At 46.4% G+C, this 71,465-nt stretch overlaps 1 protein-coding gene across 7 annotated transcripts; it reads left to right on the top strand.

Moving 5' to 3' along the window:
* Positions 1-11,556: 11,556 nt before the first annotated feature.
* Positions 11,557-68,051, top strand: ACSL6 (acyl-CoA synthetase long chain family member 6; the record flags this gene model as incomplete). Of its 7 annotated transcripts, none has more annotated exons than XM_084252412.1 (21): positions 11,557-11,605; positions 28,810-28,925; positions 32,296-32,410; positions 33,048-33,112; positions 34,485-34,586; positions 35,093-35,192; positions 35,730-35,908; positions 37,362-37,394; positions 38,748-38,799; positions 46,972-47,045; positions 48,661-48,738; positions 50,013-50,147; positions 50,542-50,676; positions 52,607-52,702; positions 53,701-53,773; positions 55,706-55,794; positions 56,505-56,621; positions 58,965-59,108; positions 60,977-61,078; positions 61,944-62,015; positions 67,914-68,051. In XM_084252412.1, 21 exons carry the CDS (start codon positions 11,557-11,559, stop codon positions 68,049-68,051), a joined length of 2,064 nt encoding a protein of 687 aa, XP_084108538.1. The 7 variants fall into 7 exon arrangements, with proteins under 7 accessions (XP_084108538.1, XP_084108539.1, XP_084108537.1 ...); XM_084252413.1 differs by lacking the exon at positions 48,661-48,738 and adding an exon at positions 48,526-48,603 and having other exon boundaries at positions 59,019-59,108; XM_084252411.1 differs by lacking the exon at positions 48,661-48,738 and adding an exon at positions 48,526-48,603.
* Positions 68,052-71,465: the final 3,414 nt, after the last annotated feature.

The following is a 71,465-nucleotide window of genomic DNA, read 5'->3' as shown; positions in this document are numbered from 1 at the left end:
CCTGTGAAACTGTCCTTTCTTCATCATGGTATCTTCTTTATAAGAAATTTGTGTTTGATTATGTAGATGACCAAAGTATATTCCTCTCACATATTTGGTCTTCATCCATGGTTCCTGGCTCACAACTCCCAAAAGACTTGGAATTTCCTATGTATTGAGAACGTTAAATGTGTCTCTTGTTATATTAATGAAGGCAACTTTTAGAATACACCTGAAGAGGGGACCTGGTGTCAAGGCAACCAGTCTGAATAGAGGGCAAGACTGAATGTCTCAAGCCTTGAGGGGAGGGGGTCTAGAGTTTAATTTCAATTGCCATTGGTCAGTGACTAAGCCAATCATGCTTATGAAGCTCCATAAAAACCCAAAGGAGGGGGGGTGGTTCAGAGAGATTTTATGTTGGGAAGTGTGTGGAGATTTGGGGAGAATGGCATACCCAGAGAAGACCTGGAAGCTCCCTGCTCTTTCCCCATACCTTGCCCTATGCATCTTTTCCATCTGGCTGTTGTTCAGTTAATATCCTTTGTAGCAAACCAGAGATCTAGTAAGTAAATATAAATAGGTTTCCTGAGTTCTGTAGCTTTTATAGCAAAATCTGAGAGGGCCCTGGCAACCTCTAATTTGTAGCCTGATGGTCAGAAGCACAGGGTATAACTGCCTGGGCTTGTGACTGGCATATGAAGTGGAGGGTGGTCTTGGGAGAGTGAGTCCTTAACCTATGGTATCTGGTTGTCCTCTAAGTGGAAACTGTCAGAATTGAATTGAATTCTCAGATATCCTGCTAGTATCTAAGAATTGCTTATTGGTATAAGGAAGCCTCTCTATATTGGAATCAGTTCCAAGAACACTAAACACTTGGCCCAGAATGTCCATCATAGATGTTTTACCTTTTCTTTGTGTGGGAGCTTTCATTCTGCAGAGTAAAAATATTTTTTTGAAATTACTTTGAGTGGGATTGAAGTTGTACAGTACATTGGTAGTTCGAATTGGTATTTTGGGTGGATTCCCTGCTACTGTGTCATCACTGAGAGCTCACGGTTGGCCATTGTGTTTCTATAAATGCAGGGGATAGTCTTTTTCCTTTCACCTGGGGTTTGCCCCCACATAAACCACAGTGACGCTATAATAACTTTAGGCATCACAGCAAAGATTGTGGTTACTGGGGTTATGCTTGTAATCTTTTCCCACTAGAAAGTGTATTTGCTCTTGAATTCAAAAATTCCTCTTTCCCAGACATTAACTTTTCCTTTTTTCTTTTTTACTTAAGAAATCCTCTGTTCCTAATTTAAAGAGATTTTATTGAAAAACACTGTTGAATTGCTGAGATTCTTCTGTACATATTTTTGCCAATTTTCCTGTTAGTAGGTATAATGCAAGGAACACAAGGTTGGGAGTTAGAAGACTTTGGATTCAAATCTCAGGTCAGCTGTGAGAGCTGGAGCAAGTTAATTCAGTAAGCTAAGCCTTAATTTCTTCATCTGAAAAAAAATGTTTATAATAGTACAAGCAAAAGTAACCTACTCAAACAGGCTAAAGACTGATCAGGGGTTCACCAGGAAGTATCTCACATGCTCCAAATGTGGGCATGCAGCTGGACCCCCAGGCCTGCTGGAATCAGGATGCTGAAACACTGGAAATGAGGGCCACCAAAGTTCAGAGTCCATTATGGAATAGCTGAAAACCTTTACCTAGGATTTGTTTTGAGATGCAAACTAGTTGGACGTGCATGCTCTTCTAAGTTTGGTTTTTTTGACTGGTGTCCTCCACCCTTCATTGGCCCTGAAGAGAACTCAATAATGAATTCCTATTTCTCATCTCTTCTTCTCTATTCATGTTCTGTCTGCAGAAAAGGATGAGAATTCCAATTCCAAATGTCCAGGGAAGAGTTATGATGGGTCCAGCTGTCAGACCAGTTGTGTTCATCTGGACCATTCACCAGTGACCAGGGGACAAACAGTATGTGAACCTGGTAGCCCCTATGGTGAAGTCATGGGTGGAATGAAGGGCATAGTGAGAGTAACATTTTTTAAGGGAGCTGCTGCCAAGATCATCCAAGTGTCCTTATATCTTAGAGTTGACTGGGACAGAATAGGAGTTCATCTGGGATGATGTGCAACATATCTTCAGGTAGCAAATGCAAACTTCTGGTTGTTTGTTCCATATCCTCCTGGTACCCTAGAAATAGAGCCTGTTTTCTTTTTAGTGGAAAATCAATTTGCATATTGAATCCATCTGTTAAAATTTCATTGGGGATTTGCACCTATATTTGTATCTGATAGAGAGCTATTTTTAATTATTTAAAATTTAATGTTGCAGGTTATAGATTTCTCTCTGTATTTACCTCATAAATTGAATTGGTTGACAAATAATGTTTTTGTATTGTTTCAAATGATTCATATGCTCTAAGGATTATTTATGTTTTCAAATTAAAAAGCAAAATCCCCCTAGGGGATAATAGATGCTACAATGGAGTGGGAGTCAGACTGCCCAAGACTTGATTTGGTCTTTGTCTCAATTTTCTTTGTGACCTTCCTTGGGCCTCTATAAAATCAGGGAGGACAGAACAGTTGGCTCAGATGTCTCCTTTCTCCACCAGCTCTTGCGTCCTCTTCCAATTGGCCTTTCTCAATGATCAGCCACTGGTCTTTGGGATTCTCTTTTTTCCTTAAGATTTATTTATTTATGCATACAGAAACTGGGGTGTAATCCAGAGGTGCTGGGGGTGAGAGGATTCACCAGAGAGAGTGGGGAGCAGAACAGGCAGATCTATTGAAATACACTGCTGAGGGGAGCAGCAGGCAAGACAGGAGAGGTCTGTGCTCCCTGTGGGTTAGCTCCCTGGCCGGCTGGCCAGGATCGAACTGGTGCTGCAGTGGCTAGAGATAGCTTGATAGTGCTGTCTTTAACCGCTGTGCCACCAGGGAGGCTCCTTGGGATTGTTTCTTTCAGCAGGCCCCTCCCTGCATATCTGGTGTTCTCTGGTGGATTTCTAACTAGTGTTTAACTCCACTATCACCTTTGAAGTGTTTGGTATTGTGTTCTGGTTCCTCCTTAGGTGCCCTCCAAAACACTATTTTTTATTTCCAAGGGTCGGAGCATACCTTGGCAGTGTCTTAGGGATTGATTTCTTGGTTCCCTGTAATGAGCTCTGGGAATGGCAAGTATCTTATCTGTCTCTGAGGGCACAGCATCCTTTTCTGGAAATTTTCTTCTCTTTTGACTTGTCTGGCATCAGGCCCTACCTTTAGTTCCCCTTTCCATCACCTCTAAAAGGGTCTGCCTCTGTCTCTTCCATCATCCAGGCTGACATGAACCACACTGAAGGCCCTTGTGGCCACATCCAGTCCTGACCTCTCTTCCAAGCCCCAGCTTAGCATATGCTTCTAATGGCCAGCAGAGAAGGGAAAATGCCAAGAGGCCCCAGGGTCAAAGAGAGGGGTCCTGTAAGAGGGTCCCGCTATTCATACCCTGTGCCTCACTCCATGTGGGAGGGAACATAACTGATTTCTGTAGTGATCTTCCCATGGCCTACTTCCCCCTCTGTAGCAACCTACCCCTTTCTGAATCAAAAGAAGGCTCTGGGATGGCTTCTTCCTTTAAAAGATTTTTCCTACTTTTAAAAATATCTATTTATTATAGAAAACTCAGAAAGTACAGGTAAGTTCAAAGGAAAAACAAAAATCTTATACTCCTCCCTCTCCTTGATTACCACTATTAACCTTTTATTCCATGTATATATAAATGCTTTTAAACCTAATTAGAAGTATACTGAATGAATATACTGTTTTATAACTTGCATTTTTCAATTGACCACATGGCATGAACATCTCTCTGTGTCCTCTCTGTGTCATTGTGCAGTCTTCTGCGTCATCATGTTTATGGGCAGCAAAGCATACACCTCTAGATGCACAAAAATGAATCTTGTGTTTGGGCATTAAGGTAGGTTCCAACTTGGCACTACTCTAAGAAATATTATAATAACAATCTTTATGAATGAATGATTCCTGATATTCCCCTTTACATTAATTCCTAATAAACCTATCAGCAGGAGTCAAAGATTAAGACTTGTTTGAGGTTTGTGGCTCATCTTGACGAGCTGCCCTTCATAAATGTTTTGCAGGATGTCAGACCTCAGATGTCAGACCTGCAGGATGTCAGAGCTCTCAGAAAGTGCTCACACTTTCTCCTGATCACTACCCTGCTTTTATAGCTTGATGTGATCTGGCCTGGCTAGTAGATGAGATGGCCGCTAGAAAAGGGGGTCTGGATTCTGGGTAGGTGAGAATAGTGATGGAAGTAGGATTCCAAATGAGTGAGTTGGGTTTTGTGGGGTGCTGTTGCTCCCAGGGATCAGCAGCCCTGTTGCATGTCTGGGAGAGGGGACACAGTCTCTAGTGGAAGGAGACAAAAAAATTAGTGGTGACATTCAGGCAGTAGCATCACATTTCACATAGGTGGCAGAGAAGGGCAGCATTTCTTCTCTCCTGTATTGCCTCTTGTGTCCTTTGCTTATTTGCATTTTTACTCTTGATTTGCTAGACCTGTTTTCTATTGCCTGTGGTATGCAAATTTTTTTTCAAGTTAACTGTCCTTTAAACTTTTTTTAATGGTGGTTTTAAAAGTGCATACATTTTAAATTTGCATGTATGAGATCTTCAGATCTACCAGTGTTTTCCTTTGTGGTTTCTGTTGTCTTTGTTGTGCTTAAAAAGATTTTCTTTACCCCTAGATTGTTTAAACATTCATCCATATTTTTTTTAATTATTTTTTATAGAGGCATGTTTTATTTATTTATTTATTTGTTTGTTTGTTTGTTTTTGTTTATACATGCACTGGGTACAGTCAGAAGCGCGGGAGGGTGAGAGAATTCACCAGAGCCAGAGCGGGGAGCAGAGCAGGCAGAAGGACCGAAGTACACTGCTGAGGGGAGCAGCGGGCGGCAGGAGAGGTCTGCGCGCCATGTGGGACCCTCCTGTGGTGGCTGGGGAGCAGCCGGGGATCGAACCGGCACTGCAGAGGCTGCAGGCAGCTTCGCAACCCAGCGCTCAACCGCTGCACCACCGGGGAGGCCCCACATCCATATTTTTTATTTTTTAAGATTTATTTATTTATTTATACAAGAACTGGGTACAGTCAGAAGTGCGGGAGGGTGAGAGAATTCACCAGAGCCAGAATTGGGAGCAGAATAGGCAGACTGACAAAGACATTGCTGAGGGGAGCAGCGGGCGTGGCAGGAGAGGTCTGCACGCCATGTGGGACCTTCGCCAGTGGCCGGGGATCGAACCGGCGCTGCAGAGGCTGTGGGCAGCTTCACAGCCCAGCGCTCAACCACTGTGTCACCAGGGAGGCCCCATCCCTGGATCTTTTTAAAAGATTTATTTATTTATGCATGCAAGAACTGGGGTGTAAGCCAGAGGTGCAGGGTGGTGAGAGGATTCACCACAGAGAGTGGGGAGCAGAACAGGAGGATCTACTGACATACACTGCTGAGGGGAGGAGTGGGCAAGGTGGGAGAGGTCTGCTGCACCATGTGGGTCTGGCCAGCTGGGGATCGAACTCATGCTGGAGTGACTGGTGATAGCTTGATAGCACTGTTTTTAACCCCTGTGCCACCAGGGAGGCCCATCCATATTTTTTGTTGTCGTTGTTTGCTTCATTTTCAAAGTCTTAAAAATGTGTTTTATTTCCCATCAATTCTGACCTTGTTTGAGTAGGAGACATGCACAGATGCCTATTCAGGGCTGGGTGCTTGTGGCCTTATCCGCCTTAAACCCCAGCCCCATGGACTCAGGATGACATTCAAGACTTCATCTTTGTCTATGACTGGGAAAATCCCAGGAATCCTCTACTTATTTGATTGAGCTTTTTTATTTATTTATTTATTTATTTATTTAAGATTTTATTTATTTATTTATACAAGAACTGGGGTACAGGTCGGATTCACGGGAGGGTGAAAGGATTCAACACTGAGAGAGAGTGGGGAACAGAACAGGCAGAGTGACAAAATACACTGCTGAGGGGAGCAGCGGGCGCGACAGGAGAGGTCTGCTGCGCCACGTGGGACCCTCGCTGGCAGGCCGGGATCGAACCAGCACTGCAGAGGCTGTGGACAGCTTCACAACATGGTGCTCAACCACCTGCACCACCAGAGGAGGCCCTGATTGAACTTTTTAAAAGAAAATAATCTTGCTGCCTTTATTTATCTGGTAAGCTCTTCTTCGAATTTTCAGTGTAAAGAATCCTCCTCAAATAAGTGAGTTAATTAATGTCTTGACAGCCAGGCAAGGGCATTCCCATGCAACAAGTGCACTCCATGTGGGCAGGGACCAAATTTTGTTTGCCCTGTGCTGTGTTCCCAGTACCTTGAACAATGCCTTGAACATAGTGGGGATTCTAACTTACACTTATTAACCCTTTGCACTCTGAACCATTCTGGACATTGGCTACCAATGACCCCTGAGAGGGGACAGCGGAGTGCAAAGGGTTAACTAAATGAATGCTAGAATGACTATGTTCAACCTATGTCTTTTTATTGCATAGTAGTAGAGTCCTCCCCCACTCCAGATTAATAAAATTGTTCAATGTAAAAACATTTGAAAATATGGAAAAGTAGAAGCAAATAAAATATTGTTATATCCACCCTAGATGAATGATACAATGTTAACTTGTATCCTTTTTAAAAAATGTATCCTTTTTTCCCCAAAGATTTATTTATTCATGCATGCAAGAACAGGGGTACAGGCCAGATGTGCCAGAGGGTGAGAGGATTCACCAGAGACAAAGCAGGGAACAGAACAGTCAGACTGACTGAAATACACTGCTGAGGGGAGCAGTGGGCGAGACAGGAGAGGTCTGCCATGCCATGTGGGTCTCTCCCTGGCTGGCTAGGAATCAAATCCACGCTGCAGAGGCTGCAGACAGCTTCACAGTGCCGCGCTCAACCCTCTGCACCACCAGGGAGACCCAAATGTATCCTTTTTTTTTTTTTTTTTTTTGTGGGACCCTCGCAGGTGGCCGGGGATCTAACTGGCGCTGCAGAAGCTGCGGGTAGCCTCACAACCCAGCCCCAACCACTGTGCCACCAGGGGAAGCCCACCAAATGTATCCTTTTTTAAAAAATTAGAGTGGTAATAACTTGGGGAAAATACTCTTGTGGTCAGGTTTTTAAAAAGTCAGCATGTGGTACTAAATAAATTGTATCCATCATTCATTCATTTGACAAATATTTATTTCACTGTGCTATTGTATATGAGGAAAAGATAGGGTTGATCTAAGGATTAAACAAGTTAACATTGTATCAGTCTTCTAGGGCTGCTATAACAAAATACTTTTATTTGTTACTACTTTTCTACAATTTCAAATGTTTTTACATTGAACAATTTTATTTATGTGGAGTGGGGGAGGACTCTACTACTATGCAATAAAAAGACATGGGTTAAACATTGTATGTAGCTCTCCAACCATCTCATCATATATTCAAAGCCTTTACTCCTGATATGGTTTCAAATTCTTCGTTCTGCTCTTTACATTTGTGGTTGTCAGAATAAAGAGAAACAAAATTCTGGCTTGGTTTACCCAGTCCTACCAGCCAGAAAGAGATCCTATCTCCTAGTGTATGCAGTGATGGGGCAGAGGGGTGTATTGTGCTTTGTTCCCCGAGCCATATCCACAATCCTGTAGAGCACTGGAAAGAACTTTAGCTATGGGGCACTGAGTAGGTCAATCTGACTTCTCAGTTGTAAAAACAGACTCCATGCTGAGCATTTTAAGCAGGAGAGGGAGGAGCATGTTAAAGAATGTTAGGTAGGGTCTCCCTGGTGGTGCAAGAGGTTAAGACACAACCTATGAAGCTATCTGCAGCCATAGCAGCACAAGTTCTAGCCCTGGCCAGGGAGCTACCCACATGACGCAGCAGACCTCTCCTGACTTGCCCGCTGCTCCCCTCAGCAGTGTATTTCAGTCAGCCCGCCTGTTCTGCTCCCCACTCTGTCTCTGGTGAATCCTCTCCCAACTCCTCTGGCCTGTACCCCAGTTCTTGTATGTATAAATAAATAAATCTTCAAAAAAAGACAGAACGTTAGGTAGCTCACAGCATTGGCACAGGCTCACATCTCAGATCCCAGAAACAGTTACCCAAATTGCCCATTATCCATCAGTTCTGCTACCAGCCTTGTGTCAGCAAGAAGGAGGCCACATAAATGACTTTCTCCTCCTCATGGCTGGGTTTTGACTCAAAAGTTATATAGGATGCATCTTGTTGGCATAGCCAAAATCATTTATCCACCCCTCCCTGCAAGGAAGGGCTGGAAAAGTGAGTCTTCTGGATTCTGCCTTGGGGAAAAAAAGAATGTAGGAAACTATCAAAATATAGAAGGGGATCAAATGTGTTGGAAAGCTACAAATAGTAGAAGGCCCACCCCTCGCAGAAAAACAGGACCCTGGTGTCCTAAGTGCAGAAATCACCTGAGCCCATTCTAGGTGCCTCTTAGGGTAAATAGCAAGCCAGACAGAGAGTGGACACTGGACCTCACAGACTAGAGGGTGGCAAGTCATGATGATGAAAAGCTAATTAGTTAATGTGCAGAAGCCTCTGAACCAGCCCCTCCTTGTGCCAGTGAACATAGAGAGAGAGAGAGGCAGAGGCATGCCCAAGGCTATATAGCATGACAGAATCAAAGCCAAGGCTGGGAGTGGTATCCTTTGTCCCACTTTGATGCCTGGCAAGATTTGGGGCCCAACTAGAGTATTTCCTCTTCCAGGAAGTCTCCATGACTTAGGCTAACATCAAATATATGCCATAATATTCACCACACTGGACTACAGTTCCTGTTTGTCTTCCCAACCCCTGAGTACCCAGCAGGGATCCAAGTATATATTCATGCATGACTTTAACTGAATGAGTGAATGAATGAATAAATAAATGGGAAGTCTGCAGTCCAGAACTGCTGAGTGAACTGCAGCAGATGCTCTCCTCTCTAGACTTTAGTCTCCTGCTCTGTTAAATGGGATAGTGTTTTCTGCATTATCTGGGCCAAAGCTTTTACTGGGGTTGAAAACAGAATCAACAGCCTGCCTGCCTTCCAGAGATGTTGACCTGGGAGGAAACAGATGTGATAGAATTGACCACTACTGTGGCTGATATTGCTGACTAAGAGGGAAGTCCAAGGGCCCTCTAGCCTGGCATGTACATCTTTGACCCTTACATTCCCTCCTGCTGGGTTCCATGGCTGCCATACCCATGCAGTCTGCAGGTCTTAGACAAATACTGTCACAATTGATGGCCCATGATGGAGACCCACAGAAAGGGAAGGAAACCTCTATAGTCCAGGACAGGAAAGAACAAGTCCTCTTACCCAGTAGTGGGAACAGGCCTAGAGAGGAGATAGCTGGCCATGATCCCACAAACAGGTGTAGGGCCTTCCTTTCCGCATCCCTCAGGGAGGACCAAATCATCCTCAGAGGAAAATAGAAAAATACTCAGTGAAACTTTATCAATCACAGCTCCAGAACTGGTTTTTGAATTAAGCCATTTACAAGTAGCAGAGACATCTGTAGGAAGAGTAATAGGGTACGACATCCTGCAGGAGGCTAGTCTAAATGTGTCCCATGACATCACTCTGGAGAGGAGGCTGCCAGGAGCTGTGCCAGGGTCTGGAGTACTTCTGCAGCTGAGTGCTGCAGAGGAGGGCTTGCTGTGTGGCCCCTTGGCCCCTGATCTGTGAAGAAATGTTTTGTTGGATCCCAGGCCTACGGAAGAATTGTCTGTACATCTCCTGAGGTCAGTCTTGTCTGGGGAGATCTCACCTGGACCCTGGTTCCACGTGGGCCTCCTTCTGAACCCTGGCACATGTTTAGTTAATCCACTGCCAGTGGGAGTGGATGGAGCAAGGAAGAGAATCTGACAGTCATGTCAACTGCTGGGAATCTTGTCACACAAACAAGGTACCTCTTGAAGAGCCCTGCCAAGCCTGGAGCATAAGTGGTTCCATCAAAATCTTTGCTAGGCTGTGCCTGAGTTCCAGCAGGAACAGTGCTCTCAGAATCCAGTTCCTGTGACAGAGGAAGTGGCACAGGAAGTGGCTCAGAGGCACACATCTACACACTTGCACTTGGAAAGTACACACAGATAGGCCTGGGCAGATTTACGCCATATACTCATAATGCAGGCAGAGACCCCTCTACAATTCACACCCCAGCTGATGGGCTGTGAGTGCACAGGCACACAGGACAGGTGTCGCTAGAGGGTTTGAAGAGACCTCTGGCTCTTCCACCCTTTGCTCCCTAACCTCTGCTTTCTGATTTCTTAGACTTGTCTTGCTGGGTCAGTTAGTCCCTGGCCTGAGAGGGCAGCTTCTACACAGGGTTGGGCCTCCTAAGCACTGTCCTTGGTGCTGGGGACCTAGTGGGGCATGCAAATTGAGAATAAGAAAGTTGGGAGGAGGTGACCTTGAAATTAAGGTATATGTATCCACAGGGACCCACCAGAATATTTATGCTTACTCTTAGAAGAAGAATGTGCAACTGGCATTCCTTTCAATCTCAGACAATACAACAAGATACCCAACTCCTCAACTAGCACTGTGGACATCGGTGACTTGTGGCCATTCACTGTAGGTAGGAGGGACTTCTTGACATCCCATGGCCACATGTGGGTATGTAGGAAGACCGTGGCTGCTTGTATCCCCATGAGACACCTTTCATTCCATGTGGCTTCCTCTGACCCCATGTGACTCAATATGACAGTCTGTGACCACATGGAGTCTTTTGTGACCTTGTAGCCTCAGATCCTATATTCCCAGGAGGAGAGCTCTGAAGTCTGGTGTTTCTGGAGCATCTGGACACTATCTGGCCTAGCTGCCCCTTTGCTGGAGCTTAGCTAGCCCTTCAGCACCCTCTCTTCTCACAGGCTTGCGGACTTGGCACCCAGAGCCTCCCTGTCTGCAAACTCCGGTCCCAGGGAGAGTCAGCGTCAGCGGGCCCAGGCTTGGGGTACACAGGATTGTGTACCTTCTAGGACAGGTGACCACCGCGAACCCTCTGCAGCGGAGGCCTCAGGTACGCGTGAGGTAAGGGTCGCCCTTCAGTAGGCGGGTCGCAGGGGGGGGGGGAGGGCGGGAAGGTGGGGTAGGCGCGGTGTCACCCTCAGTCTCTAGGCTCGGGCGAGCCCTTTTCCCTCCCTCCCGCGCGCGTTTCCCCAGAACGCCTGGTCCTGACGTTGGGGGGCGGGGGCGGAGAGCAGGGTCCGCGCAGCGGCCGGTCCCTCCCCCGCCCCCGGGCCTCGGCGGCTGTGGCCCGGCTCTGAGAGCTGAGGTGCCCAAGACCCGGGCGGGCTGCGTGGCTGGCTGGGGGAGCTCCCCGAGCCCCGCGCGCGCCGCGCCCTCCCCCTCCCGCCGAGACTCCGCAGCGGCGCGGGGAGGGGGGGCTCTGCGGAGCCAGCGGGCGGGGGCTAAAAATACCCGGCGGCGCGGCGCGGCGACTGCTGGGGCTGCGGGGCTGCGGGGCTGCGGGGCTGCGTGCTGGGGAGGCCCTGGCGGGCCAGACCGGGCCCCGCTGACCGACATGCTGACATTCTTCCTCGTCTCCGGGGGTTCTCTCTGGCTGTTCTCGGGTAAGTCTCCGTCCGGTCTTCTTTCCTGAACCCCATCACCCCGACACGATCTGGGACCTGCCTGTGGTGGGGGTGAGCCCAGAAGCTCAGGCTGCTGAACTGTCCCGTCAAGGATCCTGGGTTCCACCCAGTTCAACCCCTTCCCCCCAATTCTGGTGGGCTGTGGGCCAGGTTTAGGAAGCAACTGGGTCTACAGAGAAGAGGGGCCTTGCTTTCTGTGGCACCACAACAACCTGCTCTTTGCCACCCCTCCAGTTTTCAAACCCCCTCCCCATGGCAGGACCATCAGATCCTTGGAGTAGGCCGAGTCTTCTCATCCCAAAACGCCAGATCCAGGGACAGACTAGTGAGTCCTTGTCCATTGCCAAGGTCCAGAAACCTAAGGTATTGGTCTTCCAAGTCCTTCAGCAGGTCACTGCTGTAGCCAGGACTGGCCTGGGGCATCCTGATCCTCATGGGAGGTGGCTCAAGGCCCCTCCCCATCCACCCTTCAGTCAGAGTACAAGATTTATGTAAAGCAGTGTTCACCTGGCTCCTCTACTCTGTCTAGGGCTGTGTCCCCAGTATTGCCCGCTCCACCCCTCCACCTCACAAAAAACAGCCCTGTGCCCTTGTATCTTCTCAGGAAGCTGTGAGGACCCCTTCTGAGTCCCTGCCCAGCTCTCCCATCCTAACCCACATCTGGAGTCTCACCACAGGCCTACTCAAACACCCTTTCTGCTGCCTGCACCAGTCACTCCCCTCTGTGAATCTGGGGTTCCTCCAGGATATACCACTAAAGAGTCTTCTCCACCCCCACCCCCATGTGGGTGTTCAGCCTGATAATATATGTGAAGTGCTTCAATCCTAATCTGGCCTTAAACCAGACCTAACCTGGAGCAAATGAACCTGTGCTCTGTGAATGCTAGTGTTCATTGTTACACATAAATTAGAGGAAGATAGCAACATTAGAAGAAGTGATAAAGCTCTTTCTGAGCCAAAGAAGAGGATGAAGTTGTCTTTTTTTGAAATCCTTTCCCGAAACTTGTTTGTGCTATTTAATATGCACAGCAAACCCTGGGAGGCTGGTCCTACTACCCCCTTTTTATTGGGGTTCAGAGGTTAACTGAATTGCCTAATGTCACATGGATAGTATCTTGCAAACTGGGGTTCTCTCTGAGCTTTTAACTGAATAGCATGGTGGTATCAATGAGGCCTGAACCTGGAGGGTTGATGGGCTGGATAATCACCTCACCACTCCCTCCCCTACCCCCAATTGCCTTGAGTCAGGTCATAGGGACACCTCCCTTGAGCTGGAGAGTGAGTGTGGCCTCTCTAATCCCCTCAATTCCCTAAGCTCCTTCTGCCTGCTGGTATCTGAGGACAGGCTGTGCAGAGCCACTCTGGGCCCATTGTGCTCATCCAACAGGCAAGACTGGGGTTAGAACTAGAGTCAGGGGTGAAAGCAGAAGTTAACAAGATGATGATGATATTAACAGCCCCCATTTACTGACTGGTTGATGACCTCAGAGCCTCTTCCCATTGCTAAGACCCTTCTCTCCTATCCTCAGGAGACCCCTACCCAACCATGGGTCCAAGGGAAACTCTCTGGAGCCTTGTGTTTCTTTGGCTACAAGGGCCTCAGAGCCACATCTGGCAAGATTTTTCAGCAGCCTGTGAGCAAAAGCCCCCCATAGTGTGGGGTCCTAGCCTGAAAATGGGGTTTGGCAGACACTACTCAAACTTCTGTCTTGCCTTCAGTCCTGCTTTGTTTGGTCTGCTTTCCCAAGGTAGTGTGGGGTCTCCCCAGTGGTCTGTCTGCTTCCCAAGGTGGTCTGAGGCCTCTGCAAATGGGAAAACTGACTCACTGAGAGACTGTATGGGGGCCTTGGCATGATCAAGAAGGGTGACTCTTGAGCAGGGTAGCTCGTGTTGGGGTGGAAACTGTTTCCATAGAGGCCAAGTGTCTCATTGCAAATAGGAAATTCCTCAAAGATGCCACATTTGGTGTAGAGTGAGAGATTGAGGCTGGCATGTGGTGCTCGTTGGATGGAAAGCCTTAAACATACCTGGACTTTGTGTACCTCACTTGGGACTTTGCCTGGACTCCAGCCTTTCTCTGAAGACAAAGGGGACTCCTGAACTAAGACAGAGAACACATTCTGCCAGGGCCTCTTGACAGCTGCCAGATCCCTTTGGCTCAGCCAGCAATAGGGGAGAACCCCTGGGTGATGTGACTTTTTAGTAAAGTTATGTGCTTTTTGCCACCCAGTCTAGCACTAAGGAGACAAAGGCTGTCCTTAAGGGGCTTCAGGGAGAGTATTGACCTGAAGGACAGGGAGTAGCCACCTGGAGGAACAACTCCATATTTGAGGGAGGCAGCCATGTGGTTTGAGCCATTGAAGATCAAGAGCTACATCTGTCTTGTTCCCTACTGAGGAGGCCAACAGAGTCCAAATCCCACTTCTGTTGACTAGTAAGCAAGGAAAAAATAAAACAGATCCCTCATAAGTCTGTTGCTACTCATGGCCCCAGAAAAACATGATCTCTGTGCTGTGAGCATGGAGGACTGTGGGAGCAGTGTGTACCATGTGCAAAATAGAAAGAGATACCCCTCTTAGTGGATGGATTTTAAGATTTCTCTAGGCTGATGTAGCCCTGGGTCCTTAAGAAGGGTCATCTATAACATCACAACAGACTCCCATGACTCTCCTAGCCTCCACTCCCCTCTCCCTGGCTCAGCCTGGCCACTGTTGCTGTATAGCCATGCTCAGTCTGCTTGGCTGTATGCCCAACTATTTGTGACATCTGATAGGCTTCAGCCACATATGGGGGTATTTGTAGAGGCAGAGAGTAAACTCCAGGTAAGGTCAGGCCAGCAAAGGTGTGCAGCAAGAACTGTAGTTCTAAGGGGCCTAGGGTGTGAGAGGAGGATGGAGTCTGCATGGGAGGGGATTCTGGAGGAGAGGGTTTTATTTGGAAGCCAAAGGAGGTTTCAACTGAGCAACAGTGGCCAGGGTGAGCCAGGGAGAGCCAGTGGAGGCTAGGAGAGTTGCAGGAGTCTGTTGTGATATTATGGATGAAAATAGCTGAGACTCTGGGGTGATTGAGGCCTGTCCGTGGTGGGGTGCAGCAAGGCTGCCAGTCTAGACTGGTGTGGCAGCCATATGGCTGTAGGTGTCCTGAGGAGATGCACCTTGCACAGCTTGGCTTGGCTCAGCCCCACCAGTATCCCCCACCCCCACCCCAGGCTCCAATAAGGTGGAGGACTAGTGTGAGGTCTGGGGCCATCCAGTGGGGCCAGAAAGACACCTATGACCCCAATAAATACTGGGATTTCAGGCACAATGATTGGGGATATGCCTCATTTTTAAAAAGACAGAATTTGAACATGGCATATCAAAATGTGTGGGACTGTTCTGACCTCAGCGACTTAATCCTCTCCAGCCTATGATAAGACACAGGGGCCTTCCTAGTGAGAGCACACCAACACCAGGGGGCAGCAGAACCCAGCCACTCTGCTCTGGCTGTTTTCCTTTCTCTTGTGATTATAAAGACTCCTAGGATGACCTTCAGAAGGCCACATTTGGCTCAACTACAGTCCCAGATGGGATCCAGGCTGTTCTAAACACACAGCAAGCAGGATAAGTGTGCATGAAGCTCTGACTTGTTTGCAAAAAGAGGGAAAAGTTACAGGCTTATCAGTGGGCATAGACAAGGGAGAAGTCCTTGGACAGGAGACAGTTTAAAGCAAGGACATGTGCAGAGTGCCAGAGCATTGCCTGGCACACAGGATAGAACTCATTAAATGTTAGCTGAAGTTATAACAACTTGAACCAGGTCTTCCTTAAAAGAGGTATAGGAATCTGACATGCAGAGAGGGAATAGGGAAGAAAGAGGCATTCCAGGCAGAGGGAGGGATCCGAGAGAGGGAAGATTGGCAATAGGAATGAACAAGATCTAAAGACAAACTGTGTGACCAGTGAGTCACCAGGGCTGGACTCTCCAAGTCCTAGAGTACCAGGCCAGACAGTGTGGATCTTCCTTATTCTGTGCAGTGACTGTGCTAAGGGCGTATGACCCAAACTGGGCATGTGAATGACCAAGGTGATACTCTTCCTGAATCCATGAGGCACATGCATCCTCTGGTGGCACAGATTCTACTCAGCTACTCTCTTTGGCCTTCTCTACTTGCCCTGTGAGCTTCTTGAGTGCAGGGCCAGGACATCTCTGCTTTATACTCCCAACCTAGGGTCAAAACACAGTTTGTGTCATTGTTTATTGCATATGAATGATATAAAGAATTCGCTGAGATTATTTTGATAATGATGTGTATTACAAGCTGTGTGAAGGTCTCTATACTCAGGTGGCCACACAGCAAGGACAGTCAGAGATGGGGAAAGAAAGGTAGTCAGAGCTAAGAGAGAGAGAGCAGCAAGATGGGATGTAAGCCAATCAGTGGACAGGAAGGTGGCCAGAGGCTGGGCAGTGAGGTCGAGAAGCCAATGAGAGGAAGGCAATTACCAATATGAAGAAGGGGAACTCACATGGGACCCATCCTGACCTGCAGTGACTCCTTTGTAAGGGGCAGTGCTTTTGACCCTCTATTATGCCCCTATTATGCCCCTTCACCGTGAATCCATTAGCAAACAGCAGACATTGGGTGCACTTCTACTAGGGCCCAGGCTTTATACTCAGGTGGGGATGATGTCAATGTGGTAGAGGCAGTGGGGGAGAGCTGGGCCCCTTCATTGAAGAACTCTTAGTGCTGAGAACCTTGAACAGAAGGGGGTGTTACAGAAGAGCTTACTGAAAGAATGAACAAGTGAACCCATAGCTGCAGGTTAGGTGGTTTGTAGAAGATAGTCTTCTTTGAGGGTGATGACATTCCTATTGTTACCTTAGAACACCAAGTCTCACAATGGCTGGGAGCTGGGAGCTCTGGCCAGTCAGAGCTGAGTGAAGGTCTCAGTAAAGGTTTTCAGCTCACTAAATGGTCTGGTGTGATGGCCTGATTCTCTACCTTGGCCTGGCCAGAACCCCTATGAACCACCCATTGGTGGGGAAAGGGAGCTTTGTGGGTCAGGTGTTACTTTGGGGCTGTCCTTCTGGATGCTCAGGTCCCCAATCATCACCCATCTGCTTTAGAAGTCCTGGTAAGTGTGGTCATTCCCAGATTTGACTTCTTTGTGTGACTCCTGATTCATGTGAGGTTTTGGATCTGTGAAAGGCAGAAGTGGGAAGAGGGAGAGTGGGCTCTGACAAGCTCTGAACCAAGCTGAGCTGTCTATCGTGAGGCCTAACCTATGATCTCAGAGTCTGAAGGATTTCACATCCAGGGGAGTCCTACTTGTTCTTTCCTGCTCACCTGCTCTTCCGGAAATATCCTTCCTCTCCCAACATCTGCTCCAGGCATTTAGCCAGTGGTATCTGCAGAGTTAGAGGTGACTGGCTTCCGATTTGCCATCTGCCCACTCAGGCCTGCATTCTGAGATAGCTATCTCCCGGGGTTTTAGAGCAGAAAGCCAGATCAGGATGGTGCCAGTGAGGGAACAATTAGCATCTCAGTTTTCAGACCCTGGGATAAGCAAATCTAGGCTGGCACTTGTTGGGGCCAGGAACAGGCCCAGTGATTGATGGCTACTGGAGAGCTGAGAGAGAGGACAGGCAGACCCAGGTTGAATGGGCAGCTCTGGGACAGAGCCTACTAACCAACAATGGGCACCTTGCCCTACTCTCAGCACACCCCAGCCTGGCCCACGAGCCTAGGAGGTGGATCCCAAGGGACCGGGCAGAGCTTAGCCCTGATACAGAGCCCTGCTTTTCCCTCCAATGTGTGGTTTGTTGTTGGGGCTAAGACTCCCCAATAATACTCCTCACCACTAAGCCCAGCCCCAACTTTGGCTGTAGATCTTTCTGGACACTGACAGCAGGTTCTGCCCAGTAGACAGAAGGGCTGCTAAGAGGACAGTGAGGTCAACCAGAGATTGGACAGCAAAGCCAGCTGGAGGCCACACAGCAAGAACAGTCAGAGATGGGGAAAGAAAGGTAGTCAGAGCTAAGATAGAGAGAGCAGCAAGATGGGATGTGAGCCAATCAGTGGACAGGAAGGTGGCCAGAGGCTGGGCAGTGAGGTCGAGAAGCCAATGAGAGGAAGGCAATTACCAATATGAAGAAGGGGAACTCACATGGGACCCATCCTGACCTGCAGTGACTCCTTTGTAAGGGACAGTGCTTTTGACCCTCTATTATGCCCCCTACAACAAGGCTGCATGAAGCCACCCAGACCCCAGGACTGTGCTTAATGGCTGGAGAACTTTAGTATTAACAGTGACAGTAAATTCAGAAGATTCAGAAGACAGGTTAAATGTAGTCTCTGGGGGACACCTTCAACTCATCCACCCTCAAGCCCCAGCCTGACTGCAGGCTCTTCCCCCCTGAAAATGGGCTGGGGACAGATTTGGGTGCATGTGTCCCTAATCATGTTGCTGCAGGTCAGACAGCAGAACTTGTGACAGTTCCCTTTCCATCTGGCCTGATGTAGTCTTTCCTCTCCTCCTCTGCTTCCTGTTTCTCTCCCACCAGGGCAACTCCAGGAACTCTCACAGGGAAATGCCTGGCCTCTTGGCTTCATGGACATACTGTGTGACACTAACAGTTAAGGGGACCTTCAGTGGACAGTCATCAGAGATGCTTGTTTTCTTTGCCTGCAGGAAAAGGAGAGGCTGGCCTGCAGGAGATCTATAGAACATGCACCAACCCTCATTGGTTCAGAATCATTCCTAAGTGGTTTTGTCCTAGATCTCCTCTCAGGCTAGAGAGGTGTGTTTCAGGTCCTGCTGCGTGGTTGTCCATTAATGTGAGTCTGAAAAGCTATGCTTTTGGCCTCTGAAAGTCTGAGTAAGATTGATGTCTGACGTTGTTGTGGTGCCTCTGTTGAAGATGGAATCCAAATCCTGAATGTGCCCCAACCTAGTGATGGGCATTCTGAGTCACCACAGACCCCACTTGTGGGCACTTGTGGCAACAGCACTGTGGGTGGCAGGCAAGGACACCAGCAGCCTCCATTCTTATGGCCTTTCAGGATGCTGCAACATCTTCTTTACATTCATGTTTTCTCTCTGATTTCTCTCTCCATATTTCCATCAAGAGCATGAGGTTTGGGCCTCCCCTGGTGAGTGCTGGGCTGTGAAGCTGCCCGCAGCCTCTGCAGCCCCAGTTCGATCCCCGCCCCCGCCCCCCCACCCCCCAGGGTCCCACATGGCGGCAGACCTCTCCTGCTGCCTGCTGCTCCCCTCAGCAGTGTACTTCAGTCCTTCTGCCTGTTCTGCTTCCCGCTCTGGCTCTGGTGAATTCTCTCACCCTCCCGTGCTTCTGACTGTACCCAGTGCATGTATAAATAAATAAATAAATCTTTAAAAAAAAAAGAGCATGAGGTTTACCAAAGTTCCTAATACCTCAGACCCAGCCATTTTGAAAAGATCACAAACAACAATCTTAAAATGGGCCTATCCCATTTCTCGATGTCTTCTCTGACCTGACTTAGTGCTTTCCTCAGGGGCACAGAGGCCTCAGACTTCTCTGAAAAGATGGCAGTTTAGTGAGAATCCCAGCCATGGGTGCACTCGGTGTGTCGGAGTGAGCAACATCCAGGCCAGCCAGGGCCTCGTTTTGCTTCAGTCTGAAAGAGATTTTTGTTTTTCAGTGAGAACAGCCCCAGCCTGGCCTGGCGCTGGAGCCAGAGGCAGGAGTACAAACCCTTTCATGTGACAGACCCTGAGTGGAGTGATGTAGGCCTGCCAGCAGCAGGCCCTCCCTGCTGCTTCTCAGGAGGCGATCATTTGCATATTCCCCATTCATCCCGGCCTTGAAAAGGAGGCCCCAGTTCTTAGTGCTCCCTGCCCAGAATTGGGCTGGGCTGTGAGGCCTGGCCTTAACCCTGTAGACACCTGGCCTCCAGAGGGATGATTCAGGAAGTGGCAGGGTCCTGTTGAGTGGCATAGCTTTTCTTTGAACTGAGTGAAATTCAATTTTGTCTCTTCCTGCAGCATTCAGAGGAGCTACTTTGTCAAAGTATGGGGAAGCCAGAAAATTAATTGTTTATAAAATTTGCCAGAAAACTGACCTTAAACACAGGCAAACTCTTTTTTCCCCATCAAATCTTATTAGTGTGCTGGGTGTTTACATAACCATGTGACTTGGGGAGTGCAACTTCACCCCTCCAATGGTGCACAATGAGCTGGAAGAGTGGACAGAGGAGCCATTTGACCCCTGCTTGCAGCAGCAGGCCATGGGGGGCAGGCAGTCTGGGGGCCCAACTTGCATCCTGAAATCCCAGGGTGCCAGGTCAGATGAGCTGGTGGGCCCCATTAGCTTGTACCTGTGTCTTGGAAGGCATGGGGCATAGTACAGTACCAACTATAATCTTCCTTTTACAGCTAAACGCTATCCTCCCAGCCTCGGCTGCCAGCCTTAGTCCTCAGTACAGCCAGGCCCCTGCAGTACAAACAGGCCCATTCCTACCTCCTTCCTAGGAGCTCTGACAGCTTACAAGATCTTCCTGTGACTCACCAACCCTAGAACACCCTGCCCCTGATCCTTCCCACCCTACTCCATCCTCTCCTCACTCCCCCTCCCTGACAGAGGAGGTGTCTCAGGTTCTGTGTTCAGTACATTTCTCCCTGAGTAGGGTGTCCCCAGCTGCTCCTGAGAGAATTCCTCTCATGCTCCCTCCACCTCACTGACCCCAACCATGTCTTAGTAGTACCCTCCCTACTTAAGGAACTTCCCCTGAGCTAAAGGAGGTCACATCCTGTACCACCTGTACACTGACTGCCCACTGGGCTCTGAGAGCTTGGCCCTGCCAGGAGCATCCCATGATCTCTTTACTGAGCTTGAAGCTTAGAGTTTGCAGGGTGTCCTCAGTTTGGGCCAGTGATGGAAATGGATCACTGCTCCCGAGGCCAGGACACTGGCAGTCCTAATGTGGACTGGCTGGGAGGGGTAAGGATCAAGTTGCAGTCCCAAGATTTGGCTTCCTTCACAGTAGGGCCTGGCCAGGGGGTTCCCTCTGCTTATGTGGTGGTATGGTCCTCCCCAGGTTCTCTAGGGTTCTGCCTGCTGTCCCAGCACTTGGTGTGGAAGGAAGGCCAAGGATCATTCACAGTATCGGTCCTGGTCATCATACCCTATAATTATTTCCAAAGGGTCCACTGCCATTGTCTTAGCCTCTGCTGGGCCTCTTTGCTCTGGGAGTTTTGTCTGACCTGATTTGTGGCCAGGGTAACATTTATCTCAGTTTGTGAAAGACACTGTGTTTCTGTTTCCTTGCCTGTTCTCAAGGCTATTTGTAATTTTTAAGTTCCCGAAAGTGTTGTTTGAGCCTGGCTTCCCTGTGCTATCATGAGGAATGCAAGCCCATGTACCCTGGCCAGGGATTAGGGAGAGTGAGATTCTTGGGAGGTGCTGGCATGAGGTTGGGGGCAGAGGGGCAGTGGAGGCCACTTCCTGGGCCGAGTGGGCGGCCTAGGGGAAAGATGTTCCCAGCAAGGTCAAGCTAGCTGGGACAAGTCACCCTGCGAAGTGATCAGGCACAGCCAACCTTAGTTGGGCTTTTCCACATTCAAGAGGCTTAACTGAACCTTCAGAGCGACAATCAGCCTCCTCAGGAGACTTAGCGGTGAGCCACTGGGTAACCAAGCAACCCCGCATCATGGGCCTGTCTCTCAGGGGGGATATATAGTGGTTCTCACCTGGCAATTCCCGAGTTAGGAAGGCCCTGGGCCTTGTCTCTGCCCCAATTGTCCATGGCTCTTTGGCTCTAATTAAAACCCAAGAGGACGATTGAGAGAAAGGTCCTCTCTCACAGCAGAGACAAGTGTGAACCCCTGTGTGGGCGGCAGGGTGGAGGGGGGTCGGGGGTGCCAGGCCATGTGTTGGCTGCTGTGCTACTGTCAGGGTCACACAGTGAGATCTGTGGTTTCCTTAACCTGGTGCCTGGGCCACATACTTCCTGGGGCAGAACTGCTGCCATGTCTCCATGCCCTGGCACCCTGGCATCACCAGCCAGGATCTTGGTTGTGACTGCTACATTTCCTAACCTAGAAGTTTCCCTGTGCAGCACGGAAGGAAATTTTCATCTATGAAAAGACATCTCTGAAGCTGTCTGGAGAAAAGGAAGGGTCCCACCGAAAAGGGTGAGAAAGGGCTTTGTGACTGAAGGTGGGTCCACATGTATTTGTGCATTATAAAGCTTTCTTCCAGTGGATTGGCCCTGTCTGCCAAGATCCAGGTAAGGACTGCCAAGCTCTCTCTCTGCCAAGTTCTGGAAGTTTTCCTCATGGTCTTCCCCAGATGGTGGGGTGAGCAATGGAAGCCATATTAGCCCCAGGGAAGATGTTGCAAGGCCTATGGGCTCTGGAGTTGCTAGGCAGGTTGTGCAAACAGCTCTTCAGAGGGAGCTCAGAGCGGTGATGTGTCCTGTGGCCTATACTCTCCTTTTACTCTGTAGCCGTGGCTACTGTGTGCATACTGTGTGCCCAGCTACATGCTGGCCACAGAAGTAGGAGTGAAAAAGGGGCGGACCTGATCCATACCCTCTAGCTCACCTCATAGACACAGACCTCACGGGACCCCCAGCCCTGGGAGTTCCCGGGACCTCAGTGTCCCAGGCTGTCTGCCAGAGGTACTGAGGGAGTTCAGAGCTCAGTTTTGGTTCCAACATCCCAGGGTGTGGATTCTGGCTCCAGGATGGCATCCCTAGGCAAGCCAGCAAAGTGTCATCTCGGGGTGGGCATGAAGGAGGGGCTGGTAGGTTGCCCTGGTCTTGTGGAGGAGGTTAGCCAATATCTACCACCTGCTGACCCTGATCCTTGGTCTGGAGTGTTCCCACTGCCCGGAGCATCTCAGAGCAGATGTTTTTCTCGGGCTATGCCTGTTCCCTTCGTCTCCCAGGTAGGTTGGCTGTAACCTTGTGGAAAATGGGAAGGAAGGGGGTTCCCCGGGAGGGGCTGGAAGCAGAGTTTCCTGGAATGGTGCCCTCAGCCCCCAAGATCAGGCAGCCCCACCCCCCCCATTCCATTCATGCTGGCTACAAATCCCAGCCCCTGGCCCCTAATCAGTGTCACAGATGGATTTGTAAAGAGGCTTTGTCCTTAACCCATTTGGCAAACTCCTTCCTAGCGCTGAAGACAGGGTGGGGGCTGGGGAGAGAAGCAGGGAGTATGAACTGAGTCTCTGCTCAGGCAACCTGGCAGAGTGTGGGTTAAGGCTGGGTTGTTTGGCTCTGAGCTAGTCTGAGCCAGCACCACCCCACGTGCACAGGGAGGGGTGGCCAGCGGCGCCTTGAGGGGCCAGCAGCTCCTCACAGAGCTGTTCTGCACCCAGGTCCCTGCCAGACCCACAGCTCCATAGCTGCTGAGAGAGCCTCGGCCACCATTGCTAATACAGCCGCCACCACTCAGCTTCTCAGAGGAGGCGCCGTTGCCATCTTCTGTCCCCAGGAGGGCAGACTTGGGGCAGGGCCTTCTCAGCTTTTGTGCTTTGATCAAGATGTGGTAAGCTCTCTCCCTGAGCCCCACACATATAAAGGGAGGTTGGTACTAGTGGGAGCAGCTCAGCCGCCTCCCCAGTGCCAGAAGCCCACTGGAAAGGTAGGGTGTGAATGCATGTACTTTTGCAAGTTGTCTTTGAGCCCTTTTGACTGCAAACAGATGGAGTAAATGCTTCCACTAACTCCTATCTGCTGAGTGCTTCTCTTCCTGTGAGCCTGGCTCTGCACTCTCTGTCTGTGAGCTTGTTTGAGATGAGACCGAGAGGGGTGAAGGGTCCTGTCCAAGTTCATACAACTTTCAAGAGTTTGAGGAAGTCTGAAAAATAGAATGGTAGTTATCAGAGGGGAAGCAGGGGGGCAGGGAGCGGGTAGAGGGGACCAACCAGTTGGTGGTAGGTGATGAATGGACATTTGGTGGTGGGGCACGTGGGAAGAAAATGTAATCTTGGAACCAACACAATGTTGTAAACTAATATTACCTCAATAAACAAACAAAAAAATTTTTTTGAGTGTCTGAGTCAGGATTTGGGCCCACAGCCCCCTTGGGTCTTCTCTTAGCTTTTTGCTGGAGACCGTGGGCCCAGGGAGAAGTTGTGAGTTTCTTTTTGGTGCTCCTCCTGCTGAGGAGGTTCTTTAATGATCTGATGGCTTGCCTTGAACTTTCCCACTACTTCTGAAGGGCTCAGAGGACTGCAGAGAGAGATCCAGAGCCCTCACTACACTCCAAGCTGCTATAGAAGGAAGCTGGAATGATCCTAAGGGAGGGAAAAATCTGAGGATCATGGAGGGCCTCAGTGACAGCAAGATGACTTTTATCCTAAGGTCGTAGGGAGCCAGATAAAGTTCTTGAGCAGTGACATGGTCACATCTACGTATGAGAAAAAAAACATTGGTGTCAGTGTAAGCATGGCTTAGATCAAGGAGACCTATGAGGAGGTTGGTGAGGGAATCTACCAAGTACTTGCTGGTGGCTGGACCAGGCCAGGGACTGTGGGGGTGGAGAAAAGTAGTGCGGCTTGAGAGATCTTCAGTAGGTAGTTGACAGAGTCATGGAGCTATGTTGTCAATGTCTGTAGTGCTAGGATTAGGTGGCTGAACCAGCAGGGGGCTCTTGCCGCTGAGTCATGGGCCCATTTCCACAGGGACTGTGCTCTAGGGCTTTACCATGCTGGTCACCCTCACATCTTGGGGCCAATCTGCTTCCCACCAGAGCCTCTTTCCTCCCATTTCTCTCCCTTCCTGGGCTTCAAGAGCTGTACCTCTCACTACCCACCTTCCATGAGCCTCCAGTCAATAGAAGATGTGGTAAAGTGGGGACGTCCCAGTTTCCCCAGCCTGAGTCACCACTTGGTATACTAGAGGAGAAAAACACATAGGCTATGTTGAAAGGAAAGGAAGTTAGTTAGTGCTGAGGGCTGGATCCTCCTGCCAGGTGAATATTTACAAACACTCACAGCCGCTCACTTGGCAACACCTGCACTACTGATTCCCTGGGGTGCTCCCCACCCCCCAGTGCTGCAACCAGGAGAGCCTCCTGGGGCCTAGAAGGAGGCAGACAGGGCTGGAACTTCAGGGACCACCAAGCCCCATTCTAGATCGACAGAGAAAGCGGAGGTCAGGGGAGGCCAAGTCCTGTGAAGTAATGAGATGAGACCAGATGCCCAGGGCTATTCGCTGCCTTACCCCATGCCAAGGGCTTGGTGGCACAGACTGGCTCTGAGGTCTGTGTCCTCAGAGGACCTGAATTCACGGCTTTGCCTGACAATGACTCCCAGGTTTGAAGGGAATCACAGGGTAAAAGGCAAGTAGTGCTGACTGCCTGGGGAGGTCTGTGAGCCCAGAAGAGTGACACCCTCTGGTTGCTGCCCAGCAGGGAGGAGTGCAGAGTGCAGGCCCAGCCTCAGGGCCAGAGGAACTGCAGCCACTTCAGATGCTTCTTTGGAGTGGGCGAATAAGTAGAAGCCTGGGGAGAAGTGGGTAGCCAAGCCCTTTCCCATTGCCCTCCATACTCCAGGCGAGTGGGCTACCTGAAGAAGGACCAGCCACCAGAAAATGGTGAGTTCTTGATGTGAGGCCAGGAGGGAGCCCCCTGTATCATGTGCATGGGAAGGAGAAAGTGACTGACCAGCTTATGTCTGTATTGGTTGCCTGTGACCCTCCCACCCGTTAGAGCCTGTGTTTGGGCCCTTCTGAGCAGGTCTGGAGCTGGTATTTTGTGGGCTGAGCAACCACTGCAAAGGACAACATGGACTGTGGGTATGGATAGGTCCAGTGTGGGCAGAGGTGGGGTGGTGATCACACCCAAGGCAGTGGTTTGTGAGGGTGCAGTCTGAAGCTTGAATCCTAGCTGCCCCATTTACTTACTGTGTACCTGTAAATGGGCGGTAACTTCTTTAGGGAAGTCTTTGTGTTCCCACCTTCTAGTGAGCATGTGGGGCTTACATTCAGCAGGGCAGCAAGTGCTTCCCAGGCTCCAGGAATTCAGGACATTTATACAAGTTCCGTTTTTCCCCCTCCTGGGAGTTGGGGTACTTTGGTCATTACTAAAAGTTTGGACATCTGGCAGACCAGCCTCACAGACTTGTGGCACCAACCCCAGTCGAACATTTCATGGGCTCATAACTCAGTTTCCCGAATAGAATGTTCAGCTCACTTAGTGAACGGTTCTCTCTCTGCCTTTATCCCTCAGTCTCAGCTTCAGTACGATGTTTAGCTAGAAGCCCGCTGTATCTGAGTCAGGTACCTCCTCTGACTCACCATGTCTGATCAAAGACCAAACTACATCACACAACACTGCCCTCTCCCTCCGGTGTCTCCCACCACAGGCCTGAGGGCAGACCCCCACCTGGCTTGTTTCAGGGCCCAGCACTGAGCTAGATAAGAACGTGGCCCATGTGAGAGCCTGTTAGGTGAAGGGATGGTTGGGTGGGTAGGTATCTGGGTAGGTGGGTGAATGGGTGAGTGAGTGGATGGGTCGATGATGGGTGGGTGAGTGGATGGGTCGATGATGGGTGGTTGTGTGAATGACTTGACCATTCTGGGCTGTGCTCTGTGAAAACCCCAGCATTTGAGCAATTATTGCAAATTCCCATATTCTGCTGCAGCATTAACTGCTGAGGACCAGAGACTGATAGCAGTGAGGCCCCATTCCAGGGTTTTTTCTAAAACAGACTGTAAAACTGAGCTTTTAGCAAGTAGGCAGGGCCATATTGGGCTTTTGCTTCCCAGTTCATTGAGTCAGTTCAGCACATTAGAGCAACTGGCAATCAGTTAGAGCCGACCCAAAAGATGGTGTTCATATCTGGATTTTCTGCTACACGGTAAGCCATGTAGCTGAGGGGTCTGGCTATGGCTTGGTCTTCCCATCTTTAGCTTATGAAAGTAAATGTTCCAGGGAAGTCAGCTGGCTACCTGCCCCGGGTCCTTCCCAGAGTGGTTTTTCTTGGTGAATTCCTGTGGGCTGTACGTGGGTCTCTGCTTTGCTGATGTACAACCTTAATATGATCGATATGCCAGGAGCAGTTTGCTCCGTGGGATGACCTCAAAACTGATCCAGCTTGAGGAGGCTGCCAGTAAAACTGGATTTCTGGCTCAGGAACTTACTGAGAATGTGCTAGCTGACTGGGGGTTCGCTTTCTCTACTCCCTCCGGAGCACCCAGAGCTCACGGGTGGTAGGATGAGTGTTCCCAGGTCTCAGACAGTCTGTCGCACCATCTGCAGAACACAACCCCTGCTGGGTCACAGTCCCTGGGCCTAGTCACCTCTGTTCAGTGTTGTGACCGGCCTGGGATGAGCAACCTCCTTGATCTGACCCTTAGCCATCTCCATAGTCCAGCCTCTAACTATGCCAAATGAATTATGAGGAATTTTTAAAGCCTGAGTGATCCATTGTAAAGATGGGGAAGTGGAGGTCAGAGACATGGGGTGTGCTCAACCTTGTGTAATTTGTGGGAGTTGAAGGGATTTGAACCCAGGAATTTTACTGCTCTCTCTGCAATGACTTTGCACATCTCTGACCACATCTCCAGGGTGGTGATGTTACAGTTAGCACAAATACCATTTATTGGGATTTCAGCAGATCTCTCCTCTGTCAAGGGTCAAGCAATTGCTGTTTGGCTCCTATCCCTTGGCTGCTGAGTGGTTGCTGTTGAGTTTCTCATTGTTTACCAAGAGGGGAGACGACAGCCATTTCCAAAGGTGGAAGGCCTGTGAGGAGGGTGCCAGTGGACCCACCTACCCCCTGCTGGGCCAGAAGACATCTTCTAGAGATGTCAGGCAGCACTTCTAGCCTCAGGTCCCCCCTGGACAGTGACACCAAGGACATTGCAGTGAGGATAAAAGCATCCAATGCCTGGCCCATCTGTCTACCTACTTCACTCTTGGCAGAAGCAGGCCCCTGAGCTCTGTTTGTCTAGCCTGCCAAGGCTACCTCACTTAGCAGCTCATAGGAGGGTGTGGTAGCCCCAGGGCACCTCTCTTTGATGGAAAGTCACTCACCAATGTCTCACAGAAACAGTCCTACTCTCCACCCAGGGTATCTTCCATGTCCCCCAGATAGGACTACTATGTCCACTTGGTCTGCAGTAGGTAAAAGTGGCAGACTGGCCACCATATGCAACATTACAAAAATATGCTGGTTACCCCTCAGAGCCCACAGCACTTCACTGAGCCCTTACTCTCTGAGCCTTGGTTCCTTTCCCTTCCCACCAGTTTAAAATCTGTTCCCTCTGCCACCTCTCCTGTTCCTCTGGACGTTGTCGGATGGGACCCCAGGGAGGACAGCACAAGGCCAGTTAGTTGTGGGTCCAGCTGTGCCCCCTGGTGCTTAATCTGTGGTGGTGCAGCACCATGGAGCAAAATGACCAGCATTCTGGGCCCAGGGGAGCAGTGCTGATCTTGAGAGTGCTCTGCTATTCCTCGGTAAGTTGGCCCCAACATGATCTCTGACCCTAGCAGGCCTTTGGCGCCAACGTTTTTACAAGGATGCCCATGGAGGGTCAGGATTTGGGCCTGAGGGACTCGCTATGTGTCACCCACTGGACCCTTGTTAGATAGGTCATTGCCATCATGTCTTGATGACTGAAAGTGTCTGTCAGGGCTGGTCTTTGGGCTCTGCCCCTTATCTCTTCTCTGTCTCCAGAAGGGTGAGGGCCTGGGTTGGGACCGTTGAGGTGAAGGAGGAGAAGGCTGCGTTCCTCTACCCCTACTCATTCTAGGCCCTGTGCTAGATACCCCTGTTGATCTTCTGTCTTTTCCACACCCCAGGGAAAAAAACAAGCAAAAATGCCATGACCATGCAGGTAAGGCAGAGCACCCAGGCCTTAGGATTCAGGAAGCATTAACTCTAGACCCATCAGAGCATGTCCTGGTCCCTGAAAGATATGGAAGCAAAACTGCCAGCCAGTGCCCGGGGCCTGAGTGTATGGTTTCTCAGTAAAACTGGGTCAGATGTTTGACTGCCAGGGGTGAATGCTGGTTCTGGCCTGTCAGTGGGAAGGCTCTTCCAAGCAGCTGCTTCCAGAATACCTGTACAGCACCAGAAGAATATATACCCCAGGGCGTGCCCTACAGTGTATTTGGCCAGGGTCTGACCGAGGTCACTATGTCACTCATGATCCAAATCAGGTGGGGTCAAACCAGGTCTCCTCTCTCACCACCTCTTGTTTCCTGCAGAGATTATCCTTTCACTTTTGGAGAAGATGCAGACACAGGAGATCCTGAAGATACTACGGCTCCCTGAACTGGGTGACTTGGGTCAGTTTTTCCGCAGCCTTTCAGCCACCACCCTCGTGAGTATGGGTGCACTGGCCGCCATCCTTGCCTACTGGTTCGCTCACCGGCCAAAGGCCTTGCAACCACCGTGCAACCTCCTGATGCAGTCAGAGGAAGTGGAGGTGAGCAGGGTGGCAGCAGTAGGGCTGTGCAAAGTAGCGGGCAAAGGACAGGCATCTTGAAGGTAGAAGCCAAATTTGTGGCTGATTTGACTACCAGTAACCCAGAGAATCTCAAATTCTGGCAGCCAGCCAGTAAACCCCACAGTGAGCAGGCTTGGGCAGGGTCTCCTAACATGCTCCTTCTGCCTCGCCCAGGACCTGAACCCTGAGCAGAGCCTCACCTTGGCCTTGCACAGGCCTCTAGTTTGCTTGCTTCTTGCTTGGGGGGCCTGGATGCACAGATGTCTCCATAGGAGGCCTAAGCAGCCTCTCCAGGGGCTACCAGGTAAATTCCCACAACTCTCCCTGTTCCCAACCCCCATGTGTTGCTGGGGCCCACAGCTGAGCCCACCTCAGGGCCTGGCCCTCTCAGAGCATATGGACTCACAGATAGATCCATAGAGGTAAAGAAGGTACAGCTGTCCAGTCTGGACAAGGGTATTCTAGGCTAAGTCTAGAAGAACCTGTGAGGTTTAGTTATTAAGCTTATGGAATTTGTTTTGCCTTTTTTAAAAAAATTGTGCTTTTTTAATCCCCTAAACTTTAGTTCCATTCATTTTGAATAGATGATATATTCACAGTTCTCACATAGACTGAAAAGCTTCCACCTCTTTCCCCTAGCTTCCCAGTTATCCTCCCTGGAGAACTGCATTAACAAATGTCCATGAGCAAATGTATAGATATCTACCCCTCTTTTCAAATGATATGAAGCTACCTACATGGTTCAGCACCATGCTTTTTGCTCTTGACGGTGAGTGTTGGCAATCATAAGCACAGCAGACTTTTGCCTGGTGGGAGAGGGCACAGGTTAAGATAGGGCCACATCTTCAAGACCTTTTTCCAACAGAAGTTATGGTGTATGCAAAGGTGTATGAAAATCCACCTAGTGGCTTTGGGAAATGGTGTTTTGTGTGGCTGTGCCACACAGGGTGGCTGGGCAGTAGAGATGGGCTACAGAAGGGCTAGCAGAGTAGTGATGAGAATGGCCTTTGGTGACCTGTAGCCCCTTAATGGCTGTACCTTTTGCTGGGTGTATGGTCCCTGACAGTTTCTTAACGCTCTAAGCCTGATTTCCTGTCAAGTGGGTAATGAAAAGAATATCTGGTTGTGTTAACTTGCTGAGACAACTCAGAGAAAGGTTTTGCAAGTTTGTCATTACAACTTACCTGTAGATGCCAACAAGACCAAAGCCCCATGAACTGGACAGGGACCCTCAGAGTGGGCAGCATGGTTTTATTTTGGGTTTTCAGTGGTAAGTCAATTTGTAGTGTAGAAGGGGATGGGGCAAGCATGATGCGGCAACTGGGATGTCTGGGCAGAAAGTGACATTGAGCATAGAGTCAGGATGGGGAGTGGGCCTGGCTCCATATAGGGGCCACAGAGTAAATCACCTCATGACACTGGCTTGTATTATAGGGTGTGGGGCATAGCTAAGGCCTCCCTTGCTGGGAAGACTGAACCTTCCCTTGCCTGGGCATCCCCTAGAAGTCAGAGGGGGCCCAGATAATGGAAGGCCTTAGTGTTTACTTTGTGTGTTACATGATGAGAGACATAGTTCAGATCATATCACTCACCCCAGCTTACAATCCTCCTGTGACTCCCTATTGCTTTCACTCTAAAGTTTAGATTGATTCCTTCCTTTGATTGGCAGCTGCTCTGGCCTCCATGTACCACTTTGAGCTCTATGAATGACCTACAGTTCCCAAAATGCACTTGTGCCGCCTGCTCCTTGCATTTGTATTTACTATTGCCTCTGCTGAGATTGCCATTCCTTCCTCTTTCTGCCTGGCAAACTCCTATGCATCCTGCAAAACCCTACTCCGTGACCACACCTTGACACACATACCCTCTTGAACCTGTTCTGTCCCTGGCACACAATCTCTTGCTCTGTGGTTTCTTTCCCTCTGAGTGCTAACCAATTCTGACTCTGTGCCCCCAACTTCCTGCATGCATCTCATATGGACCTGGAGCTATGGTAAAACAGAACTTTATACTGCAAAACAGTTGGGAGCTTCCTGTAGTTTTGAGTTTGGCTCTTTACTCTTTTTTTTTTTTTTTAAAGGAGAACTCTTGTTTTTTTTTTGTTTGTTTGTTTATTTATTTATATATTTACACTAGCACTGGGTGCAGTCAGAAGCGCAGGATGGTGAGAGAATTCACCAGAGCCAGAGTGGGGAGCAGAGCAGACAGAAGAACCGAAGCACACTGCTGAGGGGAGCAGCGGGCGGCAGGAGAGGTCTGCGCGCCATGTGGGACCCTCCTCCAGTGGCCGGGGAGCCCAGTGGCCGGGGAGCAGCTAGGGATTGAACTGGTGCTGCAGAGGCTGCAGGCAGCTTCGCAACCCAGCGCTCAACCGCTGCGCCACCGGGGAGGCCCTCTTTACTCTTTTTCCTCAGACCTGATCTAAGAGATGGTGGGCCATGGGCCAGCCCAGTGCAGCCCAGAGAGTGCTCAGCAAAGAAACAGAGTTGTGTTGGGAAGGAGTTCTGGACTCAGGGAGCCTGGGAAGGGTGGTTTAATTAAAAAGATGCAGGAGAAGAAACCCAGCTCCTTTCCTTAGACCCTGGTGCCGAGGGTGTTTGCTGCCTGTCCACTCTGGATCCCTACCACTGAGGGCACAGAAACTCACTTGCCCTGGCCTCTTTACAGCCCTTTGGACCTATGTTCCTGGGAAAGTACCTTCAACCTAGTAATCAAACTAATTCACACTGATATTGCATGGCAGCCTTCTCAACCAAGGACTGCACCCAAGTGTTTTTAACCTAGGGGCGTAGCAGAGGCAGTGGATGGGAGATATATTGACAGATTGATAATGTTGCCAGGGGATACTTGATTCCAGCCAATACTCCCTATTCCATTGTATGAGTGGATATGGGAGTGTATAATACACAGTAACTGAAAATTCTGGATATTTTGTGTATGCTGACCCGGTATGTGGGTGGTGTGTGTGTGTGTGTGTGTGTGTGTGTGTACTGGGCCTATATGTGCAGAAGCCTACTATGTTTGAATGCGGATGCATACAAGCCAACTGTGTACAAGCCATGTGAACATGTGTAGAGGTTGTTAGTAACTACACCACCTGTGTGAATGTACATCACGTGTGTTTCAATCCCAGTTGTATGCCTGATGTACATCCCAGCTGTGTATAGCCTGGTGCATGCTGGTGCCATCTCCTGGCATCTCTGCCTGCCTTACCCAGCTTCTCTGGCCTGTGCTTTGCTCATAGGATAGTGGCGGGGCCCGGAGATCCGTGATTGGGGATGGTCCTCAGCTACTCACCCACTACTATGATGATGCCAGGACCATGTACCAGGTGTTTCGCCGTGGGCTTAGCATCTCAGGTGAGAAAGGTTGTGAGGGTGTGGAGGGGCTGTGGCAGGGATTGAGCAGCTACGAGGGCAAGTGTGGACTAGCATGGTGTCATGGGCATGGCAGGTGAGTGGTACCCAGGTTCAGAGGAGAGAAGTCCCTCTGACCTTTCTCCATCCAAACAGAAAAGTAGCTGTATTATGTGGCCAATGGGCTGACCTCAACTTTGTCCCAGTCTTTAGTTAGGACTCCCAGATCTTAAGCCATCTCCTAGTCCATACTCTTATTAATCTCCCATTTGCAGTCCCTGCTGAGTCCTGCACTGCCAGGGCCCTGGCTGACTTGGTTCTGAACCTGAGCCTCTGAGATATCTGGGTGACCAGTCTATGGGGCGCATCCCCCAGTGGTCCCTGTGTATCTTCTTGCATCTGCGTCACACAGGTCAGGGAACCAGGACTGCATCACTTCCCATTCCTAGACCTCCCTGATTCCTGGGGAGATGTCATGTTTAGGTATATTAGGGCCTCAAGGCCTTCAACAGGTTAGCTGGGATGGGGGGCAGGTCATTTGTTTCATGGACCGCCCCACTGAATGGGATGTCCATTCAGTTCTCTAATGGGCAGGTATGCCTTTCCTCCTGCCTGGCACAGCCTTCTCTTCTATCTACAGGGAATGGACCCTGTCTTGGCTTCAGGAAGCCCAAGCAACCTTATCAGTGGCTGTCCTACCAGGAGGTGAGTGATAGAGGACAAGCCCTATCCTGTACACTTGGGCTTCTTGTGGGCACGTTGCTGGGTCTCAGCGGGTCTTTTTTTTCCCCTTTGTCAGCACATGTGTCTTTTCCAGTTTTATATTTAATAGAAGTATTACTTTACAGTATTGTATAGGTTCCAAAATCACATTCTTTCACCACACCCACAACCACATGTCCCCATTCACCATCTACCACCAACCAGTCAGTCCCTTCTACCCACTCACTCCCCCATTCTTCCCCTCTAGTAACCACCTTTCTGTTATTGTCAGGGTATAAAGGTGTGTTTCTGTTTTCTTTATATTCCACAAATGAGTGAAATCCTACAGTATTTGTCTTTCTCCTTCTGACTTACTTCACTTAGCATAGTCCCCTCAAGGCCATCCATATTTTCACAAGTGGCAAGATTTCATCTTTTTTTTTTTTTTTTAAAGACTGAGTAGTAGGCCAAAGCGTGCATATAGCCCATCCTCTTTATCTATTCCTCCTTCATTGGGTACTTGAGTTGTTTCCATGTCTTGGCTCTTGTAATTAGTGCTACAATGAACATAAGGGTTCATAAATCTTTTTGTGTTAGTGTTTTCATAATCTTGAGGTAACTACCCAGAGGTGGAATCACTGGATCATGTGGTAGTTCTATTTTTAGTTTTTTTATATCCAAAAGAGCAGGTTTATTATTAAAAAGGGGAAGAGGGGTAGGGACACTTGCACAGACACAAGCAGGCAAGTGCCCCTGAAAGGGACAGGTTTGTTAAAAGAGAAGCCTGCATAATCACAGTTGGGCGGTCTCCGGAGCAGAGCTGCTGCTCCTGCTTTGCAAAGGGAGAAGGTCGTGAAGAGAAACACCTGCATAGTCATAGGTGGGCAGGGGAGCTGCTGCTCTATTTTTAATTTTTTGAGGTTTGTCTATACTGTTTTTCACAATGGCTACACCAGTTTACATTCTACCAATACTCTTGAGGGTTCCTTTTTCTCCACATCCACGCCAACACTTACTTCTTAACTTTTTGGTAATAGACATTCTAAACATTGGGAGGTAAAATCTCATTGTAGTTTTGATTTGTAATTCCCTGATGATAAGGGATCATAGAGCGTTTTTTTCGGGTGTCTGGTGACCAGCTGTACATCTTCTTTGGTCAAATGTTTACTTAGATCCCCAGAAAGTCTTTTTTTCCTTCCTGGCCTGTCTGCCAAATCCCTAACGGCAGTGCCACAGAGCTTCTGGCATAGGAAGCCCATGAGAAAAGCTTCCAGCACTTGGATAGGGAGTTGGAGAAGTCTGTGACACGTGTAGGATCCCCCTTCCCTGCCAAAAAGCACCTTGTTTTCTCATCACTCTCCATGTCTGTATGCAGGTGGCCGACAGGGCTGAATTCCTCGGGTCTGGACTTCTCCAGCACAATTGTAAAGCTTGTACAGACCAGTTTATTGGTGTTTTTGCACAAAATCGGCCAGAGGTTAGTATCTGGTTTTAGAGGAATCAGTGGTTTGGAAGATTGGGTGCCATAGGCTAGCCATGTCCCCACTGTTTGTAAGGACTGGGACAAGAGGAATGATGGGATGTTCTTGACCTATGCCATCTCCTCCACCTTTACCTTTGCTCCTTATCAAAACTGGACACCCCAGCCAACTTCCACTCATACCCCAACAGGCCTCACGAACAGCTTCTCCTTGAGTCATAGGGGAGGACGACCTGGGGAAGAAGCCCGTGCATGCCCTAGAAATGGGCTTGGGACTGCTTGACATAGAATTCTAGAGCTCCAGAATTCCCTGGTCTAGAAGGCTGTGGGTAAGCAGACACAGCTTGTTAGCCTCATGGACTCCCTGCCTCGTGTTGTGGGCCAAAACAATACTCTCGAGGCTCAGGACCCAGAACAAACACCCTGGTTACCTTATCCAAAGGGCATATGGCTCTTTTGTCACCTCTGTGCTCCCCTCACCACTGACTCTTATGTCTCCACAGTGGATCATCTCAGAGCTTGCCTGCTACACCTACTCTATGGTGGTAGTCCCACTCTATGACACCTTGGGCCCTGGAGCTATTCGCTACATCATCAACACAGGTGAGGCCACCTCTACTCCCTCCTGCTACTGGCAGCCAGCCCCTGGCCCCCAGCCTCAAAAAATTGTGCTGATAAGAGACATTTTGCTTTTCCTATCAAAAAACACTAGCGATTTCCTCTTCAGCCCCTGAGTTGACTTCCTGTGTCCAATTGTCCTAAATTATATGTCATTATATAAAGGCTCCTTCCACAGGGCTGGGCTGCCAAGAAAACACCTGCACCAGCTCTCACATGGGTTGCAAACCCTCTGAGTTTCACGGCAGCTTATAGCAGATGCTGGAGGTTGGTAACTAATTCAAGGAGACCTGGGATGATGAGGGCTGAACCTGGAATCTACTGCAGGAGATTTCCTGGCCTCTTCCCTTGACTCAAATCCATGCACTTACCTCTGTATGCAACACATGGCCCACACGACCTGTCTATGTATATATCTACATGCACTCTGTGGCACATGCAGCTCCTCGCTCTGCCCAGCACATGCTGCCCACAGTCATGGCCTGTGCCTGAATGGCCTGACTCCCCTTCATGCCCCTCCAGCTGACATCAGCACCGTGATCGTGGATAAGCCTCAGAAGGCTGTGCTTCTGCTAGAGCACGTGGAGAGGAAGGAGACTCCGGGGCTCAAGCTGATCATCCTGATGGACCCATTTGAGGAAGCTCTGAGAGACAGAGGGCAGGAATGTGGAGTGGTCATTAAGTCCATGCAGGCTGTGGAGGTAAGGTTTGCTCCTGGGCTGCTTGCTGGGCACAGCTTGTTGGCCACTGAATGGGTATGGAGCCATCAGAGTTGTCTCAGGCTCTCAGTATTGAGACAGAACAGACTTCAGAAGGACTGGTTGTGGGAGATGGGGTTGATGCCCATAGGCATCCTTGAGGCAGCAGGCTTGATTGACTGGCAGAGTGACTGACACAGGCACTCGCAGGTGGATGATAGTGCTAGGCTGCCCCAGAGCTACTCACACAGCTGCTTAAGCCTCCTTATTTCCAGCTCAGTCTGTCTGTGCCTGAGGGCTATAGACATGAGGTCTCAGAGTCTTGGAAAAGTTCTTGCAATTGTGTCCTGGGCCCCCAGCAGTTAGCAGCACCAGTTTGTCTGTGCAGCACTTCCCAAGATGTCAGGTTGCTGGCAGCTTATGGCCTCTGTGAACTCAATCAGATGACTCCACTGTGCCATATTGAATTAAGGTCCCTGCATCCTCCAGGTCAACCCTGTCTTCCTGTCTTCTCCTAATTGCACCCCTCTGTGGTTTTGGGGGCCTCATCCTCTCTGCCCCTCTAGCTCTCACCATTCATCAGGAAACACAGGCCATCTACTTGGTCTCCTGAGAAAGCATCCAGATGTGCTGTGAGCACTTCAAGCCATCCCCCCATTGTGGATGTGCACAATACCTCACTTCTCCCTGGGCCTCAGGCCCCCATCTTTAATGTGTGGCATGGTCTAGACCTGGAGAGACCACTGAGGTGGTATGTCCCATGGGTCTACATTTAGACAGGGAGTCCTGGGCTCTGGACCTGGTGCAAGAGTAAGGCATACCGTGAAGATAATTTTGATGCATTTACTTTTTTAATTTTATTTTTTTTATTAATTTATTTATACAAGCACTGGCTACAGTCAGATGCGCGGGAGGGTGAGAGGATTCACCAGAGCCAGAGCAGGGAACAGAACAGGCAGAAGGACCGAGGTACACTGCTCAGGGGAGCAGCGGGCGGCAGGAGAGGTCTGCGCGCCATGTGGGACCCTCCTCCGGTGGCCGGGGAGCAGCTGGGGATCGAACCGGCGCCGCAGAGGCTGCGGGCAGCTTCGCAACCCAGTGCTCAACTGCTGCGCCACCGGGGAGGCCCAATTTTATTTATGTATACAAGAGCTGGGTGTAGGCCAGATTTGTGTGGGGGGAGGCTGGTGAGAGGATTCACTAGAGACAGAGTGGGGAGCAGATCAGGCAGATCTACTGAAATACACTGCTGAGGGGAGCAGTGGGCAAGCTAGGAGAAGTCTGCTGCACCATGTGGGTCAGTTCCCTGGCTGGGGATTGAATTCATGCTGCAGTGGCTGCGGATAGCTTCTTAGTGCTGAGACTTAACCCCTTGAGCCACCAGAGAGGCCCTACTTATTTATTTTTGATGGATGAGAACTTTTGAGCTTTTAAAAAAAGTGTTTTCCTTTTCCAGGAGTGTGGCCAACGGAATCATCAAGCTCCCGTGGTAAGCTTATTTGCTAGCATGTGTCTAATGAGCAAGACAGTGTGCAAGGCCTGTCCTCACATAGCTTCTCACTGTGCACAGGGCCTTGGAAGAGAGGCCAGAGCAGCAGCAGCACCCCTATGCCAATACACAATTCCTGTGAGCAACTCAGGAAATGCCCACTCGGGGTGCCTCAGGACTTCTGTAGGTGAGGGTTCAGAGAAGGAACTGCAGCAGGAATCAGATATTGGAAAGGGAGAAAAAAGGCCAGCCAATCGTGACTTTCCCTTGGTCCTCCAGCAGTTTTTTCTTTTGGGAAGTCTTATTTTTTCCCTTGAGTGGAGTGAACTCTCTAGAGGATAGGATGAAAAGATGCAGCAACAGATCCAGAAGTGATGCTCAGGGACCATTGGCATCTGCTGTCTTTGTTCATCTTTCTCTGTGAACTCATCATAGTGTCATTGCTCAAGTGACACTGCCCGGGGTGGAGTCACCTTGAGGGTAGCTGCCCCCTGGGAAGGTTCTCAACTTTTTAATAAGTCCTCTTGCCTGTCCTATGTCCTATATCCCTCCCTTCTCCTTCAGCTCAGCCCTTTCCATTCCCCTCACCACCTCTGTGAGATTTCTCATAAGCAGACCCCAATAGGTCATGTCCCTGCTTCCCAGGGCCTTCCCAGGTAGCAGCTAGTGAGTGTCTGCCTCCCCTAGATCCTGCCCCAGCCTTCAAGAATGGCTCTCTGATCCCTCAGTGCTCCCTGGTCTCTTGTGCCTCTGCCTGTGCCTCTCCTAGACTGCCTACCCTCACCTCATCTGGAGAAATCTTATTTGTCTTTTGGTCTCAACTCTCATGTCACCTCCTTTGGGAAGACATTTGGCAGCTCCTGCCAATGACCCCAGGACTATGTGCCAGGCAAGGGCCTGATGCAGAAAGGCCTTGGTGACACAGTAGGCAGCTCAATTCCTCAACTGCACTTCAGTCTACCCCCAGACATTTGGGACAAAATGTGAAGGGAGGAGGGAACTGGGTCACAACCACTAAAAAAAGTAAGATGTCTATTAGAGGTCCAGACATGGCCACTGCAGCCAAATCTCATGTAGACCTCAGCTCAGGCTCTAGTAAGGGAGACAATGAGACCAGGAGTGGAGTTAGATGCCCAGGCCCTCAGATGTTTCCTTAACTTCTTTTCCCCTTTTCTGCCCACCTTTGTGACCACAGCACTCAGGGACATACACACATACTGACACACACCCACACCCATATACAGCTCACCTGTGCATGTACAAAGGGGCACGCTGCTACAGGGGGCCCAGGGTTCTTGAGCTCTGGTGGTTGGCACCAGGTATCCTAACACACCCTTCTTCTTACCTCTGCAGCCCCCGAAGCCCTGTGACCTCTCCATTGTGTGTTTCACAAGCGGCACAACAGGTAAGCTGGAGGCAGCCCAATCACCAGCCAGAGCCACCTGCCCAGTTCCTCAGGAGCCTGGTGGGGTGACTGCAGGGGTCTCTGGTGCCCTCTTTGGTGTGTGCTGAGCCATAATCCTATGTCTGGCTCCAAACATTAGGTCCCTCCTGCTGCTCGCAGTTACCATTGTTGGCTGGATGCAGATGAACAGTGTGGACTGGGAGATCCAGGCTGGGGAATTGCTACCTTATGGAGCTGGGACCAGAGAAGGCCTGGGTGGCTGGGTCACATATTGGGCACTAGGACTTTTCCAACTGGAGTCTTTCCTCTTTGAGAAGCAGCTCTTGCCCCTCTGCTTCCTGTCCCTGCCTGTTCTTTGTGTCAGCAACTGGGGAAGGAGTGGGGTCTGAGAATCTGATCATGCTTCTTCCGCCCTTGCCAGGAAGCTGTGAGCCAGTCACTTAACCTCTCTGTCACCACTTTCCCCATTTTCTCACCTATGGCAGAGGTGTTTAACGGTGCCATGTAGGAGATAGGATGGTGTGTGAAAGGGCATTGCAGACGCATGCAGACTGGGGCTGGTTACCAGAGGCAAGACTGTCAGGAAGAGGACTAGCAAAAATGACACACGCTATGCCTGGTTGGTGCTGACACAGGCGCACATGCATCAGCATTGGTGGAAAGAGGCAAGGAAAGAAGGCTTCCTGGGGGAGGCAGAATGCGCATGAGAATCATCACCAAAGGCAGTCAGCAGTGCCCTGCTTACCCTCCCATGGCTCCACTTTCCCAGCACAGCCTCAGATCGGAGGTCAGCAGAGTTGGGGGTGCCGCCACCAGCCAATAGAAGCAGAGGACTTGTACCCTGCTCTCCTAACTCCCAGTCCAGTGCTCTTGCCATTGCTGCTTCTCTTACTGGATGACTTGGGAAGTCACTTCCACTTGTTCTGAATGGGAAGAAGTTTCCAGCCTTCTTTTTCCAGGCCAAGGAGTGGCCCATCTGGATGCTGGTGCTTGGTGAGCATGGACATGCTCCCAACATCTTCCACGGACACAGCTTGTCAGTCATTTGTCAGATCCTTGACCAGCCCCACAGGCAGGACTGTCCTTGAGGGGAGATCATAATAAACCTGACTTTATTGAAGTGAGATGTAGTCTTGCTATAAACTCAAGTGGATTCAAGGATTTCATCCCACTCTGCTAAACCCTGTCAGAAAAGAAATAATATGGCCCTCACTCTCCAGGAACCAACATCTAGAACCAACGCAGACTCCAAAACTCCCCTTCATGTTTGTTTGTTTTATGTCATGACTTTCACAATGTGAACTCTGAGTGACGTGTCTCTCCACTCTGGATTGGGGAGCAGGTTACTACTGTGGCCTCTAGCTATAGACCCTTGCCTCCCAAGAGTGCCCTTAAGCTTTTAATGGGTTGCTGGGTTGCAGATGCTGCCCCTGAGTCTGGAAGAGAACCATATGATGCAGAAATATGCTGTTGCTCAGTAGAGAGGGAAGGCCCCACGTCCTGCGCTTTTCCAGACTATGGAATCACAATCGAGATCTAAGCCATCTGCCCAAAGTCTATGTGGTAGAAGCAGAACATGAAGTATGGGATACTGGTTGTGGTTTCAAGCCCAAATCTCCCTTTCCAAAGGAGCGGCTGTAGCTGAGACAGGCTTGGAATAAGTAGACCTCTCAATGGATATCACCCTGCCTAGACAACCTTTGATTTCCTAGGCATTAGCATAAGCCTGTGTTGTGCCTCTGGTAGTTATCCTCTTGTTGAGCACATCAGCCACCTGTGCTCTCAGCATCATATTCCTGGATTCAGTTTTCCTTCCACGCTGAGTGTCCTGTCTCCCAGCTTCACCAAGGGTCACATGGTTCTTTCTATGGGGAAAGATGAAGAATATAATCCGAACTTGACATTTAGTTCAGAGTTCTGGTGGAATCACTATGGAAAGATTTTCTTCTTGCATGTGATGGAAACATCTCTGGAGATTCCCAGGATAAGTGCTTTGGAACCCCTAATGAGCTTGGGGTTTGTCTGTACTGTGATGGCTGATGGGTAAGTATGTTCAGCTGAACAGGAATCTGAATGCCCCCTCCAGGAAATAAAAAAAAGAGATAGTTTGTGGTTGTAACAGGCCAGTTTGGGAAACTGAGATCTATGAATGATAGTTAAGATATATCCTTATGAGTTAGTTACCCTCTCTTCCCAGAGTAGAAAATGCTGTAGTCTAAAATACATGCTTCACATGCTATGTGTTTTTACCATCCTCTTTCTAATTTATGTAATTTCATTCATTCGGCTCACTTACAGAACACCTCCTATGCATCAGAACCACTGATGAGGAGTAGAGTGAGGATACAGGGACAGACAGACACAGCCCTGCTCTCATGAGCTCATGGCTCATGTCATCAGGCTGCTCAATACAATGTGGTCACTGGAAGGGCTGCATCCTGGGACGTTTAGAGTACCAGGCCACCAAGAAGTCAGAACTGCGGGACAGACAGGATGCTGAGAGAAAGTGAATCCAAACACAGTCCTGAAGGCTCAGTCACTGAAGGAGAAAGGGGGAAGGGTATTGTCAGTGGCAAGCGCTTGGGCAGGATGGCTGCTGTCAAGGAAGTAAATGTTGCTTAAAAGGGAGAGTTGAGTGAGGAAAAAGGTTTAGGAACAGGGTCTGGGAACACAGACAGGAGGGGAATAATAGTGGTAGGAGTTCCAAATGGAGGCTGAGTGGAGCAGCCAGAGAAACTAGAAGAGAACAGACTCCATCAGTGTTGTCTGGTGGGGAAGCTGTGCCCGTAGGTTGCCTCCCCCAAAACACCTGCCAGTGCTCTTTGTAAGGCTTGGCATGGGGCCAGTGGGGGACAGGCAGAAGAGTAATGAGAAGTGAGGGTGTGTATTCAGCAAGTGTGGATACTTCTTTCAAGGAGCTGTCCCTCTCACCAAAATGTCCGTAGGATTGGAACAGTCAAAATCTGAAAGCAGCTCAAATGCCCATCAGCAATAGAATGATAAGTCTACAAGAGAATGTTATAACACAATGTGGAGTGGAAGAAACCTGGCACAGAAGATCTTCCTTTTATATAATAGTATAAGCACAATAAACTAGGCTTTGGTTTTCACAGTCAGCAGGAAAGTTGCCTTCCAGGGTAATGATGTCCTGGAATGTGATGATGTGTTTCTTGTTCTGGGTGCTGGTTGCACAGGTAAGTTCACTTTGAAAACACTCTGTTGAGTCCAATGCTTATTTGATTGCTTTCCTATATGTGTGTGATGCTGCAAGAGAATGATTATTTTTTAAAAAATGATTATTTTTAAAAAAGATTCATTGTGAGGGAATGGCAGAGAACAAGAGTGGCAGCTGGTGGGAGGAGAATGGGTTTTTTGGGTGATTTCCTGGAAACACCTCCAAGTGTTTCTTACAGTTGAGATTGGATTGCTAGAGATAGAGAAAAGGGAGGCAATGCTTGATGGAGCGAGGCCCCCAAAGCTTTCATAGATTGGGCATGGGGGAGAGAAGAAACTTCCAAGTGCCAGGAACTAGATGTTCCCCACAACTGGGGGGAAGAGAGGAGAGAGGAGTCTGGGAGGCTACACAGATTTGGTGGGGTAGGGGCTGCTCTGTGTAGCAGCAGCCAGGACCCTGATTGGAGGCTGAAAGGAATGGGGAATAGAGCAGCATTCACCAGCCATGGTGTGATGCTTTCAGCGAGGTGAGCCTTTCCCCAAGCCTTTGAGGTCTCTGGTGGGACAGTGGAAAAGACAGACAGCTGGATTGACTTAGTGGGATGGTCAGAGCCGGGTGCTCCAGAGGAAGCCTGGGAAAATGACTGAAGTGAGAGAGAAAATGACTGCTTGGGAGGAGGGTTACAGGGAAGATGGCAGGAGTCATAGGTCTGGAGTCTGTCAAAGAGTCTGAGCAGGAGAGTGCTGGGAGTTCTTAGTGGGGCTGGGAAGATTGAGGATACCCAGTTAAAGCCAGTCATCTTCAGTCATTTGGCTGAGCACATAAATGTCCATCCACCCCAAAGCTGTGGCTGTTCGAGGCAGTGTCTCTGGAGAAAATGCTCACTTGATCAGTCACTCCTTTTGTAATCTCTCGCTCAAGACTGGTGCCATCATTGCACACAGAACTACATTATAGCATTCCTATTGCGTGGCTTTAGGAGACTTTCTTATCCTCTCTTAAACCTCAGTTTACTTGATTATTAAATGAAAACATTTAATACCTACAGCATAGGGTTGTTTCAATAAATAACTGAGCTACTACTGTATGTATGAAATGCCCAGAGTGATGCCCACATTAATGGGTATCCCGTAATTGGCTGTGATTACAGTTATTACTGTATTCCTACCAGCCTGATTCTTTAAAATTATGGTGTCAATGAAAGTAAGGCTTAATCTAAATAAGATTTGGGAAACTTTAGCAGGGAGATGAACATTATCTGCATTATAAATCGTCTACAGTGTTTCTCTCAGAGCTATGTTTTGTAACTCTCCTTTGAGTAAGTGTAAGTGGGAACAGGAAGCCTGAGGGTCCAGCATGGCTTCCAGCCCCAACTCCCACCCCTAGAAGAGAAACTTGGAGCTCAGCTTCACTCCACAGCTACTGTCTCTTGAAGCCATCATCCATCTAGGGCAGGTCTTCACTCAGTAAAATGCCCACTAGGTATCAGCCATGGGCTGTCCACCCAACACCGGCTGAAGCCAAAAGGCCATTTCCAGAAATTGGATCTAGGAGAGTTATTTTCCCGTCTGTGGCTGGAGAGAAAATGAAGTTCATGAATGGCCAGCTTATGAGTAGAGGGAGGAAAATGAAAAGTGGGTCTCATAATGCTGAAATGCTAGGGCCTGGTGGCAGCACCTCTCACTGATGTTGCAGTAAATCTATAGGAAATGTGCACCCCTCAACCTGGATTGCATATAGGTATAGCTAGGAGTAAGTACTTAACCTGTTCCTCCATGTCAGCACCTTGGAAAATTTTCCAGATCATGATTAAAAGCGGTGCTGCCAAAGGAATGTATGCACTTATCCTGAATCAGAGCCAAAGAAGCAGAGCCTTTCCAACAGCCCACCCTTTACTCCCCAGCTTGGGCCTTTTGTCTCACCGCAGGATTGGTGGTTAACATTCACTTCTCCAACATCCTTTGGATGACATCTAGATATGACTTGAGGACATAAGTTGAATATTTCTTGGGATTTTTTTAAATTCTGTAACTCATTAGAAGGTTGTAAAATTTAATTCATAACTACGAGAAAACATTTGTTTCTGAAACTTTTCTCATCGCGTTGGAAGGGAACAGGCTTGTCTGACCAAGCAGACTGAGAAACTACTACCATTGTGTGTGTTTTCACCAAGTTAAATGGAGGCTTTAGATATTTTTCATCAACAAAGACAATTTTCTCTTGAGATTCTTAAACTGTCCACTCTGATGTCCTATTAGGCATGAGTGAGTCAGCCACTCTGGCAGATCTAAAACTCTCTAGCACTAATATTTTGTGCAGGTCTGATTCCATGCCTAGTATTTCAGGGATTTCCTTAGAAAATTCTAGAGCCTGAGAATCCGCAGATGAAAATTTCCAAGTAATACTTCACAGTAGTTTGGGGGCTCAGCAACTCTATGCTAGAAATTTTCTGATAGGGGCCTGGAATTGAGAAAACATGTTGGGATGAAAGAAGGATCAGTAGAGATGAAACAGAGCCCATGGATCTTATTATTTTCGGAAGGAGGATATTTTAACAGCTTTCTATTAGAAAACGTAAATTTTTAATTTATAAATTTAAAAATCCTGTACCCGCGTCCCCTCTGTGATTTGCAATATAGTTTAATTTTTTTTAAAGATTTATTTATTTATTTATACAAGCACTGGGTACAGTCAGAAGCGCGGGAGGGTGAGAGTATTCACCAGAGCCAGAGCAGGGAGCAGAACAGGCAGAAGGACCGAAGTACACTGCTGAGGGGAGCAGCGGGCGGCAAGAGAGGTCTGCGCGCCATGTTGGACCCTCACCTGGCAGCCGGGGATCGAACTGGTGCTTCGGAGGCTGCGGGCAGCTTCGCAACCCAGCACTCAACCGCTGCGCCACCGGGGAGGCCCTGCAATATAGTTTATTGCCAGAGCACATGTTAAAATCCTTCCCACCACACATTTTGGTCAGACAGAGATAAGGCGATTATTGATGCTCTTGTCTCTGACAAATAGGTCACCAGTAAGTTGAGCAAACAGGCCTCATGAGATATAATTATGAGAGCAATTTTGTTTTTGTCTCCATCTGTTCCTTTAAACTAACTCAGTGGGGGTAATTCTTCTTCTTTCCCTACATAAAAAGTAGGTATTTTATGCACTTTTGGTCACTCCCAGGTAATTAAAAGCCCCATGGTCATTGCAAGTCACAAACATAGTCTTAATTCAACTTTACAATCATCAGTCCCAAAACAGGACTGTGTCTACTTCATTGAGACCTCCCCTCTCCCCAGGTAGGGCTGGCAGCTGACTTGGTGGGGAAGGCATGGTCTGCCTTTCCTCTTCTTGTCTCTGGTGTTTCTCCTCCCCCAGCTTGCTAGTGAAGGTTTCTACTCTCTCTCACCAGGTGTAAGTGGAGAGAGAGAAAAAGTAAGTGAAATGTAAAAATTGGGAGATGGTTTCAGGCAAATGTTTAAAATTTGCTCTTTGCTTCAAGGATGCTTTCAGTTTTCTTGATGCAAGCAGCGCCCTTCCTTTGGTTGCCCACTCCCCTACTCCTCTACAGCTTTTGCCCCGGTGTGCACTGTTATCACTTCCCCCTGATGTGTGTGTGTGGGTGATCCCTCTGCCATGGCAAATTGACTGGTGCACACGATCCCCTTTTTAACCCACCCCCCACCCCCACCCCTTCAGACTGATTTTCTTTCTGCAGACTCCATCTCCAGTCCCTGGGATTTACTGTTTTTTGGCAGCCACGGGCTTATTCACCTTTCTTATTGGCTCCCCTAGTTGCAGGGAACATGATCAGCTCTCCTCACAGGGTCTGAGTCAGCTTGGGTATCAGGTTGGGTGGGGAGAGAAGATCCTTCATTCCTTCCCTTGATGGGTTATAAAACGCTCTCCAAAGAAATCCTCCTCACAATAATCTCTTTTTTTCCCCTCCCTCTTTTTTCCTTCTCTCTTCCCTCCTTCCTTCTCCCTCTCAGTCTCACTAAGGTAAAATTTACATGGCATGAAATTAACCATTTTAAAAGTGAATAGTTTTGTTCGCTCTCTTAATCTCTACTCATTTGGCCCTTTTATTACCTCTTTCTGGTGTGGGTTGCAAAGTTAATGTACCAGTTTATTTCCTGGATAAATACTGTACATGGTCTGGCCCCCCCTTGTGGAGTTTCACAGCTATTATATCTGCTGCCTCAGTGGAAACTTCTGATTTAACATGTTTTGTACATGGATTATATCCTTAGACCTTATAGAAGGCCTGTGACCTGTGTTCCTTTCTTACAGGTGAGGACAGTTAGAGAGGGGAAATGACTGGCCAAGGTTATGCTAACAATGAAAAGACCTGGATTTGAGCCCAGTCAGACCTACCCAACATCTGCCTCAGTGTTGTGTCCATTCCAACATGAAATGGTGACCAACCTGGTCTCCCTTTCTAGGATCCCTACCTAGCCTCCAACTCAGTCATCCTGTGAGCTCCCAGGTTTCCTCATGAGCAGTAGATCATGTCAAGACAAGCACATCGCTATCCCATCTTTGCCAGTGAGCAGCAGTAAAGGCCTGGGCTCTCTCCAGGGGCTGGATGTGACAAGCAAGTCCTAAAGTGCCAGATTCTGGACACTAGACCTGTGTAGGCCCCAAGGGCAGCAATGAGTGCTGGCTGTATGTGAGAAGGTGGGGCCGAAAGCCTGTGCTCCCTGAGAGACGGGAGAGGGGAAGGTACAGGCCAAGTAACCAAGCCTTCTGGCCTCAAGGCACCCTACCTCTGCAGCTGTGTCCCCTGCCTTCTGATACCTGGCTGCTCGGCACCTGATGGTGGGCTTCTAGTGTTCACAGGATGAAGGGCCCTGAAGCAGCAGTCACTTTGATGGTGGCTGTGGATGCTGGCCTGAGGCCCAGGTGGATGGAAGTGGGTATCCGGGAATGCCGACTCAAGCACTGTTCTCTAGGAGTGGCTCTTGAGCTTCCAACTAATTAGCCTTCTTGCTTTCTCTTTTCAGGGAACCCAAAAGGTGCGATGCTCACCCATGGGAACGTGGTGGCTGATTTCTCAGGCTTTCTGAAAGTGACAGAGGTGAATAAAGTAGACTCACTAATGCAGGTGTCTCTTGAGGACACCTTGAAGTCTCAGGGGTTTTTTGTTTTATTTTTTTTCTCTCTGATATACTTGGCTGCTATTCACTGGCAGAAGTGTCTGTTTTCATTAGGGCAGCCCCACTTTTATAAATACTTTTAACCCCAGCCTCTGAAATGATCCATATCTGATAAATATTCAGTTGATTTCTGAGAGCATTCAGATCCCAGAGAGAAAAACATGTAAACTATTTTCCATTCGTAACTTCAAAAACTGAGATACTTGTGGTTTTGTGTGTGCCTTTATTTAGAAAGTATTCCTTAACTTGTTTTTCAAGTAGGTCAGGGTTTAATTCAGTCATTTTGTATTTAAGGACTACTAGAGTCTGAGAAACAACGGCAACTGCTAATTTATAAGGCTGTACTTAAAGGTAAATCTAAAATCCAAAAAGCTTGATATCTTGGCCTGACAAAAGCATGTTAGCATTTTATAACCAGCTAAGAAAAGAAGGACCTTTTTCCATGAGTGGTGAGTATCCAAATGCCCTACAGTTTCCTTAAGGAGAAAGAAAGGTACTTGTTCATGTCAGTTATACTTTTTCTCCACTGTGGGGAAAAGCATCCACATTCATGCTGGATGACATCGTGGAGCATGTGCCCCGGGCAGTTACATATGTTGGTAGAAAAGTCAGGACCCTAGACCCATGTTCTCAGAGGAGCTTGTCATAACTCATTCACAAGTCAGCCCAGGAGAAAGATGGCCTCTTTGAAAGGGCAGTGAGCTGGGAAGTCCAACATGGCCTGTTCCTTGTCCCTGAGGTCAGTCCCATCTGTGAGATGTGGGCCGACAGGTCTCCCTCCGCTTTCCCAGGCCATGACTTGTGAGGCCTGGTTCGGCTCATACCCCAACCATACTTGATGGAGACTTAGGGTTTTCTGGGCTCCTTTCTCTGGAAGGAGTAGAAAGTGCTGACAATAGGAGATAGGAGACCCTCTGAATCCCTGCCCAGTGGCCAGGGGAAGTCCAGGAAATGGGCCCTAGGGCAGCTCCTGCAGCTGTGGGGAGGCGGGTAGAGAGCCAGGCTGGCGCCAGCTGACTACAAGTGAGGTCAGTCCAAGAGGAGACTTCCCTGCGGAGCTCAGCTCTGCTGGTTTATGTGTGCTTCATTTGGCTCTTTGCTTCTGCAGATAACCTAGACCCACTGGCGCTGCGACCTAACACTCCGCTTCCTATGCTGCCCTGTCTCTCTGTCTCTCTTTTCTTTCTGTACCTTTCATCTTCTTCCTTCTCTCTCTTACATTTTTTTCTCTCTCATCTTAACTCTCTCTCTCTCTCTCTCTGTCCCTCCCCCTCCCAACTTCCCTCCCCCCCTTCCTGTTTGCCCCTCTAGGACCATTTTCTCTTTATTGTTTTATGACTCTCTTGTCGTCTTCCTGTCAGTGTTTCTTTCCTTTCTGTCTCCCATGCCCGTCACCTGCAGAAAGTGATCTTTCCGAGACAGGACGATGTGCTCATCTCCTTCCTGCCTCTGGCTCACATGTTTGAGAGAGTAATCCAGGTAAGACGCCCACCTGACTGACCGGGCCTTGCCTGGGCTCCTTCTGTTTTCTTACAGAGTCAGTGGGCTCCCACTTGTGCGGATGTGCACATTTCCTATTTGCCTTTAGCACACATGTTTGAGCGAATGGTGCAGGTAAGGCCCTGGCTTCAGGGAGGCACAATCTGTACCCAGAACCCTAGTGAAATGTCACTTGTCACTCTTGGCTTGAAGTAGAACTAAGTTGCCTGTCCTTTGAAGGTACCTAAGGGTCAGAGGGGCCAGAGGATCTCGACCATTCCACCCATCTGTCCTGGGAGCACTGCTCCAGGGAAGACCCCAGCTGATGGCATCTCCTCAGAGAGCATTGCAGCTTTGCAGAAGGGTTCCACCATTGACCCTCTGCAAGTGTAGCTCATTTATGGCCAAGGCACATCTATACCATAGCTTGTAAACTCCTAAGAAAAAGATAACAAGGCAGTAAAGTTAGGGAATCACATGTAATTCTTCCTGAATTACATCTCAGGCTGTAGATGGGACTGGAGGAGTGACTGGTCCTAAGACAGGCCTTGAGGGGTAGAGAGAGAATGGGGAGGTGGAATCTATATGAGGTGGTGGGGGGGAACAAAGAATTCTCCACATTTGTCACTCAAGGGACCAGCATGTAGACAAACTGTGTCTTCTAAGCCTCTCTCATTTTGCCTTGGGATGAGGATTGGGTGTAGAACTGGTATAACAGGACATGCCTTCTAAACCTGGATTATAATGCCAGCCATACTGTGAAATAGTTTGGTGACTCTGGGCAAGTCCCTTTACATCTCTGGGCTTTGTTTTCCTCACTTGTATAATGGAGACAAGGAACACTGTCTCCCTTGCAAGGTTGTCGTAAGCATTAAATAAAGGAGCATATAAAAAGCCCCTGATGTACCCCTAGTCTCATGGGGAACTAGCCAGGCTCCCCTTTGGCCTCCCACCAAACAACATCCACAGCCAACATTTGCAGCATCTCTAGTACTCATGGGCACTGTGCACTCTTACAGAGTTGCTGAGAAATCTTTAGGGGAAATTTCTACCCTCTAAGATGGGAAGCAGACCCAGTGATATGGGCTGATACAGCTCAGAGGCCCAAGTCTGCAGGGAGGCCCCATAGGAGTGAGCGTGAGGGGCAGGCTCCAGTGAGACCTGACTGGCTGCTAGGGTTTCTCCCACAGGCTCAGGATTCCACTCCATCCCTTATTTCTTCTCCTCATACCTGAGTGAGACTTAGTGCAAAGGTGGTGGGGTGGGAGGGGAAAGGGGGGATTACTTCAGTGGTTCATGGCAGCAGCCAAAGCTGGGTTAGAGGGTCATGGGTAGCAATTTGGATAGCTCTGGACCGCAGCCAAGGGTGCCTCTCTGAGGGACTCTTCTTTCCTGTCCTCTCCCTCCAGTCTGTCGTCTACTGCCATGGAGGCCGTGTTGGCTTCTTCCAGGGAGATATTCGCCTCCTCTCAGATGACATGAAGGCTCTGTGCCCCACCATTTTCCCTGTGGTCCCTCGACTGCTGAACAGGATGTACGATAAGGTCAGCCCTATGGGGGTGTCTAGCAGGGCTGAGTGGCTGCCTGTCTGCTTCTATGGAGGACTCTGGAGCCCAGGCAGTCTTTCTCTGCCTTCAGTCCCAGGTCCTGGATGTTATCTCCTCTCTTGAATTCTTGGCTCTCCTATTTTTCTTCCTATTTTTCTTCCTATCCTTGAAGACCCTGGTTGGCAAGATTTTTTTTTTTTGTAATTTCTAGCCCTACAATGTATCTGACCCTTGTTAGTGTAATCCTGTGGAGATACACATTCACCTCTGGCAGGGGTAAAGGGATCAGGGTTTCCCTTCTCTGCTGGCCAGTCAGGACCTTTTCCTGGGTGCAGGGGTTACATCATGGAATATGCAGACCCAACAACTGTTTCCAACTTATGTTCCTCAGATCTTCAGCCAGGCAGACACGCCATTAAAGCGCTGGCTCCTGGAATTTGCAGCGAGGCGTAAACAAGCTGAGGTTCGGAGTGGAATTGTCAGGAATGATAGCATCTGGGATGAACTCTTCTTTAATAAGATTCAGGTAAGAAAAATGAATGAATGATTATAGAGCCACAAACAAATGTCTGGTGGATCACCTTACAGAAGAATTAGATTTCATTCCAGTGGCCTGTAGTCTTATAAAATGTCTCATTTGCTCATGAAATCAAAGTTAAAACCACCATTGAAATTCTAAAGGACTCATTTTTGGTTCTTTGGAGATGTGTTATCGTTGCCAAAAAGCAACCAGCAAGAAGTACTCCTGGAAAGCAGGTCCCCCACCTTCCAAGGTGCTATGTCAGCTTTGCCATGGGTGCACAAATCCACCAGTGACCCCTGGGGCTGGAGGTTCCCTTGCTCTGCTCTGTAGCCATAGCCATGGCTGCTTTCCATCAGCGCTAGGCTCTAGCCAGATGGCCAAGAGTCTTTCTTATTTATTTATTTATTTATTATTTATTTATTTATTTACTTACTTATTAAGATTTATTTATACAATCACTGGCTAAAGGTCAGAGGTGCGGGGGGGTGAGAGAATTCACCAGAGACAGAGCAGGGAGCAGAACAGACAGAAGAACCGAAGTACACTGCTGAGAGAGCAGAAGGTGAGACAGGAGGGGTCTACTGTGCCATGTGGGAATCTCCCTGGCCAGCCGGGAATTGAACTGGCGCTACAGAGGCTGTGGACAGCTTCACAGTGCTGTGCTCAACCCACTGCACCACCGGGGAGGCCCTTTCTTTTTTTAAAGATTTATTTTTATTTATTTATGCATACAAGAACTGGGGTACAGGGCCTCCGCGGTGGCACAAGTGGTTGAGAGCCACACTGTGAAGCTGTCTGCAGCCTTTGCATTGCGGGTTCGATTCCTGCCGGCCAGCAAGAATCCCACATGGTGAAGCAGACCTCTCCTGTCTCGCCTGCTGCTTCCCTCAGCAGTGTGTTTCGTCATTCTGCCTGTTCTGTTCCCCGCTCTGTCTCTGGTGAATCCTCTCACCCTCCCACACATCTGGCCTGTACCCCGGTTCTTGTATAAATAAATAAATCTTTAAAAAAAAGTGTCTTTCAAAAAAAAATAAGAACCAGGGTACAGGCCAGAGGTGCGGGGCAGGGAGTAAGAGGATTCACCAGAGAGAGAGTGGGGAGCAGAACAGGCATATCTACTGAAATACACTGCTGAGGAAAGCAGCACGTGAGACAGGAGAGGTCTGCTGCATCATAAGGGTTAGCTCCCTGGCTGGAACTCATGCTGCAGTGGCTAGCAATCGCTTGATAACATGAGACTTAACCCCTGTGCCACCAAAGAGACCCCCAAGAATCTTTCTTTTCCTGTTTCCTTTCTTCCAAACCACCCCCATCATGAATTACTTCTTTATCCCACTAAAGTTTTCACCTGTGCCTTACCCAAGCAATTTGTAGTTAATTAGTAGCATTACTCGTTTTTTCTTACTACTCTATTTTCAGCTCTGACATTAATATTTAAACTGTCTTGGCTCAGCTTACAGAAACAAAGTCTTTAAAGAATTCTTTGTCCTATGCAGTGCATAGTAAATAGAGCATGGTATTGATTTATTAAAGGAAAAAGGGCCATGCCATTAAAATGGAAGTGGGAAGAAATTGTCCTAAGTAATTGTTTTGGATGCTAGCAAATGATGGGAGAGTGAGGGAACAGTTGAGTATTTTAAGGAAGAGAGACTCAAGATTATAGAATGCCACACCAATTAATGGCACTTATCTTAAAAGGTATAAAAGAGTTGGTCATATTGTGGGTTGAGTTACAAAACTGATTTATTCTTTTGAAAGGAGAAGGGTCTTCTCAACTCATGTGTTGTTCGGCTTCAGGCCTCCTTTCTGGTCTCTACCCTAGAGCCCGGTAGGGTTCAAATGTTGAATGTGTCTACCCCAAATGGGGTAGACACCAAATGGGGTAGACGCTACCTCCGGGGCACAGCCTCTGACCGTTTCTTCTTTTTTCCAGGCCAGTCTTGGTGGGTGTGTGAGGATGATTGTTACTGGAGCAGCCCCTGCATCGCCAACAGTACTTGGATTCCTGAGGGCAGCACTGGGGTGCCAGGTATTGCCATTAGATGGCTTTCGCTGGGGGCAATAAATTGTGCATTAGGGCAGGACACCCTTTACTGTGCAGAAAAAGATTAAGGGAGCAAGATTTTAGTGGGATAAAAGCTCCCTTCTCTGAGGATAAAAAAAGGTCCACAGCAGTGAAAGCCAGGATAGCCTTGCAATAATCTGGAAAGCCCAGGTGTGTCCATGGGACAAGGGAGCCAATAAACTATATAGGGATCATCAATGTGCTAGAGAATCTGTCACACCTATATTGTGACTGCATTTCTCAGCCTGCGAAATATCTCCCAACACAGAAAAGGGGTGCAGGGAGGGGGGATGAAGATCCATTTATGTTTGTTTTCTGATTCTATGGGTTCTATCATCTCTTAAAAATGAAGGAAATGATTCCTTCATTTATCCACTCAAAATTAATACATATTAAGTTCCTACATACACAGGATATAATAACATGGTTGTGACTGATGAGTTTTTTTAAGTAAACTAGTCACATGTATTTCAAAAATGCTTGCATTTTTATACTTTGGGTGCCATAGGCTTCTTACACTGTCTTCTTGTTCTACACCAACATGGCCTGAACACTCCCAAAGACAGACTCTACCACATAGTTTATTCCTGCAATCACATGGGGCTCTGGAGGGGAATCTCTCACAGACACAAAATAAAACAGTGGATCTTAAAAATATTTGCCTTTAATGCATACTTTCCAAGTGAAAAGTAGCATCAGTGTTTAAAAATAGGTTAGAAATCTTTACCCCAAAACCACATAACCTTCTGTACTAAGTGTCTGTGGTAATAATAGCACTTCTGCCAAGCCAAGTAGTTGTCTGTGTTCAGCTTCACATGAAGTTACCTACCTCCAGAGCCCCTTTCACCCTCCCCAGCATGGTGCAGCCAGATACTCAGTGGGAGGTGGCTGGCTGCAAAGGGCAGCCAGTCAGCTGCAGGAGCGTGTGTGCCTACAGTGTGGTTTCCATGTTTTGCTTGAAGGTTTATGAAGGTTATGGCCAAACTGAGTGCACAGCGGGATGTACCTTCACCACACCTGGGGACTGGACCTCAGGTAGGATGGGTTAAAGATGAGAGAATGGGTCATAGGGCACTGCTGAGTAAAAGTGGCAGGCTCTACAACTTCATCACAGAAAGTATATTTACATACTTACAAAGAAAGCAAAAGAAATAAAAGAAAAACACTGATTTTGGATATTTATAGGTTGTGGCATTATGGATCTATTGTTTTCTTTGTTACATTGTTTTGCATTTTTCCACTTCTTTTATAGGTAAATAAAAGTCATGTAAAAATAACAGTTCAGAAGATAGCTAGAAAAATCAGTAAATAGTGGTGCATTGAATTTGCTATACTTGCTTATACTTGCTTATAGTCGCTTTAGAATGAAGTAAGCTGTGGTTTAGCTATGATTTAGGAAGTAGAGGTAAGTTTGTAGAGGTAAGAGCACTCTTTCTTATAGTGCCATTTCAGAGACCCTTCAGGACCTAGATTTTCCAGTGACAATAAGATCTAGAAGGCAGGCTGCCTGAGGAAGAAGCAGCCCCTATCCACATCCTCATTCTGAAGAGACTCACTTTTTAGGGCAAGGAGGAAGCAGTAGGTAGCTCATGGGATGTCCACCAAATTAGACCAGACACTGAAACAATCTGAAAATAACTCAGCAAAAGAATCCTTCAGGATACTGTCTTCCTCTTCATGCCCAAGTTTGACTAACTACACATCAAAAAAACTTGGGATGATGTGCACACAAAAGAAATATGCTCAGTGATGCAATACTATTTTCAGAGCACTTTACAGAGTCAGCAGAAACATGATAGGTGGATTCTGAGTTGAAATCACATTTGGCCAAGTCACATACAGAAGTTTTTTCTTTCAAGTTTTAACTCTTAAAAGTGCATTTTATATATAAATACCTCGACATATCTACCATTGGAAAACCTACTATAAGAACTGTCTCTGAGGTGCTGGTTCACTAACTTTTTTCTTATTGCCACCAACACATTTCCTGATTGCTCTCATATATCTATCCTCTTTGGCCATTTTTTTCCCCTTTTATGTCATTCTTTTCATCTTCCTATGTAAGACTTTTGAGGTTTTGTATTTTTTTCATCCTTACCATAAAAACTTCCAGAGAATATTGAGTATGAGAAATGCATACCTTTGCACAATTGTGAAAGATTTGGCAGCTTCCTTACCTAAAAGAGAAACCAAAGTGTCACAACCTCATTCTTCATCTGCATGACTCACATCTCTTTCAGGACCTTGGCCAGCACCTGCCTAAAAATCCTCCACCTTGCCACTGAATTATTTAGTAATCACTAGAAAACTTAGATGTCATTTTGTGGTTGAAGTGTATAAAACCAAGAAAACCTGAGGCCTTATTTTTCAGGTGTGAGTTTCCTCATCCTTGTTTTCTATTCATTTGTTACTCAAAGTGTGTGGGACAGAGACTTCAGCCTCAGCTGGGCACCTGTAAGCAGTAGAAAATCTCAGCCCTCATTCCAAACCTAGTCTAGAGCTATCAGACTCTACATCTTAACAAGACTTCTAGATGATCACTGTGCACATGAATCCAAAGTCTGGTAATTGTTGGCAAAGATGGCTTTATTTTATGATCCCAAACCAACATGTATTCTGAGAAGAGGGAAAATGTCTTAATATGGGCATTATTGTAGAAAAAAACCTAACTGTATGTTCAGGTTGGTGTGAGCCCCCAGATCCTGTGTATGCTGGTGCTAGAACAGCTGTGCCTGTCCCACTTTTTAAGAATAAAATAAAGGCCCAGCAGAGGCTGGCCTCTCCTTTCTCTGGAACTTTATTTTGTCATCTGTACTCAGCAGTTGCCTATTACAAATACCCATCTAACAGCTTTTCACCCATAATTGCTCACTTTGAACACTCAGGTCAGGGGGTATGGCAAGGGCCATCTTCAGTGCTAAAATTGATCTGAACATTGACATGTGCTCTGTTGGTCTGGTGTTCTAGGGCACGTAGGGGCACCCTTGCCCTGCAATCATATCAAGCTGGTTGATGTCGAGGAACTGAACTACTGGACACGCAAAGGAGAGGGAGAGGTAAACTGAGGCATTCACTCATGTCTGTGGGTGTTACATGTAGTGAGTTAAAAAATGAAAATGGAATTATCCTTTTTTCATCCAATGTGTAAATCACTTTAAATCACTGATTAAATATGACTGGCCTGAATTCAGCTCTTCCTCTCCTGTTTATGGAGCAGTCAAACCCCAATGCAGGCTGGTCTAAATCAAGATTTGGAATTCCCAAACTTTTAAAAAAATTCTTTTTTTAGTCCTGCTTGGCATGGTCTTCTGCTGTGTGTCTGTCCCAGCAAAAACAAAACCATTAGCAAATAGGCCAGATGGGATAGATAGAATTGGCTTGTACTTGTTCATTCCCTGAGAGTGAGTGGGAAAGCTGACTGGTCATGAAGCAGGGGTCTCAAGCATCTCTGGTATAATCAGCCAGCCATCAGCTTTTGATGAGCCCCCAACCAGTGTCATCAAGTACCTTATGTGGACAGCTAGGGAATTCCTGAAGAAGGAAAGATGACAGAGGGAGGCCAGGGCATGGAGGAAAGATGGAGGAGACACTGCTTGGGAGAGGAGAGATTTCAGCTGGAAGTGGCTGTTCCTGTCCTCTGTTGCCTTCATTGCAATTTCCACAATGGATTTCCTGAGGGATATTATTCTCCTCATGCCTCTTGACAGCTTCACATTAGCATTACTTACGCTGTGGGCTGAGAGAAACTAGGTGTTTGTCCCTACAGATATGTGTGAGAGGACCAAATGTTTTCAAAGGTTACTTGAAAGATCCACTCAGGACCAAAGAGGCCCTGGACAGTGACGGCTGGCTTCACACTGGAGACATTGGGAAATGGTTGCCGGTGCGTATGTTTGGAACAGAGCTCTAAACATTTTGGTCATGGGAGGGTGTGTATTCTAACTCAATCCTGAGATGGAGCTTTCTCCATAGACACTGTGATAATTCTTCAGGAACACCTCTAGGGATTGGGAGGTTCTTCCTTACCTTGCCCCCCTTAATCTTCCTCCTCCCTCCCCCATCCTCCTGATGAAAGTGATGGGGATCTTTGTGAGAGGGCAGAGCTAGAATTTGAGACCCACTCCCTACTCCTAATGGTTTTGAAGAAGACAGTGCTGTGGAATACAGGGAGCAAGGGGGTTATAACCCTAAGAAATCTGAGAAAGGTTCTGGTATTTCTTTTCTCTGGAACTTTGAGCTGAGAGATGGCCCTGAGCAGTGAGTAAAGCTTGGAGCTGGGCAGGAGGATGCCTGAGTTCCTTTGGCTCTGCCAGAAGTTATTCTTGTGATGTTGAGCAAAGCCTGTCCCCCTGAGGGGTCCACATTGGTTCATTTATAGAATGAGAGCAAGGCTACATCATTTTCTTTGGCTCTGACCCCCAGCTCTTAGTCTAAACCTTTTATTGTGCTTCATTCTGTTACTTGTGAAATAGGAATAATAGCATTGCTTGCCACTATGGGTACTGTTGTCAAGAATAAATGAAATGATACCTGGAAAGCACTGAGCAAAATGCCTCTCACCCCAAAGCTGCTTAAAGGAAAGCTATGACCAGATAAAGCCTCTGTCACTGAAACAGAGAATCCCCACCTCATGCAGCCACCCAGGAAAACTTCTGGGAAGTTGCTATGATTCTGGTTGGACATTCTGAGATGTTGAGTTTATCAGGTATGTGAATAATGTTGAGCCCTCTGGGGGATCTTTAGGCTTGTTCACTGAGATCTGTGTGCATTCTTTCAAGAAACTCATTCCTATAGCAGATGAGATATATCCCTGGCATGTGCCTGGGTCAGGGATTCTGCTGGGGGTTGGAGGGTGATGCATCTGTAGTGTGATGATTAGCATGAACTGAGGACCATGCTCACTAGGGAGAGGAAGAGGAGGACAGGATCCCACAGGATCTGTCTCAGAATATGAGTCATGTTTCAAGGAGAGAGGAGACAGTGGGAAGGACAGGGCAGGAGCAATAGCATGTGTTGAGCAGAGAGATGCTTGAGGTGTGAGGCAGGCAATTCCAACTGGGGGCCATAGGTGTGAAGGAGGGAGGCTGGAGGTGCTGCAGGGGCCCTGGATGCCAACAGAGAGTGAATTGCTCCATTAGCTAGAGAAGCTTACACTTTGGAGGCTTCACTTGCATAAGTCCCTTCCAAGGCTCTGCACTTCCTTTTATATTAATTTTTTTGAAGAGAGTACTCAACATTAAAAAAAAACCTTGAAACCCACCAAAAATCTTGGATCTACTGATGATTCTCTGTAAGTTGGATAAAAACCACCCACCTTGGAGGATACTGTGAGGAGCAAGTAAAAATTAATTCCTATAAAGCACCTAGTGTTTTGCTTGAACTCAAGGCACACACAAGACAGTAGGTGGGCAGTCTGTGGGAGTCAATTTTTTTTAAATTATTTTGAAATAATATCAGCTAGGTCAAGTAAAAGGTTAAGCCAATGAAGAGATAAATGGTAGTTACCACAAGGAATCCTGTCAGTGGAAATGATGAGGAAAGTGCAGTTTTCAAGGGCTGAGCCAGAGGGAAGAGATCCACCTAATCACCTCAGAAACTCAGAAAGGTCAAGGGGAATCAGGAAGGTGACTGGTGTTCTGGAGGCCAAAGGCAGATGTAATCACTGCTGAAGGGGTGACCTGTCTGCTGCAGAGGTCCTGGAAAGATGGACTCCTAATACTATCTGGCTGGTCAGGTAAGAGTGCTTGGGACCTTGGCCAGCACTGTGCTATGTGCCTGGCGAATGAAGAGGCTGCTCTTTGCTTTGGGAGTGGAGGCAGTGTTGGGCGAGAAGCCCAGGGCTGGTTTAAAGGAGTGAATCTGACATGCTGGTGAAAGGGGGACAGCTGGAGCAAGGGCATAGCCAAGAGGTGAGGCCTAATGGGATCTGTTGCTGGGCAAGAGGGTGACTGGGGTTGGAAGGACTCATGTGGACAGCAAAGTTGATGAGAAAGGATAGTGCCACTATCCGTTCTCAGGGCCCAGGAGTACTTGGGAACCATCAACCAGTGGGGCACAGTGATTCTCTCCAGTTGTACAGTAGCACCAGAAGAGCAGATGCCATCTGGAGAAGCAGACATGGAGGGGTCTGCAGGATAGGACAGGGCAGGGGTAATGGCACCAAGGAGTGAAGGGTTCAGGTTCAGGAATGCCATATGTTTATGAAACTATTTGTCCAACTCCACAGGCAGGAACTCTTAAAATTATTGATCGGAAAAAGCACATATTTAAACTTGCTCAGGGAGAATATGTTGCGCCCGAGAAGATTGAGAACATCTACATTCGAAGTGATCCAGTGGCACAAGTCTATGTCCACGGGGATAGCTTAAAGGCAAGTCCCCTCTGCCTCAGTCCTCCCACTCTGAAAAATCTAGAGTTATCTTGGAACAAGTTGCTATGTATTTGGTATTTGATTAAATTGGTAAACATTTTAGCAGTTGACTCCAATCAGACACTGGTATTCTCCTATGCATATTGAATCATGAGAGAAAATCCCTTTTTATTTTTTTTAAAGATTTATTTGTTTATACAAGAACATCTGGTACAGACCAGATGTGCAGGAGGGTGAGAGGATTTACCAGAGACAGAGCGGGGAGCAGAACAGGCAGACTGACGAAATACACTGCTGAGGGGAGCAGCGGGCAAGACAGGAGAGGTCTGCTGCGCCATGTGGGATTCTTGCCGGCTGGCCGGGATTGAGCCCACGCTGCAGAGGCTGGGGACAGCTTCACAGTGCAGCGCTCAACCACCTGTGCCACCAGGGAGGCCCCGAGAAAATCCCTTTTTAAAGAAGAAATATCAACTGCTTATAGTTTATTAAACGGCTATGAAGTTATTTTCTTGAGGTAATAGTAATACACATTCCCACTACTTTAAACTTATGCTCTACTTACTTCAAAGAGAAATTTTGAGGTAAGATGCTAAAGCAAAATACAAGATTTTTGCTGTTTTGAAATATGTAAATGAACTTTATAGCTAATTGGATGGAGTTTTGCAAATAATGATACTGATGGTAAGATAGCTAATTAGGATTAAATTATTTGAAGAGGACATATGTTCTACTTTCAACATCTTTCAGCTTTGAAGTCAAAAATATCACTGTGAATATTTTCTGAGTTGCCATTAGGTTTATATAACTAGGTATTGTTAAAGATTTTTAAGAAAGTGCTTCAAGGGACTCCCTGGTGGCGCAAGGGGTTAAAACACAACTTATGAAACTATCCACAGCCACTGCAGCAAGAGTTCGATCCCCAGCCAGGGAGCTATCCACATGGCGCAGCAGACCTCTCCTGACTCGCCTGCTGCTACTCTCAGCAGTGTATTTCAGTCAATCTGCCTGTTCTGCTCCCTACTCTGTCTCTGGTGAATCCTCTCAACCCCACACCTGTATCCTATACCCAAGTTCTTGTATGCATAAATAAATAATTCTTTTTAAAAAAAAGTGCTTCAAGGGCCTCCCCGGTGGCGCAGCGGTTGAGTGCTGGGTTGCAAAGTTGCCCGCGGCCTCTGCGGCACCGGTTCGATCCCCGGCTGCTCCCAGGCCACCGGAGGAGGGCCCCACATGGCGCGCAGACCTCTCCTGCCGCCCGCTGCTCCCCTCAGCAGTGTCCTTCGGTCCTTCTGCCTGCTCTGCTCCCTGCTCTGGCTCTGGTGAATTCTCTCACCCTCCCGCGCTTCTGACTGTACCCAGTGCATGTATAAAAAACAAACAAACAAACAAACAAATAAATAAACATGCCTCTATTAAATAAAAAAAAAAGTGCTTCAAAAGATTAAAATGGAGTCCATGAATGAGAACAATATTAGTACAACAAATTCATAATAATCTGGAAATCCTAAAAAAAAAAGATGTTTTTGCTTCAGGGATTTGTTTGATTGGCATCCCGAAATGTATTCATTTAGGATTGGCATGAGAATCAGAGATACATATGGGACTGATTGTCTTTAAACTTTACTGATTGTCTTTAAACTTTTTAGTTTTTAGTTTGTTTTTCTTGCCAATTTAGGGGAATAAGTTAGTAAATAAACAGTCAAGAATGTATAATATATTGGTGGAAATGCTTCATAACTGAAGCATATTCTTATTTTTAGAAAAGGGTGGAGTCTGAGAATACCAAGAAATTATTTTTAATGATGGATCACAAATAACCACTTTAAAAGGCTTTTGTCATGACTGTTTTCCTTTCATGGATTTTCTAGGCCTTCTTAGTGGGCATTGTTGTGCCCGACCCTGAAGTCATGCCCAGCTGGGCCCAGAAGAGAGGAATTGAAGGGACATATGCAGAACTCTGCACAAATAAGGTTGGTACCTTGGTGCTATTTCCTAAAAGGCTGTTGGAATTTTTATGATACTGTATAATGAGAGGCACAAAAGCAGTATATCCATGAAATTTGGACATGTAGGGGAATTTCTAACATTATTTTGTGAATGGTGGAATCTTTTACCTGAGGTTTTGCTTTTTTGGAGTTGTTGAAGGAACTCCTACTTCTTTAAATTTGACAAACCATTGAATTTTAGAGCCAGGAGACATCACCAAAGCTTGCCCCATTGTTTCAAAGCTTGGAGGAAAGTTCTGAGAAGGAGGTGACTTGTCCAAGGCCATACAGCACATTAGCAGCAGAATCAGATGAGCTCAAGCGTTTGACCTACTGACCTGCTCTTTTCAAAATGTAAAGTAGCTTTTGTTTTTACTGGAATTGAAAGAGCAACACAGTTATTTCTGTGTAGCATTAGCATTAGCTACTCACAACTTCCAGAAACATTCCCATGGCACATGTAAAGTCCTGTGGAGGAACATATCTGTTGTCTGGCTCAGTATCAGCCCTCTCCAGTCACATGGACCCTCTCTCTTCAGCAGCTATGGACTCTAGCTCTCCTACGGGGCTCTGGGGATGACAGAGGTCCATATTCACCAGACTGACCAGAGGTCCACTTTTTAAAAACTCAAGTGCATTTGGTCATTCATGCCTGGCCTTACTTGCCTGATGAAAGGTGGTGACTGGCATGCGGTCCCAGAGTATCATCTTCAGTGGGAGGCAGGGTAGAGCCTGTTAGCATAATCACCAGTTGTGCTTTACTCAAAACTCAATGTTTTTCTCTACCTCCATTTTGAAATGTGTTTGTTTGTTTTTTGCCTTGTAATTTTATGTATATGGGTCAATTTAGGAGCTGAAGAAAATCATTTTGGAAGACATGGTGAGGTTAGGAAAAGAAAGTGGACTCCATTCTTTTGAACAGGTAACTATTACCTTCCCCATATTTGTTACGGGCCTGTATGCAGAGATGAAAATTAAATTAAAGCCCTGATGGCCCTGACCTACATTCCCTACTCATCTGCTATGGCCTGCGGTCAGGCTGTGTACCAGTGGACCCCTGAAGGCCTGTTGCTCACTGACTTTGCACCAGCCTTCGTCTTGAACTAAAATAGGTCATATGCTGAGTGAGGCTGTCCTTTTCATCATCACAAACATTCATAAAGCTGAAACATTATCCTAGCTGTCACAAATCATGTCTGTGTGGTCTGTCTCCAAGCTGCCAGCAATACTTGAGACCAGAGTCCTGTTATTTTTATTTTCATGGAGACTGTCTTGGCTGGAAGAGGCCAGCTTACTTGCTTGCTAGGATAGTGGAAGGATTGCATTCCTGAGGCCATTGATGGGTCAGCCCATCATGCCCTCTGCAAAAAGAAGGAAGTAAAGAATGTGTTGGGAGAGGACACAGCAATTCTCTAAAACTTTTTGTCTCTGCAGGAATGGGGTTCTTACTGAGTTCCTAAGTATATTTGGTCTTTTTTATATACAGAATTATACACTTCCTCTTCAGTCAAAAATCTTAAAATTCCCCCAGCAGAAAAATATTATTATACCGATTCAAAAAATTTCCCTGTATTTAATATAATTGCTTTTCATAAAAGTTTGTTTCTCCAGTTGAGTTCCCAAATAATTATATAAGAGATCTGAAAGGTTTATAAGAATTTTTGATTTTGTGCTCATTTTGATGATAACCTGAAAACATTTTTAAACCAGTTTTAAATACAAACTCTTGTAGCAGTAATTTGCAACTTAAAAACCTTTACACTGATCAAGACTTTAATTGCTTAAGTTTTAAACTGTGAAAATTAAAAAGTAGTTTCAGGGGCTGAGAAAATTGTTTTTCTTTTAAAATAGATCTTTCCAGTGTTCCTTTGAAATAGATGACTTTACCCTCATCTATAAACCTGTATAAGGGTAAATAATGTCTGGGTAAATCAGTATTTTTAAAAATTATGAAATCTAAGGTGTTCAGGCAAGTTACATTTATCTTTCTTAATGAAAGGTCAGTTCTGGCATAATACTTATTTAAATTTCAAAGTTTGCTGGAACTAACATTATTGCTTTTCCTTAATGGGGAACTGTATGACTGGGTCATATGTGGCTATGTGGAACAGGGACCTTACCTGGTTGGTCTGGGCCTGTGTGTTGATCTGAAAGATTAGCGCTAAAAGCACTGGTAGTGTTTGGGGCCTAAGGACACTATTTTGTAAGCTGACTTCATTCAGGTGACATCTTGCACACTCCCAAGGTCTGCGCGCCCCCTGCTGGTATTTGGATTCCTGACCTCACCAAGGGCATGTGAGAAACATCTAGGTTCCTCTTCATGGAAAAGACTACCAACTCTGCAGATTATACTTAAGAGGGATCTTTAGTTTCAGTTTTAACCTTTACACTAGTTTGAGATTTTACTGAGAGGAGATGTATTTTTAACTTTCCATGTGCCTTTAGCAGCATTTCTGCTCTAATAACCTGCCCTCACCATGGTAACCTCAACTACAGGGAAGTCATGTGGCATCCCAAATGCCTGAGTTTTACTGCCAAGGCTGTAACCTCTTCATTTTCTCTGTTCTCATTTTCCTCTTTGTTGGTCTGTGGTATCCTCCCACCCCCACTACCCCCACAAACTGCCAGTGTGTGCCCTAAGTTGACCAAAGAGCAAAAACTAAGCCTCATGCCCGAGGAGATTGTGTTCCAGAGTTCAACATAATTATGAGTTAATCCAAAATCTGTTGTCAACTTGTTCTTTTCTCTTTTCCTCAAAAATGAATGATTAAGGTTTAACACAAATTTTTTTAAAACACAAACACAAATAGATTTGTAAGTCTAAGGTTTAAATAATTCAATAAAAGCTTTAGGGCTTCAGACTTACTGGACTGGATTGATCTGCATTAAATTTTGAATTAGGAAAAAGTTAATCTAATTTAATTTTCAAAAGCAGTCAGTCCCTAGATTAGGCCATTATTAATTTATGGAGATCTTTGGAAGATATATTTTAATAGATAGATAGAAAGCACTGGGAATAATACAACTACAAATTACAAGTAAACCAACATTACCTCAATAAAAAAATTTTTAAATAGCTGTATTAATAATTAAAATATGTAGGTACCTGGAAGGTATATGAGCATGCTTAATTATGATTTAATCGTTTTTGACATTTATATGCCTTATTAGTTTGCATAGGCAATACAAAATGAACTTTAACATTTGCTAGTTTTTTCAAATTCTGCTTAGTTAAACCCTTACTAAAAACACTGTATTTCCTCTCATTAAAATACTTGCCTAACCAATTTGTGTTTAAATCAGATATGAATTGATTGTAATTAGGGAAGTGTTCCTAATTACAATTTTTTACTTTCCTTATTTACTCTGTGTTTATTATGTACAAGTAATACATGTTAAAGTGTTGCATTGAGTAATACCATTGAAAACTTCAACTACTATGTTTCCTCAAGAAGTCCTGTGTTTTAATGAGTTGGTATAAATTAATGATTTTGAGATTTTTTTTGTTTTGTTTTGTATTTTTGTATAGTATTTCAATACAATACTTGAATGTTACTATATTTCTAAATTTAAAAAAATTAGAACCACTTTTCAGTGCTAATAGATTCAGGAAAGGAAGCTAACATTAATCATACCCCTCCTCCTCTCCTCAACCAAACTTTGCTTATTAAAAATGAGAAAACAAGTTGTATGGTGTGTTAGGCATAAAGGAAGAATAAAAATGCTCATTCCTTTCTCCCCATGTTTTAATTTTGTAAAAAACACATAATTATAGGAAATAAAAATTGGTTTTATCATTGGTTCACTTCTGAAAAAAGCCTATAGGTTTGGCTTTATTAAGGTCAGTGTTAAGCAACTGGTCTGGCCCTTTTCTCTCACTGCTACTTTCTGTCTCTTTGACTTTTACTACTGTAGGTACTGCAAAGTACTTCATATAAGTGAAAACATATAGTAATTGTCTTTTTGTGACTTAGTTAATATCTAATATATGCTGATACATTATTATATATTATGCGCTTGCTAGTACATACTAATATAGCTAATGTGCAAACAATACTTGGGGGGGAGGTCTCAGAAGCATTTCAAGCTTATTAACATGAACACTTGATCCTCCCACCTGAAAAAAAAAAAAATCTATCTGCTTTTCTCCAGTTTTTCTGCTCAAGCAGAAACCTAGAGCCATTTTTATTATCTCTTTCTTTACCACTTAACCAAACCAATTGTAAGTCCTGAACTTTCTGCTCCCAAAATTGCTTTTTCTTTTTTTAATAGTTTCATCTCTGCTATTTATTTCTTCATATATCGTTCTTCCTTTTTGTACAATGAATGCTTTCTTTCTTTCAAGTGTAGTCCCCGCAAAATTCCCATCACCAATTCACCCTTGCACCATCACCATAGTCCCTTGTATAAGAACAGATTCCCTCCCCTGTTTTGATTTCCATCTTTGCTGTCAACTTTGTAGCCCAAATCACCTTCAATCTTGACAGGTCTCCCAATTCTCACTCTTACCTCTCTCCTATTCATTCTGAATAAAATAGTCTTCCCAAAGGGTCATTCTGTCTCTCATTGCTTAAAAATTGTTTAAAGAATCATGTCTACACTCCCCACCTTGACACTGATCCTTTATAGTCTGGCCCCAGTCAGCCTCTCCAGACTCATCTTTTTTGATCTATTTATACCGTATGCTTTACCCACACTTGTAATGCCCCAGATATGTTTTGGCACATGTTGCCTCTGCCTTGCGCATCCTCCTCTCCTCAGACCATATAATAACCCCCCTCCCTTCCCCTTACTAGTTTCATCTGGCAGAAGCTTACTTACCCTTCAGAGTTCAACTCGGGACTCAATTTTCAATGAATCCTGTCCAAACCTGGAGTTTGTGGTATAAGCAAAAATGCATTCAGCTCAAACAGAAAACCTAACCCACAGTATTTTAAAAGACAAAGAATATGTTTTTTTCCCACCCTATGAAATCCAAAGACAGGCAGTCAAAGGTCCTCAAAGATCTCTACTTATCTTTCCACTCTCTACTTTTAGAATGGTTTCTTAGCACCTCTTGGTGACAAGGTAGCTGTAATAGTTTTGGACATTGTCCATATTCAAAGGAAAAAAGGAGAGTTTTCAATAAAGGGTGGAGTGTCTGAATCTTTTATTAGAGAAGTGAAATTTTCCCTTCTCTCTAGCCAAAAATGGTTGACATGGCCAATCCCTGGCTGCAAGACAGACCGGGAAATCAGGAAACAGGATTGTCATGACTGACATAGACTGTTTTTGCCCAAACCATTCCAGTAGAATGGAAAAGCAGGTAGGGGGATTGGAAAAGCATCTGACTCTGCCTGTGTTTGTCCCCATAGTAGCGGCATCATACTGAAGCATCTCTCATTAGATTGAAAATTCCATGTGGGCAGGGAAATTACCTTGTTCTGCTTTGTATCCCCCCTGGATGCCTAACACAGTAGTTGCTCACTAAATAGCAATTGTACAAAACAATAAATTAATGCATATGCATATTTAACACATGTATTGGCAATGAACTTATTAAAGTCTATTTTATAGCATTTTATAACCCTGTTAATGGCTTAGTGATATGGGTCTATTATCTCAACAAAGTCCTTGAATTTAGACCAAGTTGTCAGTCAGGATGCACTTTCCTGTAGAGAGTGTCATTTCAGGAGTCAGCCCAAGCTGACAGCACAAAATTCTAATAGAACTGATAGTGCCCTTTAAGCTGGAGCCTCCATAGGAGGAACTGAACAGGACCTCCTAAATTAGTTCCTCTGTCTTTCTGGACACCCACTTAGACTTGCCAAAGAGACTGTAAGAGAAGGCCTGGAATCAGTCTCATGGAAGCAGGCAATGTAAGCACTCATTCTGATCCCTTTGTGCCACCTTCCATTAGATGTGATAAAATCCAATGGCAGAACTTTTCCACTTAGACTCATCCTGTCTCTCCCTAGACATTATATTCCTTCTGTGAATGGCTTCACCATCCATGTAGCTATCCAAGCCATAAACCTGGATGTCTTCAATTCTGTCTCCCTCTTTATTACATCTTTACCAACTATCTGAGTCATTTTAGAACTGTTTACTTGTCTGTCTCTATCACTGCTGTTAGGTATAGGCTCTTTCTTTTCCTATTGGCCTGATCCTTCTGATTGGTTTCCTTGCTTCCAATCCTAGCTTTCCTTAAAACAATTTTTGCATCTCTCTTAGAGAGATCTTTCCAAAACATATATTCAGCAATACCCCTGCTAACTACAACAAGAAGCCACTTGGATTCCTTTCTCACACTTTGCCACTCCTCATACCCATGGCTTTGTCCTTGGAGTTACCTCTGCTTAGAATTCCCTTCTCCACCCACCTCTTTCTTTGCTGACTAATTCTTATTCATTCCTTAACACTCAACTGATTTGGGAAGTCTTCCCTGACTGTTCCTCACTCTCCCCCACCAGAACTGAGTTTGGTGCCCTTCAACCTGTTCATACAGAGTCTAACAGTTGCCCATTGTTCTGCTCTATTGGATGCACATGTGCAGTCCCTGACAGCAGGGGCACTCATGACTCCTCTGTATCTGCACTCCCTGGCCCAGGGAAAACCACCAATTCATTCCTGTTGATGACCTATATGACAGAGTGAGAAGGGAAAAGATAGCTTCCTGATATGTCAAATAGGCTGAAATGCTATTAGCATATTTTGACTCTTACATAGGCAGTGTTTTTATAGCAGTGTCTGTTCCCATATGCCTGTTTACTTTTATCATGTATGCTATTAATGCTGTGTTATATTCCTGATAAAGATATATTCTGCATTTGGTTTTTAGGTTAAAGCCATTCACATCCACTCTGACATGTTCTCAGTTCAAAATGGCTTGCTGACACCAACACTAAAGGCTAAGAGACCTGAGCTGAGAGAGTACTTCAAAAAACAAATAGAAGCGCTTTACTCAATCTCCATGTGAAGTTCAAGGAAAGTTCTTCTCAGTATAATGGACTGTGTAGCAATATTATAGTTATTCTTGAAAGTAATGAGTCAGAATGACGCAGCTGAAAATGAATAAGCACGTGACCTTATGACTGAGCCTTTTTCTGTCCCAAGAGGTCTTTAACAATATTTTCTCTATCATCAAGTACACTTTATTTTTATTAAAATGATATTGTAGTGAGCTGCTAAAAATATCGCAATGGCAATGTAAAAATCAAGACTTTTCTCAAGAACTGTGTACCACTAAAAGTAATATATTCTCAATGTTCACAGAACTATTAAACATGAAGAAAAATATAACTGATATACTGTACTTAATTATTTGTGGAATAGTAACCAGATACAGCAAATATCTAGGCAATGTGGACTACCTCATTCAATAACTTGATAGTCAAAATCACAATTAAATCAGGCTTAAAAAATTAAAACTAGGTCTACAAAATCATGCTAAAATGAAACATGATAATTCATCTTCTATATAACTTCAGAATCTTTAAACATGATTATCTTTACTGATGTAAAAAATTTTTTCTCTAATTTTTACTTTCATCCATGAAAGATACAAATTTAAATGTTCTTAATACAAATGTTATGTAACATTTTACAAATATCTTTCAACACATTTTATAATTCATCAATCTCATGAAGATATTCAGGAACTACTATAGAATAAAATGTAATGTAAAACTACTTCAAGGATAGTATCTGTATATTCATGGATTTGTGACCACAATTAATTCTAAAAAGATGTCTGTTGCCTCTACAATGAATGGACCTTTGAGAAAGACTTGGGAGAAGAAACCCAGAATTATTTCTCAGTGTGGGTTACAATTAATATACCTAGAATTCCCTGTTGGCTTCCTCTAGGCTTTCATTCTCAGTATGTCCACACCACGTTTGGGACACCCATATGGTTATAGTTCTGAACCATTTCACTTTATTTCAGCAAAACTATCAAGGCAGGATGTGGGAAAGAGGAGATGTTATTTCCAAATAAAATAATTTTCAGTATCATAATTTCGAAGAACCTCTTCAAAATCCCCTAAGAAATTTTTTAAGCCTATTATAAATAAATACCACTTTAGAGCATAATTCCATTCATAAAATCTTATCTGAGCTTAACCGTGAAAACTTCCTCCCTGGCATTATGTAGTTATATACTTTTTGCACGTGGGTGCCAGCAGTTCATATAACTAAAGCCCAGCATGGACAGCAATTAAATTCCAAGCTACAGACTGTGCATCTGAAAGAGGAACTGTCCCTAAAAAAGAGTTTTCTTCTGTAGAGACAAGATTCTGAAAATAAAGTTAGGGGCACTGTTAGCCTCACAGTTCCAGTCCCCTGGAGCAAATCCAAGCTGTAGATAAATGCTACTGGTTTAAAACTTCACAACCACAGAGGTTTACTAGATTAATCTGCGTTGGAGATTATTATTTATATTTCGGTCTTGGCAGTGTACCACAGTTTTTTAATGCATTTAACCAATCTTTTACATTTTCCTTCAGAATATTCTTTCACAGACCCACTTGTAAATGTGACTTTTAGTAAATGAGCTATAGTTCTATGCACATTAATTTTTAAAGCTATATTTGAATAAACAAATATTAAAAATCTCCAAGGCCATATCTACATAAAATTAATTTTTTATATTTTAGTATATATTTGACAAATTAAAAGAGAAAAAGCATTACCTGTGTTGGATATTCACACTATTTTAAAGACAAATAGCTTCACATTTCAAAGAAAATGAAGCTGTTTCCCATTGTCCTTCCACTCAACTAAAATTTCACTGTTAGCTTTGTTTCCAAATGAATTTTGAACAATGTATATAAACAAATACTTTTAAACAAAATTTTGTTTCTATTTACACATCATCATAGTTAGATATGATTGATTATGAACAACCTAAAATTCCGTTTTCTCACTTTAAAGACCTTAGGTTTCTACTACCTGCCCTGACCTATGTGAAAAATCACATGTGGGCTAATAAATAGGTTACTGAAGATGTGCTGAGAAAAATCAACAGTGGGGCCTAAATATGTTGCATGTACATTTATCTATTCCTCTGTTTAACTCCACTGAACTTTTTTAATAAAGGAGAAATGAAATAATATGTGTTAATGGAAAAATCCTCCTTGCTTCAGATTTCCCAGCTTTATACTGAGAGGGAAAAGACTGCATTTCTCTTTAACCAATATATAAAAAGGCTATGCACTTAAGATGTTCACATTCATGGTGAATATCAGATCCCATTTAAGTCTAGAACCATAACAGAGATCAATTCCTTAAGCCTACACATGCTCTGTTTCTCATTCAAATGTGCTAGTAATTGTTATATTTTACAAACTAATCTTGTGAGTACTATAAAATAGAATTATACACCAAGTTTTCTCTTTTGTCAGAAATAACATTTATATTGTATTGTGATTCCCTTCCAGGTGAGAGAGGAAGTCTAACCTCTGAAATCAGGTGTGATTATAGGCTTAGCTTCACATGTTTAGCAACTTACAAACGTTCAAGGAATAGACAGACATGCCATGTCTTCTTTATATGAACAAGTCAACCTTTCTAAATTTAGGTAAAAACTACAAGCATGAGAAAAAATAGAACTTTCCATATTGCGATTTTAATGGCCAAATAATGTCTTAGCAACTCAATTTGATTGTTGATTGTATTACCCCTCAAAACACCCAGTAATTCTTTTCTTTTATCCAGAAAAGAAAATGAATTATTCTTTATTTTCAAAGTGTATAAAGCACAAATGTGATAGTTATTTTGAATTTAAAACACTATGAAATGAATGTAAAGAAAAATGGGAAAATGTATTGTTTGCATGAAAACAGACTACTTACAAACTTACTATCTCAGGAACAAAATGAATAACGATATAAAACTGACAAGCTATATGTTGGGCTAAGTTGCTGTGTTTTTTCTTGCCTATTTCTATTTTAAGGAAGCATTTACATAAACAGGAAAAAACCAATTCCAGTAGTCTGAATTTTCTCTCAAGTTTGCTTTCTGTGAATCTACAATTAACTGCAGTAAGAACGGGATTAAGCATTCAAGTGAGGGACAAAGCCCTAAGTGAGAAACGCTTCAGTTAGAACACTGACCCAGCGCCAATAGGTACATTTTCTGGAATACAAACATTTCTGAAAATGATTCCAAACTGAAAAGGTTTTCATGAGGTGACGGAGACTTTTAAACATTCATTTGACTGGTGATTTTAATTTTCCTTGTTAAATTACTGCAACAATTGCATGGGGGAAAATAGATATTTTTGAAGAGATGCTTATTCTACTTTCAATTTTTAAAAGTTGAAGAGATTAAAATATTACTTTTTAAATATGCATAAAAGTATCTTAACTGTAATTCTATTTTTAGTTGCTTT

Source organism: Talpa europaea, assembly GCF_964194135.1.
Source record: "Talpa europaea genome assembly, chromosome: 13".
Taxonomy (NCBI): Eukaryota; Metazoa; Chordata; class Mammalia; order Eulipotyphla; family Talpidae; genus Talpa; species Talpa europaea.
Note: the sequence above shows the minus strand (reverse complement) of the source record. Positions and strands in the feature narration are given on the sequence as shown.